At 36.9% G+C, this 72,089-nt stretch overlaps 2 non-coding genes across 2 annotated transcripts; both read right to left on the bottom strand.

Annotated features, from left to right (window-relative positions):
* Nucleotides 1–37,692: 37,692 nt before the first annotated feature.
* On the bottom strand, nucleotides 37,693–37,798 carry LOC121204325 (small nucleolar RNA R71). Its single transcript, XR_005899252.1, has one exon. It is a non-coding gene; the product is annotated as a small nucleolar RNA R71 (small nucleolar RNA).
* A 5,214-nt stretch (nucleotides 37,799–43,012) lies between these two features.
* Nucleotides 43,013–43,119, bottom strand: LOC121203952 (small nucleolar RNA R71). The gene has a single exon (XR_005898884.1). It is a non-coding gene; the product is annotated as a small nucleolar RNA R71 (small nucleolar RNA).
* Nucleotides 43,120–72,089: the final 28,970 nt, after the last annotated feature.

Raw genomic sequence — 72,089 nt, 5'->3', positions numbered from 1 at the left:
CAAGAATACTTTATCTCCAACTTGAAACTCAATCTCTTTTCTTTTCAAATCAACATATGACTTTTGCCTATCCATTGCTACTTTCAAGCAATCTCGTATCACTTTTACCATTTCCTCAATTTCCTTGATCAAATCAAATCCGTGAATCCGGTGTTCTTTGAGTTCTGTCTAATACAACAGAGTTTGACACTTCTGGCATACAACGCCTCATAAGGTGCCATCTTTAAACTCATCTAGAAACAGTTATTATAGGCAAATTCCACCAAAGGCAAGTACTTTTCCCAACTACCCTAAAATTTAAGGACGCAACACCGTAACATGTCCTCGAGAATCTGAATTGTCAGCTCAGACTAACCACCAGTCTGTGGGTGGAATGCCGTACTAAAACTCAACTTCGTACCCAAGGCTTCTTGTAGTTTCTTTTAAAATCTCAAAGTGAATCTCGCGTCTCTATCTGAGATGATCGACAACGGTACCCTGTGTAGTCTCACAAGCTTAGAAATGTACAAGTCAGCAGTCTATCCAGAGAGTAATCTGTCTGTACCGAAATGAAGTGAGCTGACTTTGTTAGTCTATCAACCACAACCAAAAAACATCTTTCTTTTTCGGGGTTAACAGTAATCCAGTCACAAAATCCATGGTAATCCTATCCTACTTCCATTCAGGGACCATCACAGGCTGTAATAAACCCGAAGGTACTTGGTGTTCAGCTTTAACCTGTTGACATATTAAGCATTTCGACACAAATTCAAAGATGTCTCTTTTCATACCATTCCACCAGTATATTGCCTTTAAATCATTACATCTTAGTACTTCCTGGTTGAATAGATAGATGACTATCATGTGCCTCTTGCGAAATTTTTTGAATAAGTTTATCATCTTTGGGTACACAGACCCTATCTCGAAACATCAAGCAACCATTAGGACCAATCTGAAAGTCTGATTCAACGCCCGTCTCATATTGTGCTCTCTTGACTTGCAAGTCGCTATCATTGATCTGAGCTACGCAAAATTCTTGGAGAAAGGTAGGTCTGGCTCTTAACTCTGCCAAAACCGAACCATCATCAGACAATACCAATCGTGTGTTCATAGCCTTCAATGTAAATAAGGACTTCCTACTCAAGGCATCGATGACCACATTCGCCTTTCCCGAGTGATAATCAATTATCAGCTCATAATCTTTAATCAACTCTAACCATCTTCACTGTCTCAGATTCAATTCCTTTTGAATCCTCAAATACTTAAAACTCTTGTGATCTGTGAATATGTAGCAAGTTTCACCATACAAATGGTGTCCCCAAATTTTCAAGGCAAATACAATAGCAGCCAACTCCAAGTCATGTGTTCGATAATTTTTCTCATGTAGCTTTAGTTGCCTTGAATCATAGGCTATTACTTTGCCCTCTTGCATAAGCACACAACCCAGTCCATTTAAGGATGTATCACTACAGACTACGAATTCTATTCTTGGCTCGGGTTGCACTAAAATCAGAGCTTCAGTCAGCGACGTCTTCAATTTCTTGAAACTCTATTGACATTTTTCTGGCCAATCAAACTTAACATCTTTTTCCAGCAACCTCGTCAAAGGAGTTGCAATAACTGAAAATCCTTTCACGAAGCGTCGATGGAAACTGTTAAGCCCAAAAAGCTTCTAACCTTGGTTATGTTCTTCGGCAGCTTCCATTCGACAATAACAGATATCTTATTTGGATCAACTCAGCTACCTTCACCCAAAATAATGTGACCCAAGAATCCTACCTCTCAGAGCTAGAACTCGCTCTTGCTAAATTTAGCATACAACTGTTTGTCCCGTAATCACAACCGGTGGTGTATTCAACTCACTTGAGTTAACTCGGAGAACTTCGCCATCTGAACATTTCAATACAATATACTTGCTACCGCAATTTACTGTCACATCATGAATGACCAACCAATCCATGCCAAGTATTACATCAAACTCATTGAAAGGAAAAACCATAACGTTAGCCGGAAAACAATGACCTTGAATCGTTAAAGGACAGTTCTTACAAACTTTATCGACTAAAATAGACTTGCCCAGAGGGTTCGACACCTTAATCACAAATTTCGTTGGTTCCATAGACATATTCATGCTAGACACCAATTTCATGCAAATGTATGAATGGGTCGATCCCAAGTCAATCAAGGCAATAACATGAGTATTATGGAGAGAAAATGTACTTGAAATGACATCGGGAGCTGAAGCCTCCTCGCTAGCGCATATCGCGTATGTTCTCGCTCGGGCTCGAGCCTCTGATTTTGCAGTAGTATCCTTGGCAACATTTTGACTGCCACTTGCACTTCCGAAATGTCTCGGAGGTCTACCTTGAGAAATAGGAGCATTAGGCTTCGGGGCAAATTCCACTTCTTTATCAACTCGCTCCGGGAAATCTCTCAGGAAATGGTCAAGAGAACCACATCTGTAGCATGTTTCGATCTTCATTCGACACTCTCTAAAATGAAATTTGTTGCAACTTTTACATCTTGATTATTGATCATCTACACTTCCCACTCTAGTTACCATAGGGGAAGGAGACTTCGGGTTGTGACGCTTGGAGCTTCTTGTTCTACATGAATATCCCACCGATGCAGTAGAGCGTTCCTGTTGGCCTCTCGATTTCTTTGTAGGGAAAGAGTGTGTTCTGCCGCTAGATCTCTTACTCAAAACTCAAGCTTCTCTCTTTGCTTTTTTCCTTTCATTATTGAGTTGTTCGACCTTCTTGGCCCGATCGGCTAATGCAGTAAATTATCGTATCTCGAGGATCCAAATTAACAACTTAATTTCCTCATTCAGACCTTCTTCGAAGTGCTTACACGTTTCTGGCTCCGTTTGGACCCATCCACTTGCATACTGACTTAGTCTCACGAACTCTCTTTTGTATTCTGACACGGTTCTATTTTCTTGTTTAAGTTCCAAGAACTCTTTCCATTTCTGATCTAGAAACCTTTGACTAATATACTTCTTTCTAAATCTCGCTTGGAAAAATTCCCATGTGATACTCTCTCTTGGTGCCATCGAGGATATAGTCTTCCACCAGTGGTATGCAGTGTCTTTCAACAGCGACACCATGCATTTCAAGCTTTCCTCAAGAGTACACGACAGTTCGTCGAGAACCCACGTGGTATTCTCAAGCCAAAATACAGCACGTTTCAGACCGTCATCAATCGTGGGCCTAAACTCTTTGACTCCATATTTCCTAAGTTTATACACCGGGGCGTTACTAGGGTGCTATGCCTTGTGGCACTTCTTCTTCAGGTCGAGCAGGGGGCGGAGGAGGTCGTGGTATATTGGGGCGGTTTCTCAGGTAATCCCCAAACCACTCATCCATCATCTCAAAAAAGGCAGCCTTAGCCTCTTTCTGGCCCTCAAACATAGGCCTTCTACTACTACTAGAAGTAGCTCGCTGTATGGAAGTTAGAGCATGGCTCTTGGCTCCCTCGGACGCATCTTGGGCTTGATCGGAAGACATTTACTATATTCAAATACGATTATAAGGGTTAGGAGATGTCACACTATCAAAACTTGTATAATGGCATGTATAGCTAGACTCGTTAAATGCTACGTTAGTCCGAAAATCGACTAAACCATAGCTCTGATACCACTAAATGTAACACCCCTTAGCCGTACCCGAGATCGGGAAAAGATGCAGGGCATTATAAAAAATACGGGCTAAAAAATTTCAGCTCAATTTAAAATTGATCAAACATAATCGTATTGTCCCAATTATGGACCTACAAGGTCCAAAACATGCATTAAAAGTGATCCGAGACTAAATCAAGAAATTTAGAAAACTTTAGGGAATTTCTAGGTTTAAAACTCACACGCCCATGTGGAGGCAATGCACATGCCTGTATGCATTGGGACATGCCCTTGTCCCTCACACGGCCTAGACACACCCGTGTCAACATTCATGTCCAAAAACCTGGACACTCTGTTTATGATGTCATCATCCATCTAGGGGCACACAGCCAAGGCACACGCCCATGTGCTAGGCTGTGTCCTCCACACAGTTGAGACACACGGCCGTGTCTCTACCCGTGTGTTTACTACCATGCATACTGATTTAAAATTCTAGGTGTAGGGGAACACGACAGTACAACACGCCCATAGGGACTGACTGTGTGTCATACATGGCCTAGACACATGCCCGTGTGTCTACCTGTGTAGACCTTTTTGTAGGCTACTTTCCAAGCCAATGGTCACCCTCAACTTTCATACACATTTATAAATTTCAATGGTATTTTAACATAGTCTAATATGTACATAACCCACCTTGGCATAGTCAAATGCATGTTAAACTCATCTTATTGGTTTAGTACATGCTAGGCTATCCTTTTTGTATTAAGGTTTACCACTTCAATAATCACATTTTATACTTGGCTCATGTTATAACTCATTGCCAATTATGACCTAACCATCTCCAAGTGATTTGGCCACATTTCACATGTCCATTCATGATATACCATATTTAACCATCATATGAAACATTTAAGCATAACATGCAAAATTAGTAGGTTTACAACCTACATTAAAATGAACTATATCCCATGCCTATATACAAAATGGATGAGTATATCATTCAAGCCCTTACATTGGCTAGCCAAAGACACATACAACAAAATGACCAAGAATCCTATACATGCCATTATAACAAAATAAAAGTTTCTATATACCAAAGCAAGACAAGTTGATAGTGTTGACAATGGTCTAACCGTCTTCCAATCTTCACAAGTCCGCGAGCTCTGTAAGACAAGAGAAATAAAAAAGGGTAAGCATTTACATGCTTAGTAAGTTTGGATAACATGAAAGTAAACTTACTGGTTATTTAGCATACAATCATAATAGATATTCATGCCAACATGCATAGTATAATTCCCCTATCACATACACTCAACCATCAAGTTATTCTCAGGCAAATACATTATAACATTAGTCTTAGATGAGCTCATCAATTCAAGCATTTCTATTCTCATTTCTCATTTTAACCCATTGAATTTCTCGGAATCTCGATGGATATCTCATTTAATGTTAAATCATGCAAGTGATCATTTTAAATATGCACTCTCACGAACCTCGCTCTTACAGTGGGATTACCATTTCAGGCTAAATCTCCAGTAATATAAACTCATAGAGCAATGTCGGGATTACCAGTCCAGGCTAAATCCCTTACAATGACATATACTCCTATGAGTTCAAATCTAAATTACCAGTCCAGGCTAAATTCAAATCCTAATCGGATTACCCATCCATGCTAAATTCATTTCAGCACACATACTAGATCACTATAAGATCACCCTTTCAGGCTAGATCCTTTCTACCATTAATTCATTTTCGAGAAATCCATTAGGTATCATTTCTATTCAACCGGGACATTTCATTGTAACATCAATTTTTCATGAATTATCATATTTTGCATATCGATATTATAATTTATACATAAACTTACATCTTTAATGTATTCAAAATAGTTTACATTTGAGTTACGGGAACTTACCTGGTAATCGTTTCGAATTCAAATTTTGGTTACTCCGAAACCTTTTGTTTTCCTCAGTCGACTTCCGATGTTCGTCTCTTGAGGTCTATATAAGCAATAATAAATTATCAATACATCACACTATTCGTTTTAGGCCTAAATTTTACCCTCGGGTAAAATGACCATTTTGCCCCTAACCTTTCACACTTTTACAATTTAGTCTCTAGGTTCGTATAATGAAATGCATGAAATTTCTAGGTTATCCAAGCCTAGCTGAATATTTTTCTTGATTATAGCAGCCCACATTTTCTTTCATTTCACATTTTTCTACCCATTTTCACAACTTTTACAAAATGGTCCCTTAAGCCATTTCCATGAAAAACTACTTAGTAAAAGCTGTTTACCATCCTCTAAACTCTCATATTCCTCCACAAATCATCAAAAACAAGCATCTCATGCATGGGTGAATTTCTAAACATAAACCCTAGCTTGAAATATGGGTAGAAATAGAGAGAGCATGTTACGAGGATCTCAAAAATATAAAGAACGTTAAAAGTGGGGCTAGGGAGCACTTACTATAGAGCTTGAAAATGTTAAAAACCCCTAGGTATGGAGAACTTTCAATTTTCGGCAGCATGGAGAAGAAAAATGGCTGATTTTTGCTTCATTTTCCCTTTTTATTTAGTTTATTACCAAATGACCAAAATGCCCTTCCTTAATAACCTTTCAAAATTTTCCATGCATGTCCATTTTTGTCCCAAAACTTAGAAATTTGGAAAATTAATCTTTAAGACCTTATAATTAATAATTCAAAGCAATTTTATACAAATTTCTTGTAGAACCAAAAGTTTACAACTTATTCAATTTGGTCCTTAATTACCAATTGGAGTCACAATAGGTACTGGTGGTGTAGGTTGTGTTGGGCGAACCACTTCCAGTTGTGGTTGCTGAGGCTGTTGAGGCTAGGGCACTTGAGTATTCCCCATAAACTAGTCAAACATTTATGTCATCATCATAAACTAAAAGTATTTCTATCTGCTCCCAGGCTAATTGTAGGTGCTTGTTCTGGAACAGGAGGCACATGACTTTAAATTTCTTCTCTAGTCACTTTTCTAGATCCTTTAGACATCTTTTTTAATATTACAAGTAAATTTGGATTAGCTTAACACACTCAAGGATTAAGCCAAAGGCATATCATGCATGATGGGGCATGACTCAGCAATTAGTTTTTGAGAATCGGCTCAACCTTGACTTTAATACCAAACTTGTAACATGCCAAACCCGACCCTATAATAAGATACAAGTATGGTGTGCCGCTACTTAAAATCAAACTAACTTTACAACATTTTTGCGAAACCTTTATATAATTCTTACAAAGTTATAAATATAAAACATATATTAGTTGTTACTTTACCAAGGTTTGGATGAAAACATCAACAGTTTAAAAATAATGTACAAGTTGTATGGTGTATAAGTTCAAATATAATAACTTCATTAAACATAGTGTATTAATTTAAAATCAAGCATTAATACTTCATAGAAATATCATAAAAATAGAGTCTTATAAAAAAGAAGTTCTATGTACAAATCATTTTCAAATACACTTATGCGCTACCCTCGTGAGTCATGCATGATACAAAACAAAGCAGCCAAGTCACAATAGTAGTAGCACTCTGGCGTAGTTCTTCTAACAAAGCCTTCCTTCAGTCAGCAAGCCTAAGAAGGAAAAAGGTAACAAAGTAAGTTCATACGAATTTAGTGAGCTCCAAAGAGAAATCATACATAACATTACTAATAGTACATATGAACATTTTTGAAGGATTTACACACATTCACATAGTCACCCAATGGCGTAAAAAAACACAGATAGACTCAGTATGCCAACTTACTTATCACTTAGGCATATACTGTATGCCAGCTCAACACTACTCAAACAAGCTCATTCTCATGCCAGGCACGTACTCAAAATTCAGAATCAGAAGAATATCATTCATTCTTATTTACATACATTCTCCCCCTTAACTCCTCATATCATTTTCATTCAGAACAACATGTTTTATTGTGATCTGTCAAGCTGATTTGCAATAATGCCCGGCCAGAGGCTAGACAAATTGTAAGAGCCCGATTTCAGGATTAATCAGAATAGTGGTTTTGAGACCACAAATATTGCATTAAAAAAATTATTTTATTATTATTTTAATATTTAAAGCATGATATTAGGGTTGTGTGAAAATTTCGTGAAGAAATTTTACCGTTTGAGTGGTTAATTCGGTAAAAAGGACTAAATCGCGTAAAGTGCAAAAGTTGAGTTCTATAAGCTAAAGGTGTCAAATAGCTATATAACTTTAAAGTGAAGGTCCTTGTGTAGAAAATAATCCATTTTTGAGTTATTGGATGATAGTGGAGTGGCATTTGGTGTAATTTCAAATGTTTTTAATGGTTTAATAGGTAAATAAGTAATTAAAGTTAAAAATTAATAAAACCAAAAGCAATATTTTTATTTCCATCATCTTTCCCACCAAAATTTCAACATAAAATCATCCATGGGAGAAGCTTTTTTTCAGCCAAGCTTTAAATACTTGATTAGGTACGGTTTTAGCTCCGGTTTTTTATGATTTCTACGTTTTTGAAATCGTTGCTTCGTAATCTAGCTAGCCCGTACCTCCAATTTCAAAAATATTAAAGTATTTGAATGTTGCAATTGTTTAATGCATGAGTATTTTGATACTTGATGATGGAAAATAAATTATTGTTGTTGGATATACATGTTTGGTAAAGGGAATTTTGGTAAAAATGTCAATTTTGGACTAAATTGTGAATTATTGAAATTATGTGGTTGAAAGTGTGATTATTTCGAAAAACATGGGCTGCTACGGCAATAAGAAGAATTCGGATAAGCATGGGTAGGATGAAATTGCATGAAATTTGTGATTTTATGTGATAAGGAATAAATTGCAAAAATATGGAAGTTTAAGGGCAATTATGTAAAATTTCCTTAATGAGTATTTTGGACTAAACTGAATGAATTTTTGATTAAATAAGTAAAATCTGATATTATCTAGATTGAGAAAAACGAGATTTGGATCTAGAACAGGGGAAAAACAAAGTTTCGGACTAGTCAATCCGTTCTGTCGTTTAGCAATCGAGGTAAGTTCGTATGTGATATTTCATTATAAATTTATGCTAAATGCTTAGATATTGTTTAAATGTGATTATGAATTTATTGTAAATGTATGAAATAAGATAAAAACTCTACGAATATATTCAACAGATGAACCGACAAATGCGAAATCCCGGTTGAACCTTAGAAATAGATTTTGATATTAGTAACATTATCATTAGGTGATACGTTGATTTGGTTTCAGGCCATGATATTAGCACTTCGGGTGAGTATTATACCGATTTGGCTTCGGGCCATACATATCAGATGTTTGGCTTCGGGCCATGATATTAGCACTTCAGGTGCGTATTATACTGATTTGACTTCGGGCCATGCATATCAGATGGTTTGGCTTCGGGCCATGATAATAGTCCTTCGAATAAGTTACCTTGATTTGGCTACAAGCCATGGTATAGGTACTTATCATATGAGATTATATACATGTTTGACGACGTTCGGTTACATATTAGCACTTGGTGTGTGAGATTGAAATAGTTTTGGCTATATATATATTGGCACTATGTGTGCGAAGTTGATAGAGCTTCATCTATTTATTTGGTAGTAAGTGTGCTTATTTTTCTAGGTATCCAAAAATATTCCAATTGGATAACGGATATGTCAAGGATGTGGTTAAGCAAGAGTTAAATATGAGAAAGTACAGGTACGTACATGAGTTATATGAACATTGAATCAAAGAAACTTGTGAAATTCATAGTTAAGTTTGTGAATAAAATAAGAAAGGTTTATGAATCTATTATATTTATTAATATTGAATTAAGATAATGTGTTTTCATTGATGTTTAAATGAGTCAATGAGTAAAGATGGTGTTACAAAGAAATATAAGTGATGATGTGAATCAATTTAGGTACTTGTACAGAAATCGACAAGTAAGTGATATCTGTGAAATTCATATGATGAGTAGGTAAGAATTTATGAGATTTCCTATGAATTATTTGGCTATATAAAGGTGATAGCTATTGAATTGAATGTAGTATATCTTTATCTGTTTATGCATATGAAATTGTGGATGAATTGATAAGTTGCACTAAAATCAAACGAGCATGGAATTGAGTAGTCAAGTAAAATTCATGATTGAGTTTGTAAATAAGGACATGAGAGAACGATGAAACCATATGAGCTATATTATATCTTATGTAATTGCTTATGATATGGTTATTTGATATATGAGTTTAATATTCATACGAGCTTACTAAGCTTTATAGCTTACTTTGTGTTATTCTTCCTATGTTTATAATGATTCGTAGGTTTGCTCAAGTTGGAAGTCGTCAGAGATTGCATCACACTATCCAGCTATGGTTTGGTACTTTTAAGCTTTGTGATTTATGTTGTATGGCATGTATAGGCTTTATGGTTATTTGTTGAGTACAACTAATTTGGCAACTGATTCCTATGTGTTTGATGCAATTATCCATGAGATGTGGCTTGAAAATGATGTTATTATGATGTGTACAGGATGCCTTATGTTATGGCATAATTTTGGTATACTAGGTGATGGTTCAAGTTGTTTATTTGATTATTTGGTAAGTGATGAGTACTTGCTTATATAAAGCACGATTTTAAACTTGATCAATGAATGGTTAGTAGATGGTTTATGAGTCAAGGTTGGTGTGTGATTGATGATGATAAAATACATATTTGGAATAGGTTGAATTGATGAATGTGATATGTGTTTTGGTATGGGATGGAATAGGTGTGAAACGAGAAATGAATCATGCTAGTTTTGTTATGTGTTTTGTATAGGAAATGGTTATGATTTGAGTTGATGAAATGGAGGGAATTGGTGTAACATGTTTGGTGCATAAAATAACATGTTTTCGTTGCCTATTAATGTATTGAAATGGTGAAAAATGTTGTGTTTTAGGTATGCATGAGGAGGTTGAGAAATGTGGCTTAAACCAAGCTTATTTTCACTCTACACGGCTGAGCACACGGGCGTGTGGCTCAACCGTGTGTGACACATGGCCTTGGTACACGGCCATGTGTTCTTTGAAGCTTATTTAAAATTAAGTCAGGTTATTACATAGGCCAGGCACAGGGCGTGTAGTAGGCCGTGTGACTCAAGTCAGTATGTCATCAGTTTTGCACGCGGGCTAACACACGGGCATGTGGTCAACCGTGTGGTGCAAGTTAGTATGTATGCCCTATTTTCACACGACCTAGACACACGGACGTGTCTGAGGCCGTGTGCTGTTCACACAAGCGTGTGACCTCTGAATCGTAGAAAAATTTTAAAGTTTCTAAATTTTTTTATAAGAGATTGGTTTAGTTCTGAACCCTCTATATAGCATTTGTAAGTTTCGTAGACTTATATAAGGGATAGTGTGATTAGGAATGAATGAAATATGATGATATATGTGATCAATGTATGTGAAATGTTCAATAATGCCTCTTACCCTAGTCTGGCGACAGTTAGGGGTTAGGGGTGTTACATTTATTGGTATCAGAGCTATGGTTTAGTCAATTCTAAGACTAACGTAGCAAGTGAGAGTCTAGCTATACATGCCAAATTTAACATGTGATAGTGTGATATCTCTCGATTCTGACAAGAATTATTTTAATTAGGCAGATATGCTTTCCAACCTAGCTAAGTCTGATAGCACAGAATGTTATACTCAAACATTTGAGTAAAAATGTGTTGGTGATGAGTTGAAACTCATAAAGGTATGAATTAGAGTGCATGATATTCTGCTATTGATAAATTTTATAATTATATGAGTATATGAGTTGTGATGTTTGGCCTATGATTGCTATGTGAATATTTTGATTGTGAATTAATGATTTGATTTAGCGCATGAGCTATTTGTTAAGTATAAAAGTGGTCATAAGTAAATGATTGTTAGGTGTTTTTAGAATGTGGAATTAGTAATGAACTGGCTATTCATAATAGTATGTGTGATGTGCATGTTTATGTGAGAGTTAAATATGAGGCTTTACAGCCCTGACCCCCTCATCAGTAAAGTATTGTAATGAAATTCATATTATATAGATTAAATAAGCTAACAAGTGTGGAATTATAGAGTTTCATGATTGAAGGATTAGTACTATGATCATATAAGAGAATGAGTCCACAAGTGAAGATAGTAACAGAAAAAAAATATTGGATTATGTTGAAGGCCATTGTAGCACCCCAAACCCGACCCAGACGTTAAGGCCGAATCCGACCTGCCACATTGAAGTCAAAAACCCGTGTTCTCTTTTTAGTGTTTTAAAAAGCCGACTTTTGTCAAACTAACCAAGTGAATGGAAGCTGGGCACCAGGTAGGTATCCATAACAGAGGAGGTGAGCCATGAAGGCTGCTTAAGTACCAAGCTCTCCGATTGGATCCAATCCTAGACATGTCCATATCCATTGCCACACTTGGTTATAACAAGTTGAAATTTCTTTGAGTGGTTATCTTTGGTAAATTGAGTATTCGTGACGTCGTGTTATTTTAAAAAAAAACAAGTATCGTTTTGAAATCACACCCTAAGTCTAGCCCATTTGAATTAGTATCCATCAATTTAAAGTTGTTTAAAATAATATAATCCCAGAAAATCAAAGAAGAAAATAAAGTTAAAATGGCCTGATTACAACCCAAAAATTAAATAGTAATTAAAAATAACTTAAGAAAACCAGTGTCTTTTTCAAACCCAAAAGTATTCACCATGGCCACTTTGAATCCCCTCCGGCTCCAAGTCACCCACATCAAGGCTCACCTGCAAGGTTAAAGAAGGGGTGACTTTGGGGAAACTCAGTGTGTAAGGAAAACCCATTCAAAGCCCAAGTCAGCTCAAGCCCATTGGGCCTAAGCCCATTCAGGTAACAGTGATACTGGGCCAGAGCCTTTTTCAGATTACAATAAACTGGGCCTTAGCCCCTTATTCAGATAACAGTATGGCCCATAGGCCCATTTCAAAATACATGCAACATCAATAACATATACAAGCCCATTTGGGGAGACTACTCAACCCACCAACCACTACACTCTACCCGTACCAGCCCTACACTCCATGTGGGGAATAGCTCAACCCACCCAGCCCAACACTCCACAGTTGCAGCCTTGCTGCTCAATTAAAAGTAAATTGAGGCAAAGCCTCCAGTACGTGGACAAGCCAATTTCAGTACTTCCTCCGTCAATATTCCAGTCCCATGCATCAGATAATAACAACATGGCATGTAGTAAATAACAACAGTCAAACATGCATTTAGGTCAATTTAACCCTAGGGGTATTTCGGTAATTTATCTCCTAGGGGTAAAACTATAAATTTTTCCACTTTTAAAGGTATTTCAGCAATTTATCTATTTTAGGGTTTTTCATGCATATTCCTACCTTTCATGTACTAACAGAATTACGTACCGAGGGTTCTTACCGAATTGGGCCCGTTGGCCCATCATTCTAATGTTGGCCCATTAAGCCCAAAAATATCGAGGGCACAGAAATCATGCACTTTGCAGTCCAAACATTGTAGCTTACCAAAAACATTAATCGATTTACCTCACGAGCATTCACACGCTCGCAAATCTACAAAATACCGGTTTTCAGCATTTCGGCTTTTCGACTTTTGCCGATCTAGACTGAGAAAGAGGGTGTTAGTTACACACCTGTTTGCGACGATATGCTGACGAGATCCAGACACGAACTGCCTACAATTGGATTACTAACACGTTAATCTAACTATTCAAATACGAACTACATATTAACCCCTTACAATATTCGGCCAACCACACCTACAGATCATAGTAAGCTTATAAGAAATCAATAAGCAACTCATTAACAATTTTTTTGTCAATGTTTACCACATAATCAAAATTTCACTGCAAGCTGTCTTCCTGAGCAACAGTCACTAAATCATTTATAACTGGAGCTACGAAACTAAAAATCAAGTGCCGTATTAAATTTTCAGAATTTTTAGTTTACCCAATCAATACCAGATTTTTCTCAAAGTTTCCCATGTTTCACTGTTTGACTAATATGACCACTCTTCATTACAAATCAAATTTCTCATTGTACAGAATTCAAAATATGTTCTTGTTTATTTAATTTGAAACTAGACTCATTAAGCTTTAATTACATAATTTATTCAGCTTCTAATTCATCTACCACAATTTATGGTGATTTTCCAAAGTCACATTACTGCTGCTGTCCCAAGCAGATTTATTACCAAATCACTCTTTCACACACCTATCTTGCATGCATGTTATTTAAACATGTATATCACCAATCAATCATCACATATCTATGATTTTTACTTAAGCATAATCTCCATTTCATCATTTTAAAGCACAACATGTTAGCCGATTTTTCCCTTTAGCATCTAAGGCAATCATTTGTTTGGCTCAACTTCACCTATCTTCGAACATGAAACAACAACCATTTCCTTCATTTTAATTCATGACCAAATGCTCAAAACACACCCAAAAACAAAAATATGCTTCAAGAGTTAAGGTAGAATTAAGAAGAACTCATGAACATCAAGATAGAAGCAAACTACCATGAACTTACCTTCTATTTTCTTCCCCGAGTGACCGAACATTCAAGAGCTTTCTCCTCTCCTTTCTCTTCTCTAACTTTCGGCTATGATGAACAAAGATGGACAAAACTTTGTTCTTTTCACCCCTTTTTCTTTTAATAAAATTTCGTATTTCATCCATTTAATTCTTTAATACAAAAGACATGAAATGCCCATCAGGGAACATTTACCTAACCCATTATCATGGAACATTTACCTAACCCATTATCAATTTGTACCATAAATTATGGATATCAAGTGCCCATATTGTCTTCAACAACATGATGGCCTGCCACTTCATGTAAAATGGGAGGTTTGACATGCAAATCCTCCTATTTTGCACTCCTATTTATTTGGTCACTACAAATTAGCCTATAGCATTTTCAAACATTTTCACATAGGTCCTATTTCATAATTTCACTCACAAATGATAAAAATCAAAGCATGAAATTTTGCCAATATTCATAGAATTCCCAAAAATTGGGGCGTTAGAACTCTACCCCCCTTAAAGAAATTTCGGCCTCGAAATTTACCTAATCCAAATAGTTGAGGTATTGTTGACACATAGTCTCTTCTGATTCCCAAGTAGCTTCTTCCCTTCCATGATTACGCCACAGTACTTTTACCAACGGAACCAACTTCCTTCTCAGAACTTTAACCTATCGATCTAAAATTTGTATGGGTTCTTCCTCAAAGGTCAAATCAGTCCTTACTTCAATCTCCTCCACTGGCACAACATGTGAGGGATCCGATCGATATCGTCTTAACATAGAAACATGAAAAACGTCATGGATTCTGTCTAACTCTGGTGGTAACTCTAACTGATACGCTACTGGCCCTTCTCGCTTAAGAACTCGATAAGGCCCTATAAACTGTGGACTCAATTTGCCTTTCTTACCGAATCTCAAGATCTTCTTCCAAGGTGAAACCTTTAAGAAAACCATATCCCCAACCGCGAACTCTATCTCTTTGCGCTTTAGGTCCGCATACGACTTCTGTCTATCAGATGCCTCCTTTAATCGATCTCTTATCAACTTAACCTTACTTTCAGTATCTACCACCAACTCCGATCCAAGCACTTGTTGTTCACCCAACTCTGTCCAACACGTAGGCGTACGACATCTCCGCCTATAAAGTGCCTCATATGGAGCCATCTGAATACTTGCTTGGTAGCTGTTATTGTATGCAAACTCCGCCAATGGCAAGTAGTCCTCCCAACTCCCACAAAAATCGATGATACAACCCCTTAACATATCCTCCAAAATCTGAATAACCCTCTCCGACTGTCCATCTATCTGTGGGTGAAAGGCAGTACTGAAATCCAAACGTGTACCCAATGCCTCCTGCAACTTCTTCTAGAACCAAGATGTAAACCTAGGGTCTCGTCGGAAATAATCGACACTGGCACTCCATGTAGTCGCACTACCTCTGCCACATACAACCTAGCCAACTTTTGCAGGGAGTAATCAGTACGAATTGGTATGAAATGGGCAGATTTTGTTAACCTATCCACCACTACCCACACAGAATCTTTCTTGGTGGGTGTCAAAGGTAGCCTACTCACAAAGTCCATAGTGACTCTCTCCCACTTCCACAATGGAATTTTCACCGGTTCCAGTAATCCAGAAGGAAATTGATGTTCAGCTTTCACTTGCTGGCATGTCAGACATTTCCCCACGAACTCCGTTACTTCTTGTTTAAGCCCAGGCCACCAGTACAGTTCTCGCAAGTCGTGATACAACTTATCCCCTCCAGGATGCATGGCACAAAGCCCTCCATGAGCTTCCTTCAATATTGACTGTCTCGAGTCAGAATCCTTCGAAACACAAATTCTTCCTCGGAAGCATAAAACTCCTTCAGTATTCAGTCCAAAATCCTCATTCTCACCCTTCTCAACTTGCTGAAACCGAAGAACCAACGAGTTATCCTTCAACTGTTTTTCTTTAATCTGCTCAGTCCAAATAGGCCTCACTTGCAATTCTGCTAACAGACTTCCATCATCAAACAGACTTAAACATGCAAACAAGGCTCTCAAATCAAAAACAACCCTTCGACTCAATGCATCAGCCACCACGTTAGCCTTACCTGGGTGGTACTCAATCGAACAGTCGTAATCCTTAAGCAACTCTACCTATCTTTGTTGCCTAAGGTTTAACTCCTTCTGAGTTAACAGATACTTTAGGCTCTTATGGTCCGTGTATATGATACACTTTTCTCCATATAAGTAATGTCTCTAGATTTTCAACGCGAAGATCACTGCTGCCAACTCTAAATCATGACTCGGAAAGTTCCCCTCATGAGGCTTAAGCTGTCGTGATGCATATGCAACCACCTTACCCTCTTGCATTAACACGCAGCCCAAACCCACGTGTGATTCGTCACTGTACACACAAAATCCTTCCAAAACTCCGGCTGAATTAACACAGGTGCTTCAGTCAGAACTTTCTTCAACTTCTTAAAAGCTTCCTGCTGCTTTTTAGTCCATACAAACGGTACTCCTTTCCTTATGAGTTTTGTCAGGGGTGTTGTCATCACAGAAAAACCTTCCACAAACCTTCTGTAGTATCCTGCCAGTCCTACGAAACTTCGTATTTTCGACACTGACCTAGGCGGCTTCCACTCCAAAATCACTTCAATTTTCCGAGGGTCCACCTTAATCCACTCAGCAGAGACCACATGTCTTAAGAAGGTTACCTCCCTCAACCAAAATTCACACTTGCTGAACTTCGCAAAGAGTTCCTTCTTCCTTAACACTTGCAGCACTATACGGAGATGCTCATCATGTTTCGCTTCATTTTCAGAACATACCAGGATATCGTCAATAAAGACGACTACGAACTGATCTAAAAATGGTTGGAACACACGATTCATCAGATCCATAAACGCTACAGGAGCGTTCGTCAGTCCAAATGGCATAACCAGAAACTCGTAATAACCATACCGAGTCTTGAATGCTGTCTTATGGATATCTACCTCCTTGACCCTTAACAGATGATATCTAGATCGAAGGTTGATCTTGGAAAATATAGAAGCTCCTCTAAGCTGGTCGAACAGATCGTCAATCCTTGGTAGTGGATACTTATTTTTAATCGTCAGTTTGTTCAACTGGCGATAATCAATGCACATCCGCATCGTACCATCCTTCTTTTTCACGAATAGCACTGGTGCTCCCCATAGAGACACGCTTGGCCTAATGAAGCCCCTATCCAACTGTGACAGCCCAAAGTTGACCCTAGTCGGGAAGTGGTTTCGGGACCGCTAAACCGAGTCACTGAAATGTTTGAATGTGATACTTATTGTGTAGAATATGTAATTATGAATGTGTGAAAATTTCAAGCTTCAATTTGGTTGATTTCATGTGAATTTAGTCAATAGGACTTATGTGAGAAAATTCTAAAATGTGATAGGTCAATGTGTGAGGACCTATTAGTGCATGTGGACAAAGGGGGGGCTTGCATGTCAAATTTCCCCCCCTAATGAGTAGTGGCCGGCCATGACAAGGAATGATGGGCAAAACATGTCATGAAACATGTTTTGTTAATGGAAGAATAAAATAAGGAGTATGGGTAATAAAGAAATGGAAAACAAAAGAAAAAAAATGTGTGTGTAGTGTTTGTCCCCCCATTGCCGTGAGCTAAAGAAGAGAAAGGGGGAATTTTGTTCATCCTTTTCTCATCTTCATGCTTGCCAAAACTAGAAAGAAAAACAAAGAAAAATTTTCTCATCCTTTGGTTCATCCTTGGCCAAAAATTTTAAGGAGGAAAGAAGAAGAAAGGTGAAGAGATTCGGCCATGCATGTAGCTAGGCTAAGGTATGTTTGATGATGTTCCATGAGAGGCATGCATGTTTTAGTTGTTAGCTTGAGTTCTACCTAACCCATGGTCTAAATCTTGCTATGTGATGGAAATGGCACTTGACCATGGATGCATCATTCTTGGTTGATGTTTGATGTTGTGGTGATGAGGCATGAGGATGAGTTAAGATTCGGCCTAGGTGGAGGTTGTGTTAATGCCATTGCATGCAAAATATGAAGCTTGTTAATGATGCATGTGATGATGGCTTGATGATTCTTGAACCTCCTTTTTAGCATTTTTGTGTGAGCACATATGTGCATTGGTTGCTAAATGGAGAAGAATCGGCTAGCAAGATGTGTGCTAAGGCCGAATGTAACTTTGCATGTTAATGAGCAATGCATGTGTTAAATTGATGAAAAGGGGGAGGATGCTTTACTAGTGTGTACATGTGTGTATTAAGTGTTGAAATCGACCCCAAAAATGGACATGCATATTCGGTCAAGGGCAAGAAATTAGCTAATATGTGGTGTTGATGCATGATTTTTGCATGTATGAGACTTTAATGTCTAATGTATAAATATGGGCTAAGTGCCTTGTGTTCATCTTTTGATGCCTAAAATGATGAAATCAATTTATTTGTTTGATTAAGCTCAAGAGCAAAGGGGAAATAAAACCGATAAAGGGAAGGAAAAAGTGGTTGAATAGCTAGCGGAATCGTTCGACAACACCCGAGGTAAGTTCTTGAGTAAGAGAGCTTAAATTACGATGTGATTAAATCATGTTTTAAGCAAATTAAAATCATGCTCTATGAGTGGCTATTGAGCCGAATGTGCAAGGATGGTGTGTGCCTTGTGTTGAGTTTTGCTAATGAAAAAGAAATACGAATGTGCCATGAATTATTGTTAGAGGTGCATGATTAATTGAATGCTGTCCGGGCTAAGTCCCGAAGGCTTTGTGCTAAGTGAATATATCCGGATTAAGATCCGAAGGCCTTTGTGCGAGATACTAAATCCGGGTTAAGTCCCGAAGGCATTCGTGCGAGTTATTAAATCCGGGTTAAGTCCCGAAGGCATTCGTGCGAGTTATTAAATCCGGGTTAAGTCCCGAAGGCATTCGTGCGAGTTGTTAAATCCGGGTTATGTCCCGAAGGCATTGTGTGAGTTACTAAAACCGGGCTATGTCCCGAAGGCATTTGAACGAGGAGCTATATCCGGTTAAATCCCGAAGGTACGTGATTTGGTAATGAATGAGCTTGCTGTAAAATTCCAGCGAATACTCGAAAAACATCCCAATATGGGGATATGTTACGTATGTGTTGAATTTAATCGAGCCCTTACAAATAAATGTTCGCTCAGTTGATAAACGAGCTACCGGCCTTCGGCCAAGTTAGTTTATTGTGTATGTACATAATGGTTGTTAATGTTGTGAAGCAAGTTTGATATCGGTAAATTGCGTATTATGAAATATTCCGTTTAGCTAAATGTGTGCTATTCTTTGTGCATGCTGGAATTCCTTGCTCAAACTTACTAAGCATAAATTGCTTACTCGTTACATTGCTCCTCTGTTTTATAGATTTTTGGTTCTCCAGCTATCGGACTCGGGATCTTGAAGTCGAAGTCGCCCACACTATCAAAGGCTCTTTTGGGTACTATTTTGGTTGAATTTTGTTATGGCATGTATAGGACTACCCATTGTTGTCTTTCGAGTACTTTATGAAATGTATAAGTGTACAGCCATGCGAAGATGGCTTGTAGAAGTGGAGTATGGCATTAGACCATTCGTATTTATGAATGTATAGATGGTTTCGTGATGTAACTATGTTGGAATGGAAGTGTTGAGCAAATGATCAGCCAATAGAATGGCTAAGTATGATCATATGTGGGCTTATGTATGACAAGGCCCTAGTTGGTCCATGAAACCCCAAATTAGGTAAGGTTCACTTTGAAAACAGAAGCTGATAGCAGCAGTGGTGTGGATTGGAAAAATCACAAGAATTTGTAGGAGTGGAATTAAATAGTGAATAAATTATGTAATCGAACCTTGATGAATCTACTTTCATATGGAAGTAACGAAACAATCATAGGAACAGTACAGTAAGAGATATTTGGGTTCTTGTGGAACAGGGCCAGAACAGTTTCTGGATTCCCTGTTCCGCCTTTGGAAATTCACTATAAATTGACCAGAGATAATTAGGGGTCATACCATATATGTATGGATTCCTCTCTGAGTCTAGTTTCCATAGGAACAAACGGCATCAGTATTGAAGCTCTGTGCAGAGAGATATCCCAGTCGTAATGGGAAAATGTCAGTGTAGTCGACCCCTGTAACATGGGAGACTTTGACTAATAAACTGTACTAATTGGCCCAACCAAAAATTCTAGAAAAAGATACATAGGTGGGGACATGAGTCTAGTTTCAGGGAAAAATCACAAAACTGATTTTCGAGTTGTGAAACTCAAGATATGATTTTTGAAGCCACTAGTACTCAGACTGGGCAGTGTCTGGAAAAATTTTTCAAAGTCTGTTAACATCTCGTGTCCGACTCCGGTGTCGGTCTCGGGTTCGGGGTGTTACACCAACAACTCTTGAATTTGAGCCTTTAACTCCACTAACTCCTTCGGTGCCATCCTATATGGTGCGATGGACATGGGCGCCATTCCAGGCAACAAGTCTATTCTAAACTCAACTTCTCGGTTCGGAGGCAATCCTAGAAGCTCCTCTGGAAAAACATCTTGGAACTCCTTTACGGTCTTAACCTTATCCACTGTCAGTCCCTCCTCTTCTGACTGACTTACAAATGCCAAATAGGCCTCACAACCTTTCCGAATCCACTTTTCAGCTCTTAATGCCAACACCACATTGGACAAATAATCCCTTCGTTCACCTATCACCATAACCTCCTCATCCTTTGTGGTCCTTAACACCATTCGTTTAACAGCACAATCTAGAGTCGCCTTATGCTTAACAAGCCAGTCCATTCCCAAAACGAGATCAAACTCTCTGAACGGTAACTCCATCAGATCTCTAGGGAAAATCTTACCTTGAGTTTCTAAGGGTACATCCCTATACAATGTGTCTACCCTAACCGAGTGACCCAAAGGACTTAGTACAGATACCCCACTCACAATCTCCTCAGAGTGCACACCCAACGAACCAGATATGGTACATGCAACATAGGAATGAGTAGATCCAACATCCACCAAGGCAGTATACGGCATGCTAGAAACCAAAAACGTACCAGTTATGACGTCAGGTGCGTCACCCTCCTCGCGGCGACGAGCAGCAATACCAAAGCTCGCTGACGAGCCTCAGTGTTAACAGTACCCTTGCCAAGTGCCCCACGTCCATGGCTATTGCCACCGCGACCTCGGCCATGACCTCTCGACGGCGACGGTCCGCCTCGCGCTGTTTGCACAGGTTGTACAGCCCTTTGTTCAACCACTTGAGCCTGAGCTGGCCTCTTAGGACAATCCTTGATCTTATGTTCCTTTGATCCACAATGAAGACAAGCCCCAGAACGTTTCCAACATTCCCCTAGATGCATTCTACCACAATCTCCACAAGCTTGTGGTCTAACAGTGTTCACCGGAACCGCTCGAACTGGTTCCTCCATCCCAGCTCTCTTAACATTCAGGTTTGCAGCACCAGTTGGTCCAACATCTCTCCTGAACCGATTTCGATCCCTGTCGCGGTTCCTTCGTTCAGCTTGCTTTACCTCTTCGGCTATCTTAGCCTTTTCTACCAGTGAAGCAAAATCACCCTCTCTTTGCGGAGCTATGAGCACCCTTAGCTCATCCTTGAGGCTATCCTCAAAGCGAACACTGTGCTCGTATTCGGTAGAGACAATACAATTAGCATACCGGCTCAATCACAGAAACTCTACCTCATATTCAGCAGCGGTCTTACCACCCTGGGTCAGGTTCAGGAATTCCTTCCTTCGCGCATCTACATAGCTAGCTCTGACATACTTCGCCTTGAAGGACTACTTAAACAACTCCCAAGTTACCCTCTCAGTTGGGGTACCCTCTCTCACAATGATCCACCACTAATACGCCTCGTCCCGTAGTAAGGATACTGCTCTTTTTAACTTTTGCTCTACTGAGCAGTCCAAGTCATCCATAATCCGCTCCGTGGCTTCCAGCCAGTACTCAGCCACATTTGGGGCTACTCCAGATGCACCCCTAAAAACTTCCACTCCGTTGGCCCGGAGTCGCTAAAAAATGGACCCCCTATTCATGGGCCCGATATTAGCTCTGGCCACCCTTTCCAAAACTCTTAACATGGCCTGGGACAGAGCGTCATCCCCCGCGGCCCGATCATACGGCCCATTATCATCCACCGGTGGTGGTCGTGCTACTCCAGCGGATATGTGTTCAGAAGATGAAGATCCAACTTGAGTACTACCTCGGCCTCGACCACGGCCTCTTCCCCGAGTAGCTCTCGTACTCATATCGATTTATCTGATTACGAATTTTATGCATTTAGTTTACTATTTCCACTGTTTATTACAGAATATCTTATGAACAGATAAGGTTTCAAAGTTGTTCTCGCGTAACCACAGTTTAGCTATTGTCTCAGTTTCCTAGGGCTTAGTTTACCCTACAGTCTCAGTTTCGTAGCCTTTACACTACATTATCTATAGTACTATCTCTAAGGTTTAGTACTAACTATAGTACAGTTCAGTATATAAAACAAAATAGTACTTACAGCCTTGGTGCCGGGGATTCAGTGTGCCACCTCATCAGTTTTCAGATAAACTCAAAAGATTTAGACTTTTTGAAATCTATTTACCAAACATTTATGTTAAAAAAAACAAGTTCGGAGATTATCTCCTTTAAACATAAAATTTATTTTCAGAAGTCAGGTTTTTCCAAAAATACCTTTTTTTTGGCATAAAGTTAAGGCCGAATCCGACGTGCCACTTTGAAGTCAAAAACCCGTATTTTCTTTTCAGTGTTTTAAAAAGCTGACTTTTGTCAAACTAACCAAGTGAATGGAAGCTGGGCACCACGTAGGTATCCATAACAGAGGAGGTGAGCCATGAAGGCTGCTTAAGTACCAAGCTCTCCGATCGGATCCAATCCTAGACATATCCATATCCATTGCAACACTTGGTTATAACAAGTTGAAATTTCTTTGAGTGGTTATCTTTGGTAAATCGAGTATTCGTGACGTCGTGGTATTTTAAAAAAAACAAGTATCGTTTTGAAATCACGCCCTAAGTCTAGCCCATTTGAATTAGTATCCATCAATTTAAAGTTGTTTAAAATAATATAATCCCAGAAAATCAAAGAAGAAAATAAAGTTAAAATGGCCTTATTACAACCCAAAAATTAAATAGTAATTAAAAATAACTTAAGAAAACCAGTGTCTTTTTCAAACCCAAAAGTATTCACCATGGCCACTCTGATTCCCCTCCAACTCCAGGTCACCCACATCAAGGCTCACCTGCAAGGTTAAAGAAGGGGTGAGTTTGGGGAAACTCAGTGTGTAAGGAAAACCCATTTAAAGCCCAAGTCAGCTCAAGCCCATTGGGCCTAAGCCCATTCAGGTAACAGTGATACTGGGCCAGAGCCTTTTATAGATTACAATAAACTGGGCTTTAGCCCCTTATTCAGATAACAGTATGGCCCATAGGCCCATTTCAAAATACATGCAACATCAATAACTTATACAAGCCCATTTGGGGAGACTACTCAACCCACCAACCACTACACTCCACCCGTACCAGCCCTACACTCCATGTGGGGAATAGCTCAACCCACCCAGCCCAACACTCCACAGTTGCAGCCTTGCTGCTCAGTTAACAGTAAATTGAGGCAAAGCCTCTAGTACGTGGACAAGCCACTTTCAGTACTTCCTCCGTCAATATCCCAGTCCCATGCATCAGATAATAACAACATGGCATGCAGTAAATAACAACAGTCAAACATGCATTTAGGTCAATTTAACCCTAAGGGTATTTTGGTAATTTATCTCCTAGGGGTAAAACTGTAAATTTTTCCACTTTTAAAGGTATTTCAGTAATTTATCTATTTTTGAGTTTTTCATGCATATTCCAACCTTTCACATACTAACAGAATTACATACCGAGAGTTCTTACCGAATTGGGCCCGTTGGCCCATCATTCCAATTTTGGCCCATTAAGCCCAAAAATATCGAGGGCACAGAAATATGCACTTTGCAGTCCAAACATTGTAGCTTACCAAAAACATTAATCGATTTACCTCACGAGCATTCGCACACTCGCAAATCTACAAAATACCGGTTTTCAGCATTTTGGCTTTTCGACTTTTGCCGATCTAGACTAAGAAAGAGGTTGTTAGTTACACACCTGTTTGCGACGATATGCTGACGAGATCCACACACGAACTGCCTACAATTGGATTACTAACACGTTAATCTAACTATTCAAATACTAACTATGTATTAACCCCTTACAATATTCGGCCAACCACACCTACAGATCATAGTAAGCTTATAAGAAATCAATAAGCAACTTATTAACAATTTTTTTTGTCAATGTTTACCACATAATCAAAATTTCACTGCAAGCTGTCTTCCTGGGCAACAGTCACTAAATCATTTATAACTGGAGCTACGAAACTCAAAATCATGTGTCGTTAATCTTCCCTGAAAATAGACTCATATATCTTCTGTCCATAAAATTTTCAGAATTTTTGGTTTAGCCAATCAATACCAGATTTCTCAAAGTTTCCCATGTTTCACTATTTGACTAATCTGACCACTCTTCATTACGAATCAAATTTCTCATTGTACAGAATTCAAAATATGTTATCGTTTATTTCATTTGAAACTAGACTCATTAGGCTTTAATTACATAATTTATTCAGCTTCTAATTCATCTGCCACAATTTATGGTGATTTTCCAAATTCACATTACTGCTGCTGCCCCAAGCAGATTTATTACCAAATCACTCTTTCACACACCTATCTTGCATGCATGTTATTTAAACATGTATATCACCAATCAATCATCACATATCTATGATTTTTACTTAAGCATAATCTCCATTTCATCATTTTACAGCACAACATGTTAGCCGATTTTTCCCTTTAGCATCTAAGGCGATCATTTGTTTGGCTCAACTTCACCTCTCTTCCATTTTTCATCAAAAGAACATGAAACAACAACCATTTCCTTCATTTTAATTCATGACCAAATGCTCACAACACACCCAAAAACCAAAATATGCTTCAAGAGTTAAGGTAGAATTAAGAAGAACTCATGAACATCAAGATAGAAGCAAACTACCATGAACTTACCTTCTATTTTCTTCCCCAAGTGACCGAACATACAAGATCTTTCTCCTCTCCTTTCTCTTCTCTAACTTTCGGCTATGATGAACAAAGATGGACAAAACTTTGTTCTTTTCACCCCTTTCTCTTTTAATAAAATTTCATATTTCATCCATTTAATTCTTTAATACAAAAGACATGGAATGCCCATCATGGAACATTTACCTAACCCATTATCATGGAACATTTACCTAACCTATTATCAATTTTTATCAATTTGTACCATAAATTATGGATATCAAGTGCACATATTGTCTTCAACAACATGATGGCCGGCCACTTCATGTAAAATAGGAGGTTTGACATGCAAATCCTCCTATTTTGCACTCCTATTTATTTGGCCACTACAAATTAGCCTATAGCATTTTCAAACATTTTCACATAGGTCCTATTTCATAATTTCACTCACAAATGACAAAAATCAAAGCATGAAATTTTGCCAATATTCATAGAATTCCCAAAAATTGGGGCGTTGCAGCCATTCATAATATGCAAAGTCACTGTTAAAGAAGAAGTTGAATTCGATGAGACAAAAGTATTTAGGTATGATGTATAAAGAACGTATTAACTGGAAGTTCTTCTGAATTGATTTCTACTAGTGATGAGATAATGTGAGATTAGTGATGTCAGAAATAGACAGTGGAATAGCGTTTGAATTGTAAAGATAGCTGAGTACAACAATTATAATTAAATGGTTTACGATGATCTCTTTTGGGTACTCTATGTGTTTATCTACTCTCAGAGATATACGTAGCTGTATATTTTCAGATGAAACTCTTATCATATGAGAACATTAGCTAAACGTACTGATAGATGAAAGCATTGTTGGTCTGTTTGGGGTATGATCAAAATTTCTCTATTTTTCTCTGGCATTCTTTTCTATTATGTTGAAAGGAAAGTCGACCGTAAAATCAATATGATGCTAATATTCTGTTTCTACTGGTTTTTATTCTACTGATCACACATGAAGATTGTATTGCTTCTATTACTGTGGATTTCAGTGTTTATGCGTGACGTTGTTCCTTATGGAAATTTTCTTGGATATCATCGAGATTTTTATCATTCTATATAGGAGTACAGTGGTACTGTTATCAGATTCATAGAGGTTGTGTTTTTGCATTGGTTGCTATTGAAACCATATTTGATTTTCTTTGGTGTTCAAAATGCATTATTAGTATATGGGACATTATCTGTATATATGGTTGAGATGTCGGCCTTATTATGGCACTATGATTTTAATCTATCTGATGGTTGTAGCTTCAGTATAGTTCAAAGCTTCGTTGAATAATAATTGAAAAGTTATTGTTTGACAGTCGAGATCAATTCAGTGGTTTAGTCTGAATTGAGTTATTTGTTTGAAAGGTTAAAGGAGTTATATGTGTTTGAGTTTATCCTTAGAACAGTAAATAAATTTTTGTACGTTCATGGGTTAATTGATTAATAGTCTGAATGAAAAATTCATATTCTAGAAGACGTGATACTGAATTATATTTATCAGAACGGTTTTATGGAGAAATGTTCTTTTAAACTAAAGTTGTTTTTATTGAGACAATCATCGTGCTTGTGAAGTCTGCATGATATGATAATTATTAATAAAGTGGTAATCAGTTGAAGACATTGTCAACTGAAGCATCAGTTCTGGTTTAGCCTGCACTGGCTAAATAGTTTATGATTTCCAGTCATGCCTCATTAAATGGTTTGAAGTGTGTTATAATACAAGAATGTATAATGATAGCTTATGCTTACACAGAGTTAAAGCTATATGAAAAGAGTTTTACGACTTATGAATTGGAGATGATTGATAAGGTATTCGCGTTGAATAATTAGTGACATTAATTGTTTGGTGAGTAAGGTAACCTATTTGTTAATCGAAAGAGTGTTTAAAATATTTCATGTTATAGAGAGATCTGAATTTGGGACAAAAAAGGTGGCTTGAACCGTCGAAAGGATTTGAGTTTAAAAAAAAAACTGATTTTCATTCAAGGAAGAATGATTACAGTCACAGATATTTTGAGAGGGAAACCTTTGTGTGTTTTTCGAGCGATGAATACACGATCGATCTAATCGGATGATAGACAGATATTAGCTGTGTTAAAAGCATTCAACTAATTTGCAGAGTCTGAAATGTATTAGGGAATTTTAAGGTAAAAAGGGGTTCAACATAAATTGACTCATGATCCAGAATTTTTGTTTGGAACCGATGATTGTTTGATGTTTCAAAATAGAGTTTGTGTACCGAGAAAATCCAGAAAGTATGCAACAATTGTTACAAATGGCTCATAGTGGTAATTATTTGTTCAATCGGGGAATACTATGATGTTCAATAATCTGAGACAGTTGTACTGGAAAATGAGTATGAAACAAAATATTTATGACTTTGTATCCAAATGTCTGATCTATCAACAAGCTAATGTTGATCATCAACTATTTTCAAGACTGTTACAGCACATGTTGCTATCTGAGTAGTAATGAAATAGAATTTGAATTTTGTAAAAGACAAATGTTATCTAAACTATTGTTGACTATTTGAAGAAGTCTGCAAATTTTATCTCCGGATGTAAAAATTTCTCTTTTGATAGATTAGTTGAGTTACACATATCAGAGATTTCCAGATCACACAGTGTGCCAGACTCCATTATTTCGAGTAGAGACCTTAATTCTATATTGTGATTTGGTAGAAAACTACAGTAAGCTTTAGATAAACGGTTTCTATTTAGCATCGTATTACATTCTTCAACAGATCGCTAATCTGAGGAGAAATGGAAGTATTTCGTGACAGTCTAAAAGTAGTTTCATTTGAACAAAAACATATACGGGCTTGATACGTAAAAGCATTGAATTTCAGTTAGAAAACTGAGTATTTGTGAAAGTATTATAGTGTGAATAGAATTTCTCATTTAGCTATAAAGAGAAGTAGAGTTCGTGATTTATCAAGATGTATGAGATTATTGAGAGAATGAGACCGTATGAGATTACTGTCAGAACTTGAAAAGATCCATAATGTGTCTCTTATATATATGATGTGATGATATAGATAAGATCCTTTATCTATAGTATCTCTTTCAAAAGTAAAAGCTCAGCTTGTTATGACGTATAGCAAAGAACATATCAGAATCTTAGCTCGTGAGATTGAAAAGTTGAGAAATCTAAGGTACGTGAGAAATTGATAAGGCTAGTGAAAGCAAATCAGTAATCTATTCTCTGATAAGATTTTCGAGGACGAAAATCCCTTAGGGAGAGAGTTGTAATAGCCCGTTTTTAGGGTTAATCAGAACAGTAGTTTTGGGACCAAAAACTGATGTTCAAAAATTTATTTTATTATTATTTTAATATTTACAGCATGATATTAGGGTTGTGTGAAAATTTCGTGAAGAAATTTTACCGTTTGAGTGGTTAATTCGGTAAAAAGGACTAAATCGCGTAAAGTGCAAAAGTTGTGTTCTATAAGCTAAAGGTGTCAAATAGCTACAGAAATTTAAAGTGAAGGTCCTTATGTGGCAAATAACCCATTTTTGAGTTAGTGGATGATAGTGGAGTGACATTTGGTGTAATTTCAAATGTTTTTAATGGTTTATTAGGTAAATAAGTAATTAAAGTTAAAAATTAATAAAACTAAAAGCTATATTTTTATTTCCATCATCTTCCCCACTGAAATTTCAACCCAAAATCATCCATGGGAGAAGCTTTTGGTTTGGACAAGCTTCAAATACTTGATTAGGTACGGTTTTAGCTCTGTTTTTTATGATTTCTACGTTTTTGAGATCGTTGCTTCATAATCTAGTTAGCCCGTACCTCTGATTTCAAAACTATTAAATTATTTGAATGTTTCCATTGTTGAATTCATGAGTATTTTGATAGTTGATGATGGAAAATAAATTATTGTTGTTGGATATACTTGTTTTGTAAAGTGAATTTTGGTAAAATGCCAATTTTGGGCTAAATTGTGAATTATTAAAATTATGTGGTTGAAAGTGTGATTATTTGGAAAATATTGGCTACTAAGGAAATAAGAAGAATTCAGCTAAGCATCGGTAGGATGAAATTGCATGAAATTTGTGATTTTATATGATAAGGACTAAATTGCAAAAATATGAAAGTTTAGGGGCAATTATATAAAATTACCCTAATGAGTATTTTGGACTAAATTGAATGAATTTTTGATTAAATAAGTAAAATTTGATATTATCTAGATTGCGAAAAATGATATTTGGATCTAGAACAGGGGAAAAACAAAGTTTCGGACTAGTCGATCCATTCCGTCATTTAGCGATCGAGGTAAGTTCGTATGTGATAATTTCATATGTGATAAACAGTTGTGAACTTAACGAATTCATCCAAAGCATCTGAGTTGGGTAGATACTTAACAAAAGAGTCCGCCAAACCACAGAACTCGTCAAAACTAAGTGCTTGCCACATGGCACAATGCATATAATTTTTGTACTTAGCCAAGACAAGTATTTTACTTACTCATATCTATTCTTATTATACCAACTATACGCCAAACAGTAACTTGATATAGAGACTTCCCCATGCGGGCTATTACATTCCTCCTACACCATCGAACATTAAAAAATAAGGGTCTTCATAGGGATGCTTACCTCATGATTACTGGGCCCAGCCCTATCACCCTCTGTACCACCCCACGACCCCTCCTACTACCGCCACTGCGAATGCTTCTACCCTCAAGATGACTATTCTTAATCCTGACCATTTGGGGGGAACGAAAGAAAGAGAGAAGCCTAATAGAATTACCTTGAAGATGCAGAGACGTAGTGAAGGGAAAAAAGGAAGCAAGACACAGATAATGGAATTAAAAAAGGAAGAAACTCAGGGATTTAGATAGAAACTTAATCGACAAGAAATTTGGAAATTGATTTTAGATAGAAAGGCTCCATTTTCCCTGTGTCTCAATTTATATAGCCAAACATCCAAGGGAAGCTTGAGTTTAATTTGAAATAAACTGTTCAAATCATTAAATCCATGTTTGAAACCTGTTGGAGACGAAGAGGGCTCCTCTTAAACCCCTCGATAACCAGAAAAGTGGGAATGTCCACTAGAGTTAGTCGTTTATCAGGTAAACGCCAAATGGCATTCGTCAATTCAAGAGTCGTTTGCTAGCATCATGTTGAACGAATGACTAGTTAAAAGAATAAGCCAAGGAATCTGTCAGGATAGCAATAAGGTTGTCTTTATGTAACTATCCGCCTTATATAAAGAAAGGAAAAACCTGTCGTTTGAGCGGAACGTGTAACACCCCGTACCCGAGACCGTTGCCGGAGTCGGACACAAGGGGTTCACAGACTAAATTCGCTTACTATCGCAGTCCATTTTAAAAATTTCCAGGCAGTTGGCTAACTGCGTCACTGTGACCTTAAAAATCATATCTTGAGTTTCACAACTCGAAAATCAGTTTTGTAATTTTTCCCTGAAACTAGACTCATATACCCATATAAATATTTTTTTCTAGAATTTTTGGTCTGGCCAATTAGTACAGTTTATTAGTTAAAGTCTCCCCTGTTACAGGGTGCGACTACACTGACCTTCATGCATTACAATTTGGATATCTCCCTGTACAGGGCTTCAATACAGATGTCGTTTGTTTCTATAGAAACTAGACTCAGAGAGGAATCTATACATATATGGCATGACTTCTAATTATCTCTGGTTAATTTATAATGAATTTCCAAAGTCGGAACAGGGAATCCAGAAACTGTTCTGGCCCTGTTTCACGAAAACCTAATTATCTCTTAACATACCACTCATATGACCATTTTGTTTCTTCCATATGAAAGTGGATTCATCAAGGTTCATTTAAATAATTTATTCACTATTTAATTCCATTCCTACTATTTTTAGTGATTTTTCAAATCTACATCACTGCTGCTGTCAGCATCTGCCTTTAAGGTAGACTTTACCTATTTCATAGTTTCCATGATTCAACTAGCCCTTTTAGCATAAATAGCACAAATTATGATAATGATTAACCATTCCCATGGCCAATCCTTGTTAAGCATATCCACACCTCTCAATAACCATATCCATACCAAATGATTATAACATTATGCTCAAACATATATAAGCCATTTTCGCATGGCTATCCAAAATTATACAAAACCGAAGGGTACATGACCAACAACAAAAGGGTTGTCCTATACATGCCATTTTCAGAGTTCAACCAAAAGTGTACCAAAAGGGTTTTGATAGTGTGAGCGACTTCGACTTCAATAATCCCGAGTCCGATAGCTGACGAACCAAAATCTATAAAACAGAGATTCAAAGAACGGAGTAAGCATTTAATGCTTAGTAAGTTTTAAGCAAAACAAAGTGTTCTCAATCACTATCATTGGTCATTCATTTCAACTGTTCGACGAAGTTAATCTAGAGCTTCATCTCGATCTATAATATCATTAAACGCAACACTTGGCTGCCACATATATACTTTCGAATAATAATGACCTAGATGGTCAAATATTTCCAAAGCACATTCTTCATTGATTTTCAACTTTCAATAATCCTTTCCACTTGTTCATAATCACATCCATACTTTTAAGTATTTCAACATGACAAGTACTAAATTACCATAGGCACATAAAGAACCAACATATTCCTTATCACATATATGTAAGCTTACAAATCATAATCCTTACCTTGTACTGGCACATCTAACTCAACCCAACCCATACTCAGATCATAAGGCTTTTGGGCAGAATATGCACTAATACATAAGAATATTTCATCGCATACTTTATTATACAAACATACCATTACCAATTAGATCATTCTCACATTTGGAGTTATAATATTAATCACATTTACCTACCTCTTTGATACTGATAATTCACCTCGAAATCACTCCACCGATGAGTAAGTAATACGTACCTGAACATCTTGAATACATAATACTTATTTGATGGTAACTTAATGCAGATACTCAATATCAAAGTCTTGCTTGAATCCTAGCATTTAGCCGTCGGGTCTTTAGAGCTCGGCTATAGTACGAGCACGAAGCCTACGGACATTAATCAGGATAATATTCTCGCATAAAGCCTGCGGGGTTTTAACCCGGATATAGTACTGACACAATTGCCCTTCGGGACTTATCACATTTATACACTTCCACATCCATCTCATTGGTCATTCGGCCTTATCACATATATACACTTTCACATTCATCACATTGGCCATTCGGCCTTATCTCATATATGCATGTTCACATTCATCACATTGGCCATTCGGCCTTATCACACATACACATGTTCACATTCATCACATTGGCCATTCGGCCTTATCTCATATATGCATGTTCACATTCATCACATTGGCCATTCGGCCTTATCACACATACACATGTTCACATTCATCACATTGGCCATTCGGCCTTATCACATATATATACACTTTCACATTCATCACATTGGCCATTAGGCCTTAAATTTCCAAGTCCAAACACATATGAACTTACCATTTGAGTTTAAGACATATCATGGCCACATCATATCTTATTAAATCAACTCATTATGTCCTATTATGATTGAATTTACTCAACCTTTAATCACTTAAAACTTACCTCGGATGTTGTCGAACGATTTCGGCGGCTATTCGACCACTTTTTCCTTCCCTTTATCGGATTTAGTTCCCCTTTGCTCTTGAGCTTAATTCAAACAAATTTAACTCATTAAAGTCTCATTTTGCTAGCTTATGGCCGAATATGACAAGGAGTTTGATAGGTCATATGGCCACCTTTTAGCATGCAAATGATATCAACACCAATCCACCTTGGCCGAATATCATCTCCATGACATAGTAAAGATTTGAACCATGGGCTATTTAGAACTCACGCTAACTACTAAAATATGCATGCATCTCATGGAACATCATCAAACATACCTTAGTCTATCAAACCACCATAGCCGATTTCCTCAAAGCTCTTTTTCCTTCTTTTTCTTTCTCCTATTCGGCCAAGAACAACATGAGAGCTTTTCTCTTCTTTTTTTTTTGGTCATGCATGAGAATGATGAACACATTTTTTTCTCTTTGTTTTCTTCCTTCCATTTCTTATTAGTTTATTGCCCATGCTTCTTATTTTATTTTTCCATTAACACAACATGTTTCATGACATGTTTTGCCCATCATCCCTTGTCATGGCCGGCCACTAGTACTTAAATGGGGGGAAATTGACATGCAAGTCCACCCCTTTGATTACATGCACTATTAGGCCACTTGCATTTGCCTAGCACATTTCTAAATTTTCTCACATAAGTCCTATCAACTAAATTCACATGCAATTAACTAAATCGAAGCTTAAAACTTTCACACATTTATATTCACATATTTTAGGCAATAATTATCACATTCAAATAATTTGGTGGCTCGGTCTAGCGGTCCCGAGACCGCTTTCCGACTAGGGTCACTTTAGGGGTGTCACAGAACGAGTTCGGAATGAACCTATAAATAAGAGGTCAACACTAAAGGAAAAGTAAAGGTGTCTACCTCTATGTTATGAAGAGAGTTATCAAATGAAAGAGAAATTGTTTGGATTCCAACTATAGGTTTAGGCATGAGAGGAAATTTCAAGGATGAAATTTTCTTTAAGGGTGGGGGAGTTGTCACACTTGGATTTTTTCGAGGTCCCGAATTTAAAGGAGCGACTGAGAGTTAATTGAACAAAATAGTGAGTTGGCAGAATCTACTGGAAATAGTGGAAATTTTGTGACTGTTGGTTAATTAGTTAAGTTTTAATTTTGGTTTGGTTAGGATGGAACTGGTTGGTTCCATAATTGGAGACACAATGATTATTGATAGGGCACAAAAAGGGAAATTTATGTATAGCTTACATAGCGATTAGTATTACAGGATGATTGTGACGCATTTGAGAACACGATTAAACGAGATAGAAAGAGAATACACCAAAGTACGAAGATAAGAAAAGCTAGTAAAAGAGTCAGAGAATGAAATTTAAGCTTGTTAATAAGGGGACCCGCCAAATTGTAATGATAAGAGGAACTAGTATAAGATGTCTTAACACGGCGTGATAATGGAAGGGATACCTTCTTTTAGGCATTTAAGTATCTGCCATTATGAGTTCATCAGTGGTTGGTGAGTAAACCAACATTGAGTGTGATAAAGTGAAATGATTAAGCATATTCAAATATTAAGGTTTTGCGAGTAAATAGGCCACCAGTAGCAGGAGAGTTCATCAAGGATTTATTTTAGGAAGGAAAGTATGCTAAGGAAATTCACCCAAAGAAGCAGATGTCCATAGAGACTGCATAGCGTGGAATAGTCTTTGGGAATTATCAAAAGAGAAAGTCTGCCGATGGTAACTTAGAAAGAGATATTTCACTGAGTACTAACCTTTTGTTAAAGTATCCCTGTAGAGTGGGTTGAGTTGGAGAAAGGTCCTAAGGGATTGTACTAAATTCAAGTCATCATGGGGAAAAGGGATATATAAATCATCCACCAAATTTCATATTCAAGATCGTAAAGGAGGATGTTAGATTGGGTCTTCTGTAAGGGTCTATGTTAGGGATTAGTGAAAAATGGGAATCGTTGGGTAATGTGGTAATCAAATGTTTAGTTTAGTGTGGGATGAGTGGATCAGAGTAGGGATTCGCCTTAATGGCAATGATAATCATAGTCCGCAAATAGAAAACGTAGTCACTAAACCATGTATGCACAAGTCTGATTATCTTAAGGAGGCAAGACTATGACAGTTAAATGGGAATCTAAGATGAAGTAGGACAGGACCAAATTTCAAAAGAAATTGTTGATTAGAATAGCATGATACGGCTAATTTGTTGGGTAGTTAAGCCAATGGTAGGAATCAGGAAAAGCAAGGCATTGGCCATACCGGAAGATATGAGAAGTTCCCAATCTTACACATGGAGTTCAAAATTCTATGCCTTTATTATTTTTCCTTAATTAAATAAAAAGAATCTTTGTGATACATTGTTGATCAGGATCTCACTAAGTTCTTCTGAGCTTATAAAATTTACTGCTTGTATGTAGGGTACATGAAGACTCGAGGATCAAGTGGAAAGACCAAGCCAGACACCGCCATATTCAAGTGATTGGCAATGTAGTTATTTCATGTATATAGATGGTAACCCTTAGAAGCCACGCCTTAGGGGCTAATATAGTGTAGCAGTAGTAAAGACTTGAGTTGAAATTTGTAAATCATTATATATGTTAATAATAACGAATGTCTACAAAAGCTTAATATTGAATGGAATTGAATCTAATTGCAAATTTAGTTATGAAATTGATCGTTAACCATGGAATTAAGGGTTGATTGTTAAAAATGATAGATATTTAGATACAAAAGTAAATTAATGAATAACGAGTTAGCAGTTTGCTAGGTTGTCCAAGTCATTTGTGACACCAAGAATTTTAATATGTTTTATTACATTTTCGCATTTCTTAAGTTAGGATTAAAATATTTCAAAATAATTTTTTTACGTATTATTTTGAGTTAATTGACCTAGTCGAGCCAATACCAGCCTTAAGGTGGTTTTAAAGATTTACTTGAGTGTGCATGACACCTAATTTAAGGCCCAAGAGCATAAGTAATGGAAGTCAAATTGTAGCACACACATTTGAAGTCACAATACAATCGAGCTGACCAAGGAATTCACATTCGAAGTTGTGTATCACGACAAGGTGTGATGTGAGGCCAAAAATAAGCAAACGTATTTCTGTCCACACAATACACTGTTTTATATAATTAAGGTTGGTGTTTACCCTAATTAGGGCTGCTAAACTCCCCTATAAATAGTTAAGTTGAGGAAAGCTTTGGGAACTTTTTGACGCATTAGTTTTAAGGTTTGTTTTAGTAGAATAAGGTTAGTTTAGGTTTTATTTTATTTTTCTAAACAGTTTTATTTCTTGTTCTTTAGCTTGGATTCGATTGGAATCCAAGTCTTTGCAATTCAATATTTCATTATTTTTCTTTTATTCTTTATTTGAAATGGAGATATCTCAAGCACTCTCAAAGGATTTCGCTATTCTGAACACTCCAGGATATCATATGGACAACTTCTATCTTTTCTCTTTTATATTATTTTGTGTTCTTTGCATAAGTAATTTAATTGTAGAAAAGATGGTTTTTAAGACGATGAGTGGCTAGATATTTAGAGAGATTTACGAGTGGCTGTGGGAGTGATTTACGGAAGAGTTAGGGTTTTTCTAATAGGATTAGTTGGTGTAAATACATGTATTCTTAAACCCTAGGCTTGATGACCCTATGAAGTAATATAGGTAAATGGATCGAGAGACGAAGTTACCGAGTAAATCATGTATTCATCCCAATCAAAAAAAGCGAGGCTAAGAGTTAAGCGTATACTGGTTGATTAGTTAGGCAGTAGAGGTCAAGAGGTAGTACTGTCTAGGTAATAATTAATTTTCTCATAAAAACCTTAAGTCTGAAGCTGGTTACAACCACGGAAGCAAGTTTAATCTTCTATCTACTATTCAAGAGATTTTCGTTTGTTAACATTATTTGTGTAGTTTTGATTTTTAATATTATTTGTTTATCTTAAATCTTTACTATTGATTTTCATAATATTATTTTTAATAATTATTGTTTATATCTGTTGTTGTAGGTAATAATATTTTTAGATTTAATTCAACCTCCCTTGGGTACGATCCTCGGAATACTTTCTGGTGTTATATTGTAACAATAATTTATATTACAATTTGACCTATTCGCTTACAGATACCACACTAATTTTATATATTTTTATTTGCACGATTTATACTCTAAATGTTTGCACGTTTGGAAGTGATATAGGAACATTAAAAAATTATAGAAATGATTCGTTATTTTGTTTATTAACTTTAAATTTTACTGTAAATGCCAAAAATATTTTTCTCTGATTTTAGTTTATGACCAAAACTTGAAGTACTCCAATCGAGTCATTTCTTGATCCGAAGAGTTGTTCAGATGAAACCGTCAATTCATGCAAAACTGTCCACCTGCAGTAACTAATTTACCTTGAGAAAACCCTTTATTTGACAATCCACTCGAACTACAAGCCCGGATTCATGGAGAGATACTGATGGCTCAAAGAACATTGCATGAGTATGCATTGCCAACACTTGATTTTGTACAAGGCAACATTGAACAACAGATGATCAATGCCAATAATTTTGAGATCAAGACGAAAATGATCGAAATGATCCAAAACACCTTGCAATTCCGAGGGAACATGATGGAGGATCCAAACAAGCACTCGAAGTGATTCCTCTAGTTATGTGACACTTTCAAATACAATGGGGTGTCTTCGATTATTTCCCTTTTCTTTATGTGACAATGTTGGTGATTGGTTATATTCATTAGAACCAGGTTCCGTCATTACATGGGACGAATTAATGGAAAATGTTTTACATAATTTTTTCCCTTAGCATATCCATTTAGCTCCGTCGAGAGATCACCAAATTCAAGCAATTCAAAGTTGAAAATTTATATGAAGCTTGGGATCGATTCAAGTCACTGTTGAGGAAGTGTCCCCATCACGAAATGCAAGAGTGGCTCCAAATGCAAATATTCTATAACAATTTATATAATAATTTGATATCCTCTTCGGATGGTGCATCCAGAGGTGCTTTAATTAACCATACATATGAGTGAGCATGTCAAATTATTGACGATATGTGGCCAAATAAGAGGTTCACTTATAACCCAATACCACAAGCGACAAAAGCCACCCAAAAAGTGGACGCTTATCAAATCAAGTTGGAGAAGTTGAACTAATTGGAAGAGCCGGCCCAACACTGCGAGTAAAATTTGGATCATGAACTGAATGAAGTTAACTACATGGGTAATTTGAAACACGAAAACATACACACTTTTTCATGCCCTTTTTAACTCAAATTCATGCAATTTTGTAGTAATTCTTGTCGAAAAATATATAATAATTATAAATAATTAAATTGTACTTAAATTATAAACATGTTGAATTTTAATTAATTTTATAATTAATTTTGATTACTTTTGATCATTTTTGACTGGTTTGCACAAAAGGCAAAAAATTGGCTCAGCAGACACTTCTAGAAGCACAAAATTGAGAAGTGATTTTTGAAGCATCAAGCCAAATTAATTTTTCAGCTAAAGATGGTCCAAACTATGAATATTAATTCATAATATAATTAATTTTAATTTTAATCCAATTTATTTTGGGTTAAATAATTATTATTAATTAATTTTGAAAAGAGACCCAATTGAGTTGAACCGAGAAAATCGATCCAACCGAGCACCGGGCTGCCTAAAACCGTCCCACATGCTGACCCACTCAGCTTGTTTGGCTGATCATTTGGCTTGCAAAAATGCCCTTGAAGACTTCTTGAATTTGCATTCATACCCCTTCATTACTCATACCTTTCTAGATTTGCCCTTACCTTCAAATAGCAAGTTTGAAACCTTCAATCTTGCCACATGTGTGGTTGGCTATGGGGGGACTCTATAGCTGCTGATTTTTGCTATTTTTTATCAGCCTACTCAATCTATAAAAAACCCCTTTGGCTACTCATTTGAAACACACCTCAAAACCTCTCAGCCTTTCACTTCTCTCTCACATTCTCTCTTTAATCCCCTTCCATTGTTCTTCATTTTCTCCCCCATTCCCTTATCGATTTCACCTCTTGAAAACAAGTCCTTAAACCACCATTTGGAGAAACATTCAAGTGTTTGTGGAAGTCTCGGTTCAACAAGAACAAGCGGAGAAGGAAAAGAGGAGCAAACAAGTCAAGCCGTAGAGAAACACTGGATTTGATTCTTGTTCCTTATCCTTTTAATTTTATTGTTGTTGTTCTAAACATGTCTATGAATATTTTTGATGTTGATATGTTTAATTTAATTAATATGGCTTAAATTTAATTCGTGTTAGGTTGATTGCATTTTGTCCACTTAATTTATTAAAATTGTGTTTGTGTTGTTATAGGCCTTAGTGAGATGTTTGATTAAGTAAAACCATGAGTAAGTTATTCTTGCATTACAACTATAAGGTAACTAATGAATTAATTATTTAAACGGATTGAAATTGTAATTAATTGACACGATACTTAATCAGTGCATGTTTAACCATCTAAGGCAGCTAAGAGTTCAATTAGCAACAGTATGTAACGATACATTAGCCTTGCATGCAAGATTATTCTGATTAAGCTGTTTCAAGGTAGGAATCCATTGTTACCTCACGTAATCTTTTATGTGCTTATGAGATTGAATTAATTTTTTAAATTGACATAGAGATATGTACAATAGATTATTTTTAATTTCACAAGTATGTATGTGCATTAATGCATTTGCTTATTAAAATTTGTTTAATTGGTTGAATTAGCATAGAGATATAGTCAAGAGATAAATGGATTTTGGTAGGTGAGTATGTTCATAAGTTACAACATTACCGAGTTGCCATGAATTTATTCATAACAACATGAACATGATTTTAGTAATTTTAAGTTAAGAAATGTAATTAATCTAACACAATTATGTCATCTTAATTAAAATCATATTTTGAAATCGTGCATTGGAACTTTTATTTTCTCTTTATTTATTTTACTTAGTTAAAAATCTTAGTTTTCAATCACCTCCTCAAATCAAAATATTTTTCTTCACCGAAGTGTTTTTAATTGCATTCATAAATAGTTCTTTTCATAGTCCCTGTGGGTATGATAACTCGACATTTACTTGTCACTTTATTGCTTGTTATGATTGTGTACACTTGCACATTTTCATCATTCCAGTAATATGGGTGGAAATCCCTATTCAAATACATGAAACCCTAGTTAGAAGGATCATCCAAACCTAAAATGGGAAGGAAATCAATGAGGTAAAAACCAAATGCAAAATCGAGCAACTCTTCCTTACCAACCTCTACATATACAAAGATCTCAAGACAGATTCACAGGGAATGACCATAGTGTATGTGGTCAACGACTCAGTTGAGTAGAAGGAGAGATCCAATTAATGAAGATAGACATTCTAAAAGTATAGTCTATGTGTACTTTAACCATAAACACCTTTATGGATTTCAAAGAAAGCATCTAGAACCAAATGAACCAAATGATGGAGATAATGAGCAACATGTAAAGGTAAATTGGTACAGGAACCCGAGCAATATAGAGAATAATCCTCGGAAGGGTAGAAAGGAGCATGAAAATTCTATAGCCTTGTGATCTGGAAAGATTCTTAATGATATGAAAGATCCTTTTCAAACAAATGAGGATTTGCAAGAATCCGTCGTGGAACCCAGGAAACACGAAAATATACACTTTCTCATGCCCTTTTTGACTCAAATTCATGCAGTTTCGGTAAAATTCTTGTCGAAAGATATATAATAATTATAAAATAATTAAATTGCACTCAAATTATGAACATGTTGAATTTTAATTAATTTTATATCAAATTTTGATTAATTTTTATTACTTTCGACAACTTTGCACAAAGAGCGAAAAACGGCTCAGTAGACACTGCTAGAAGCACAAAATCGAGAAGCAATTTTGAAGCATCAAGGAGAATTAATTTTTTAGCCTAATATGGTCCAAATTATGTGTATTAATTCATAATATAAATAATTTTAATTTTAATCCAATTTAACTTGGGTTAAATAAATTATTGTTAATTAATTATGAAAAATGGCCTAGTTGAGCTGAACCGAGAAAACTGATCTAACCGAGCACTGGGCAGCCCAAAACCCCTCCACTATTCATGTCTTTCAAGATTTTCCCCTACCTAAAAATAGCATGTTTGAAATCTTCAAACATGCCACATGTGTGGCCGGCCATGGGGGGAGTATTTGGCTACTGATTTTGGCTATTTTTAGTAGCTTACTCAACCAATAAATACCCCCTTGGCTGCTCACTTCAAACACATCACAAAACTATTCATTCTTCACTTTTCTCTCACTTTTTTCTCTTCATTGTTCTTCATTTCCTTCCCCATTCCCTTGTTGATTTCACCTCTTGAAAAAGAGTCCTTAAACCACCATTTTGAGCAACATTCAAGTGTTCATAGAAGCCTTGGTTCAACAGAACAAGCGGAGACGGAGGAGCAGAGCAAACTAGCCAAGCCTTGGAGAAACACCAGATTTGATTCTTGTTCCTTATCCTTTTAATTTTATTGTTGTTGTTATGAACATGTCTATGAATATTTGTGATGTTGACATGTTTAATTTAATTAATATGTCTTAAATTTAATTCGTGTTAAGTTGATTGCATTTCGTCCACTTCATTTATTGAAATTGTGTTTGTGTCGTTATAGGCCTTAGTAAGATGTTTGATTAAGTAAAACCATGACTAAGTTATTCTTGCATTACAATTGTAAGGTAACTAATGAATTAATTATTTAAACGGGTTGAAATTGTAATTAATTGACATGATACTTAATCAGTGAATGTTTAATCATCTAAGGTAGTTGAGGATTAAATTAGTAACGGTATCTAACGATATATTAACCTTGTATAACTTGTAAGACTGTTGTGATTAAACTGTTTCAAGGTAGAAATACATTGTTACCTCACATAATCTTTTATGTGCTTATGAAGATTGAATAAATTGTTTGAATTGGCATAGAGATGTGTACAAGAGATTATTTTAATTTCATAAGTATGTATGTGCATTAACACATTTGCTTACTAAATTTTGTTTAATTGGATGAATCGACATAAAGATATAGTCAAAACATAAATGGATTTTGGTAGGTGAGTATGTTCATAAGTTAGCAAATTACCGAGTTGTCGTGAATTTAATCGTAACAACATGAACATGAGTATAATAATTCTAAGTTAAGAAACATAATTAATCTAACACAATTGTGTCATCTTGATTAAAATCATTTTTTAAAATAGTGCATTTGAACTTTTATTTTATTTTTATTTATTTTACTTAGTTAAAAATATTAGTTTTAAATCACCTTCTCAGATCAAAATATTTTTCTTCACTAAAGTGTTTTTAATTACATTCATAAATAATTCTTTTCACAGTGTGGGTACAATAACTCGACATTTACTTATCACTTTATTACTTGTTGCGATTGTGTACACTTTCACATTTTCGTCACTACAAGTTTTTGGCGCCGTTACCAATGAATGTTTTAAAAAGTCATTATTTGTGAATTTGTTAATTTTGCATTTTGGTTTATTTTTCTATTAAATTTTAACTTAATTAATTTTTTTTGTTTTGTTTTAGGTGTTTATAAGAATTGACCAAATCATCGATTTACTCCCTGTAGACCCTAAGATTGAAAGAAATTTTCGATAGCAAATGAGACGAGTAAGTCAGAGAAGGACTGAAGAGATGAAATTTGAAAATTTGAATCGAGGAAACAGAGCAAACCCTACTCAAAATCCTATCCTTATTGCTGATGATAGTGATAGAGCTCTAAGACAGTATGTCATGCCAGTGTTTCATGATATTAATTCGGGTATTAAGAGACTAGAAATCGAGGCACAACAATTTAAGCTAAAGCCAGTCATGTTCCAGATGCTTCAGATAGTGGGCCAATTCAGTGGAATGCTTACCGAAGATCCTCATCTTCACTTAAGACTGTTTATGAAGGTGAGCAATTCTTTCAAGCTAACTGGAGTACCCGAACATGTGCTACGATTAAAGTTGTTCCCATATTCGCTAAGGGACAGAGCTCGAGCCTGGTTGAACTCATTGCCACCAAATTTAATTTCCACATGGCAAGAGTTAGCAGAAAGATTCCTTATGAAGTATTTCCCACCTAGCAAGAATGCTAAGTTGAGGAATGAGATTACTGCTTTCCAACAAATGGATGATGAGTCCTTGTATGAGGCATGGGAAAGGTACAAAGAATTATTACAAAAATTTCCCCATCATGGAATGCCTCATTGTATTCAACTTGAGGCGTTCTATAACAGTCTCAATGCTCACACGAGGATGGTAGTAGACACTTCTGCTAACGGTGCTCTCCTTTTTAAGTCTTGTAATGAGGCTTATTAAATCAATGAGAGTATTTCCAGTAACAATTATCAATGGCCAATGAATTGATTAGCGTCAAGAAGACAAGTCATTGGAGTCTAGGAAGTGGACGCTCTCACTTCACTTGCATATCAGGTATCCTTAATATCCTCAATGCTTAAAAATTTTACCACTAATTTTATAGCTCAGCCACCAAACCAATTTGAAAATATAGCCTATGTCTATTTTGGGGAAGGACATTTGTTCGAAGAATGTCCATCAAACCCAGAATCTATGTATTACATGGGTAATCAGAACCAAAACTGAGGAAGTCAAGGACTGCAATCCAATTTCTATAACCCATCGTGGAAAAACCACTCGAATCTTTCTTGGAGTAACCAAGTGGCTGGAACCAGTAACACTTATGCACAACCTAGACCGACCTAGCCACATGTTTTCCCTCAACAAGTTCAGAAACCAACTCAAGTTGAACGCTTCCAATAACTTAGAGAACCTATTGAAAGCATATATAGTAAAAAATGACGTCACTCTAAGGAATTTGGAGAATCAAGTAGGTCAACTTGCTACTGAACTTAGGAACCATCCACAAGGTGTTTTACCTAGTGATACAGAGAATCCGAGGAATCCAAGGAAGGAGCATTGCAAAGCATTAACATTGAGGAGCAGAAAGACAATAGAGCCTAACACCGTCAAAGTTGAAGAGGAGCCAACTGATGATCAAGACTTAGTGGAAGTTCAACCAAGTATTGAAATTCTAATTTCACCAGAACCAGAATCTGCAAAACCCGAAAAGGTGATTTCTAAACTAGACAATTTTGATAAACTAACAACTTCGTTAGATGCAGGGTTGCCACAAAAGATAAATCAACCAGTTCCAGTGAAGAAACCTCCACCACCCTACCCTCAAAGACTTCAGAAGCAGAAGCAGTAAGTCCAATTCAAGAATTTCCTAGATGTACTCGACCAATTTCATATTAACATCCCATTGATTGAAGTACTTGAACAAATGCCAAAATATGTCAAATTCATGAAGGATATCCAGTCTAAAAAATGAAGATAAAAAGAATTTGAGATGGTAGCCCTGACGAAGGAATGCAGTGCATATCTTTAAGACAAACTACCCTCAAAGTTGAAAGATCCTGAATGTTTTACCATACCTTGCAACATTGGAGCAACATACTGCGGTAAGGCACTATGTGATTTGGGTGCGAGTATCAACTTGATGCCTATGTCCATATTTAGGAAGTTGGGAATAGGTGAAGTTAGACCTACTACGGTTACACTTCAATTAGCAGATCGATCCTTAGCACATCTAGAAGGAAAAATCGAGGATGTATTGCTACGTGTAAACAAATTTATTTTTCCTGCTGACTTTGTTATTCTAGACTTTGACATAGATAAAAAAGTGTCAATCATCCTAGGAAGGCCTTTCCTAGCAACTGGAAGGACCCTTATCAATGTGTAAAAGGGTGAGCTTACTATGCGTGTTTAGGATGATCAGGTAACATTTAATGTTTTTAAGTCTATACGATTTCCTAACACAATTGGTGATTATTTTGTAGTGTCCGATTTAAAGGAATTAATCATGGAAAGGGAAATTAACTTTCTTGAGGACCCGTTGGAGAAAATTTTGACATCAGACCCTCCAAGTGATGAAGAGGAAGATGAATACTTAGCTTTGCTAGAAGCTAATCAAAGGGGATTTAATCTGCAATCTCGCTTTGAATCTTTAAAGTTAGAGAAAAGGGATTATGCCCAACCAAAAGCGTCAATCGAGGAGGCACCTAAGTTAGAACTCAAGGTATTTCCTTCACATTTAAAATATGTTTATTTAGGTAACGCTTCTACTTTGCCTATGATTTTTTCAACGAAATTAATTGTAGGGCAAGAAGAGAAACTCATCCAAGTATTAAAACAATTCAAGAAGGCTATCGGATGGACCATAGCCTATATTCACAACATTTGTCCATCTGTATGCATGCACAAGATCATCTTGGAAGATGGCGAGAAAGGGAAGATTGATGGACAATGAAGATTAAAATCTATCATGAAAGAGACGTAGTAAAGAAAGAAATCATCAAGTGGTTAGATACAGGTATAATTTACCCCATCTCAGACAGTTCATGGGTAACTCTAGTCTAGTGCATGCCAAATAAAGGAGTTATTACGATCATAAAGAATAAAAACAACAAGCTAATACCAACCAAAACGATTACGGGATGGAGAATTTGCATCGATTATCGAAAGCTGAATAAGGCGATAAGGAAGGATCATTTTCCTTTACTTTTCTTAGACCAGATGTTGGATAGACTCGCGGGGTGAGACTATTATTGTTTTCTCGATGGACACTCGGGGTATAATTAGATTATAGTAGCGCCAGAAGATCAACACAAAACAACATTCACATGCCCTGTATGGTACATTTGCATTTAGACGCATGCCATTTGGTTTATGTAGTACTCCTGCTCTATTTCAAATATGTATGATGTCCATTTTTACTGACATGGTTGAGAAGTATTTGGAGGTGTTTATGGATGATTTTTTAGTATTTGAAGATACATAAAATGATTTCCTAGACAATCTAGCCAAGGTACTAAAGCAATGCGAAGAAACAAACCTTGTACTCAATTGGGAAAAGTGTCATTTCATGGTACGAGAAGATATTGTTCTAGGGCATCGCGAGTTAGATAAAGAAAAGGTAGATGTTATTGAGAAACTCTCACCTCCAAATTTTGTAAAGGGTGTTAGGCGCGTTTGGGGCCACGTCAGGTTTTATCAAAGTGTAACACCCCAAATTTCTGTAATTTCGGCTTTTATGAAATTGTAGCATAGGAAAATATGTGAATATGTTTTTGCATGAATTTGCATAATATCTGTTTGCTTTTGTGTTTAAGTGCTTTGGGGGTGTGTTAGGGAAGTCCCAAGTTCAAGTCTCAACTTGGGCAAAATTTTGGTTTTTTATTTAAATAAAGTCTGGCTTTTGGTTAGTGGGCTTATAAGAATTTATTGGTAAAAACTTAACAGAATGTGCCTGTTGGTCTAGTGGTTAAGTAGCAAGGGTTTATGCTAGAGGTCCTGGGTTCGAATCCTTGCTTGGGCATTATTTTTTCCACTAAAGCCAGGATAGAATTGGAGGTGAGCTAAAACACTGAAGTGGTAGGGTTTATCAGATTTTTCTGAGTAGTTTCCTCAAAAAGAACTTTCTCTGCTGAAATTCTTTGCTATTTTTCTCCTCTCCACGTTCTTTTTCTTTTCTTTTTGCCAAATTTCCCTTGCCTTCCTCTCATTCTTTTTGATTTCATATTAGCGGACTTCTGCGATTCATTGACGTTCTCCTCATTGGTAAGTTTCTGCTTGTCGTTCGCAAACATCGTTTGATTAAGAGATTAATGGGGAATTTTCTTTGGGTGTTTAGTTACTGATCAAGGCGCTGTTCTTCGTTCCTGAACAGTGAATTAAATGCATTGTATTCGCTAGTTTTCGATCAAGGTAAGAAATTTAACGATTTTGGGGCAGAATACCTCATTTAGTTTCAATCAAAAATTGTTTAAGTGACTGAAATGGGTCATGACATTGTGGAATATAGGTTCTGAAGTGCTCGAGATTGTATTAGGCTTCAATTGAAATCAGCTGTGTACTCTAATCGATCTGAAATCGCGTTTCAGAGAAAGTCAAAAACGCTGCTGTCAATGCCATATAGGCGTGTGGACTGCCCGTGTGGAGGCCTTGTAGTCAACGAAGTAGGCCGTGCGCGTGCCACACGGGCATGATGGGCATGGGCGTGTGAGGCTGGCAAGACCGTGTGTAAGGCACGGGCTTGGCCAATTGGGCCGTGTGGGCTACACGGGTGAACCACATAGGCTTGTGGGATCTTGGGTCAAGCCGTGTGATGCACATGGGCAAGGCCAATCTAGGCTGTGTGAACCACACGAGTAGGGCACACAGACGTATAAGCCTAATTTGTTTGAAATGTTCTGCAAGGTCGCATGGGTCGCCTAAGTCGACTGTGACCTGATTGTAGGGTTGGTAAGCGTTACTTAGACCCCTATACTCTAATTTGATACTAAGATGTATGTAAAAGCATGATAATTAAAGCATGTGTATCTGTTCTGATTTGATGATGATGTTATGATTTGATATCTGCATATGAGCATGCATTATTATTTATGTTACATTGCATTGGGTTGGGCATGTTGTTGAAGAGAAGGAAGATTAAAAGGCTATTAGCCCGTCATCTGGCAGCTATGTTGCATATATCTGATATGTGTCTTATTCGGTACCATTTGGTGTGTAGGGTCGGATGGGTTGATTTTATCCCCATACTTGGTGTGTATGGCTGGGTGGGTTGATTTTATCCCCACATAGTGTGTTGGGTTGGACGGAGATGGTGTGCAAGGTTGGTGGCCATTACTGTTCTGATTGATATACATGTATCTCTGTATGGGCTAAGACCCGAATGTATCTGATACTGTTCTGAGTGGGCTAAGGCCTACACTATTCCTATTAAGAGCTCAGGCTCGATTATGACTGTTTGGCTGCCATCCGTTTACATGCATGCTTTACTGTGGGGATGTACACACTGAGTTTGGGAAAACTCACCCCTTATTTTGTTTGTCTGTTAGGTAATCCCCAGCAGTAGGTGGATCGGTGCAGTGAAAGGGCTCTACGGTGACAACTGCTACATACACTTTGGTTTTAAAGGTTTTTAATGATTTTTTATTATTTTAATTGCTATAGTTGGGAGTAATTATGTAATTTTTGGTTTCAGACTATTTGCTATAAGTTCGAAATTTTGAAATACTGTTTATGGATTTTGGAACTGTAACTTTTTTTTCTTAAGCTTCCACGAACTAAGAAATGTTTTCAAACAAATTAATCAGTATATGTTTTCTAAGTTAAGTAAAAGGTGGTACCTGGAACATTTTTTGGGTAAACACAGTTTTAAATGTATTCTCATGTGACTTCGCAAGGTTCGACCATAACATCTAGGTCGGATTTGGGGCATTACATTTAGTGGTATCAGAGTCAGGTTGGAGAACTCAGCTGTGGATTTAGGTTTCAAAATTTGGTTTTTGTAAAATGATTTGTAAAGTTATTTGAAATAATTTTGATAATGAGTATGTGGTACATCGAGCCTCCAGCGCTGATCTTATAAGTTCTTTGAAACTCTGATATGTACTGTTTGAAAGTATGTTTATACTGAAATTTGGTCTATATCTGTCTGAAATATTGTGTATGTGTTATGAGACTACTATGGGTAGTACGTGACTGAAACACTTTAGGTAGTGTAAACTGAAAGCCGTAGTGAGCTTATTACTCGCGATAACTGACTCTGAAACTCTGATACTATTCTGCATAAAATATCTGCTAATAATTATTGAAACTATAAACTGATGTGCATAAAACTTCTAAATACAGATTAATTTGATAGTTACGATAAGCACACGTGAGACTCGTAGACGGGGTACTAGAGGCCGAGGTAGAGGCTGTAGAGGGATTCGAGCTGAATCCTTCGCATCTGATATGATTCCTAATCTGGACACTTGTGAGACACCATGTCACCTATTACTGGGGCTGGTACTGAGTCTCATGACCATGCAGCTGGGGACGACGCACTATCCCAGGCCATGATGTGAGTTCTGGAGAGGGTCGCTGGTGCCAATACTAGATCTGGAGGCCGTGGGTCAGTTACGAAGCGACTTAGGATGAATGGGGCTGAGATATTCAGGGGCATCGTTGGAGTTGCTCCGAATGTGGTCGAGTACTGGATGGAGGCCACGGAGTACATAATGGATGATTTGGACTTCACTGATGAGTAGAAGCTCAAGGGGGCAGTGTCTCTGCTTCGCAATGAGGCGTACCAGTGGTGGTTGACTGTTCAGGAGGGCACTAAGCCCGATCAGTTGTCATGGGATTTGTTTAAAACCACCTGTGCGGGGGCTAGCTACACTGACGCTAGGTGACATGAGTTCCTGAATCTCACTCAAGGGGACTATTTGGTGGCCGAGTATGAGGCCGAATTTTTTAGATTAAGCTGTTGTGCGAGGGACATGGTAGCGACAGAGTATGAACGCTGTGTTTGATTCGAGGATGGTCTTCGAGACAGTTTGCAAGTTCTGATAGCTCCTCAGAGGGAGCGGGATTTCTCAGTCCTGGTCGAGAAGGCCAAGATAGTCGAGGAGGTGAAGAGGGATTCTGAGTCTTCTGGTGCTGGGATGAAGTCTAAGAAAAAGGCCAGGACTGACAGGCCCGTGAGAGTTGGGCCTACTGCTGCACTTACTGGGGTGGCGATCTGTCAGCTTTGTAATAGACACCATCTGGGCGAGTGTTGAAGAGCTACTGGGCTTGTTTGAGGTGTGGGTCGACTGATCATTAAGTTAAGGATTGTCCACTGAGGGGTAATCAGATGCAATCTACAGTTGCTAAGACTGCACAACCACCGAGAGGGGTACAACAGCCACCTAGGGGCCGAGGACAGGCTAAGGGTGGTAACGGTATGGGTCGAGGTCAGGGAGCACTAGGTAGAGGTACTGGGCCGATTGAGGCGAGGTAGCCTGCACTTGTCTATATTGCACGCCGTCCTGAAGATGGAGATGCTCCGGACGTCATCACGGGTACATTTTTAATCCTTAATGTACCTTATGTTGCACTGATAGACATAGTCTCTACACATTCCTATGTTGCATGTTCCGTGTCTGAGACTTTAGGAATTTCGCATGAGAGCACTTCTAGTGAGATTTCAGTGGTAAGTCTATTGGGGTAGTCCATTAGGGTTAGTAAATTGTTTAAAGACGTTCCGTTAGAAGTCCAAGGGATGATATTTTTGGCTGATCTGCTGAAACTTCCGTTTGGGGAGTTCAACTTAATTTTGGGTATGGACTAGTTGGTGAAGCATCGTGTAAGTCTGGTTTGTGCTGAAAAGAGGGTTGTTCTGAGGACCGAGGAGGATAATGAAATACTCGTGATTGGAGAACGATGAAATTCTTTGTCTAATGTGATATCTACATTAGTGGCGCAAAAGCTGGTGAAGAAAAGATGTGAGGCATTTATGGCCTACATCAGTGTTTTCAATTCTGTAGACTCTTTAGTTAAGGACATCCATACTGGGAGGGACTTTCCAGATGTTTTTCCAGAGGAACTACCAGGATTGACTCCAAGTCGTGAGGTAGAATTTGGTATCGAGTTGATTCCTGGTACAGCTTCGGTGTCTATCACCTCTTATCGAATGGCGCCGAAGGAGCTGGCAGAACTGAAGGCTCAAATATAGGAGCTACTGGATCGTGGGTTTATTCGTCCCAATATGTCTCTATAGGGAGCACCTGTTCTTTTCGTAAAGAAGAAGGACAGTACGATAAGGATGTGTATTGATTATCATCAGTTAAATTAGTTGACGATTAAAAATAAATACCCACTTTCGAAGATAGACGATTTATTCAATCAGTTCAAAGTGACTTTTGTGTTCTCCAAGATCGATCTGCGATCAGGTTATCATCAGTTAAGGGTCAAGGAGGCCGATCTGCATAAGACGGCATTTAGGACTTGTTATGGACATTACGAGTTCCTAGTTATGCCCTTTGGGTTGACTAATGCACCAGCGGCATTTATGAATCTGATGAACCATGTGTTCCAGCCCTACTTGGATCGGTTCGTTGTGGTGTTTATAGTTTAAATTCTGGTGTATTCTAAGACTGAGGACGAACACGATGGGCATCTCAGGGTTGTTATGAAGATCCTTTGTGAGAAATAGCTTTACGCGAAGTTCTCTAAATGTGAATTTTGGTTTAAAGAGGCAACATTTTTGGGGGCATGTGATGTCTACTGAGGGAATTTGTGTTAATCCCCGTAAGATTGAGGCTGTGTTGGATTGGAAATGGCCGAAGAATGTATCAGAGATAACGCAGTTTTCTGGGACTGGCAGCATATTACCGACGCTTCGTAGAAGGGTTCTCGTTGATCACAGCGCCGTTGAGTAAGTTATTGCGTAAAGGAGTTCCTTTTGTTTAGATTGAAGCATAACAGGAGAGCTTTGAGAAGCTCAAGACAGTTTTGATTCAAGCTCCAGATCTGATACAGCCTGAGCTTGGTAGGGAATTCGTGGTTTACAATGATGCATCACATGTGGGTTTGGGTTATGTCTTGATGCAAGATGGTAAGGTAGTTGCCTATACCTCTCGACAGCTTAAGGCTCACGAGGCTAATTATCCAACGCATGATTTGGAGTTGGCTGCAGTTGTCTTTTCATTAAATATTTGGAGGCACTATTTGTACGGTGATAAGTGTACCATCTACACTGATCACAAGAGCCTCAAGTATCTCCTCATTCAAAAGGAGTTGAATCTTGGGCAATGACGATGGGTTGAGCTGCTTAAGGATTACGACTGCAGTATAGAGTATCACCCTGGAAAGGCCAATGTGGTGGCTGACGCATTAAGCCGTGGGGCTATGGCTGATTTGAGAGTGTTGTTCACTTGACTGAGTCTTTATGACAATGGGAGTCTCCTAGAAGAGCTACAAGTGAAGCCGACATGGATTGAGCAGATTAGAGCTAAGCAGTTAAAAGATAAGACTCTCGAGATGCGATTTTGTCAGGTTGAGACTGGGGCTACTACAGATTTTGAGCTGAATAATAATGGGGTATTGTGCTTCTGAGGTAGTATTTGTGTACCTAATGATAGGGATTTCAGGCTGTCGATTTTGAGGGAAGCGTATAGTAGTCCGTACACTATGCATCCTAGTGGAAATAAGATGTATAAATATCTCCGAGAGTTGTACTAGTGGCTAGGGTTGAAACGTGAGGTGACCGACTTTGTTGCTCGTTGTTTGACTTGTCAGCAGGTTAAGGCTGAGCATCAGTTGCCTTCGGGGTTGTTACAGCCGGTTAAGATACCGACGTAGAAATGGGAGCAAGTGACGATGGATTGCATTAGTGGGTTGCCCCTGACACCCACTAAGAAGGATTCTGTTTGGGTTGTCGTGGATCGATTAACCAAGTTTGCACATTTCATTCCTGTTAGGACAGACTTCTCTTTACAGAAGTTGGCTAAACTTTACATCTCAGAGACAGTAATACTACATGGGGTTCCAGTGTCGATTATCTTCGATAGGGATCCTTGGTTTACTTTTCAATTTTGGCAAAAGCTTCATGAGGCTTTGGGTTCACGACTTAACTTCAGTACTGCATTTTATCCTCAGACAGATGGTCAGTCGGAGAGGGTAATTCAGATATTGGAGGATATGTTGAGGGGCTGTGTTATGGATTTCCGAGGTAGTTGGGATGAGTACTTGCCTTTGGTAGAGTTCACTTACAATAACAGCTATCAATCTAGTATTCAGATGGCACCTTATGAGGCACTTTATGGTCGTAAGTGTCGCACCCCTTTGTGCTGGACTGAGTTGGGTGAGTGACGTGTTCTGGGTCCGGAGTTGATTTCAGAGACCAAGGATAAGGTCCGGTTGATTCGAAAGCGTCTGAAAACGGCTTCTGATAGATAGGAGTCTTATGCTGATTTGAAAAGGAAGGACATTGAGTATTCTGTGGGGGACTTGGTCTTCCTTAAAGCTTCACCATGGAAGAAGGTTCTGAGGTTCGGACGCAAGGGTAAGTTGAGTCATCGGTTTATTAGGCTGTACCGGATTCTGAAGCGAGTTGGGCCAGTTGCGTATCATGGAATTACCTCTAGAGTTAGATCGTATTTACGATGTTTTACATGTCTCGATGTTGAGACGTTACCGCTCTAATCCCACGCACATTGTGCCTGTGGAGGAAATTGAGGTTAGACCAGATCTGACGTTCGAGGATGAGCCAGTTCAAATTTTGGATCGCAACATCAAAGTTCTGCGTAGGACATATATTCCCTTAGTGAAGGTGTTATGGCGGAATCATAGCACTGAGGAAGATACTTAGGAGCTAGAGGATTCAAAGCGTCAGCAGTATCCTCACCTTTTCTGACCAGGTAAAATTCGAGGATGAATTTTCTTTAAAGGGGGTAGAGCTGTAACACCCAAAATTTCTGTAATTTTGACTTTTGTGAAATTGTAGCATAAGAAAATATCTGAATATGTTTTTGCATGAATTTGCATAATATCTGTCTGCTTTTGTGTTTAAGTGCTTTGGGGGTGTGTTAGGGAAGTCCCAAGTTCAAGTTTCAACTTGGGAAAAATTTTAGTTTTTTATTTAAATAAAGCCTGGCTTTTGGTTAGTGGGCTTATAAGAATTTATTGGTAAAAACTTAACAGAGTGGGTCTGCTGGTCTAGTGGTTAAGTGGCAAGGGTTTATGCTAGAGGTCCTGTGTTCAAATCCTGGCTTAGGCATTATTTTTTCCACTAAAGCCAGGATAGAATTGGAGGTGAGCTAAAACACTGAAGTGGTAAGGTTTATCAGATTTTTCTGAGTAGTTTCCCCAAAAAGAACTTTCTCTGCCAAATTTCTCTGTTATTTTTCCCCTCTCCACATTCTTTTTCTTTTCTTTTTGCCAAAATTTCCCTTGCCTTCCTCCCATTTGTTTTGATTTCATATTAGCGGGTTTCTGCGATTCATTTACGTTCTCCTTATTGGTAAGTTTCTGCTTGTCGTTCGTAAAAATCGTTTGATTAAGAGATTAATGGAGAATTTTCTTTGGGTGTTTAGGTACTGATCAAGGGGTTGTTCTTTGTTCTTGAACAGTGAATTAAGCGCGTTCTATTCGCTGGTTTTCGCTCGAGGTAAGAAATTTAACGATTTTAGGGCAAAATACCTCGTTTAGTTTCAATCAAAAATTGTTTAAGTGACTGGAATGGGTCATGACATTGTGGAATATAGGTTCTGGACTGTTCAGGATTGCGTTAGGCTTCAATCGAAACCTAGTGTGTACTCCAATCGATCTGAAACCGCTCTACTTTTGACGCCACACGGGCGTGTGGACTACCCGTGTGGAGGCCATGTGGTAAGACACGGTCGTGTGGTCGACGAAGTAGGCCGTGCGTGAGCCACACGGGCAGGGCATGTGAGGTTATCATGGCCGTGTGCTAGGCACGGGCTTGACCAATTGGGCCATGTGGGCTATACAGGTGAACTACATAGGCATGTGGGATCTTGGGCCAGGCCGTGTGATCCACACTAGCAAGGCCAATCTAGGCTGTGTGAGCCACACGAGCAGCGCACACGGGCGTGTGAGCCTGATTTGTTTGAAATGTTCTGTAAGGTTGAATGGGTCGCCCAAGTCGGCTATGACCTGATTGTAGGGTTGGTAAGCGTTACTTAGACCCCTATACTCTGATTTGATACTAAGATGTATGTAAAAGCATGATAATTAAAGCATGATGATGTTATGATTTGATATCTGCACATGAGCATGCCTTATTATTTATGTTGCATTGCATTGGGTTGGGCATGTTGTTTAAGAGAAGGAAGACTGAAAGGCTATTAGCCCGTCATCTGGCAGCTATGCTGCATATATCTGATACGTGTTGTATAGGGTACCATTTGGCGTGTAGGGTTGGATGAGTTGATTTTATCCCCATACTTGTTGTGCAGGGCTGGGTGGGTCAATTTTATCCCCACATGGTGTGTTGGGTTTGACGGAGATGGTGTGCAGAGTTGGTGGGCATTACTGTTCTGATTGATATACATGTATGTCTATATAGGCTAAGGCCCAAATGTATCTGATACTGTTCTGAGTAGGCTAAGGCCTATATTGTTCCTGTTAAGAGCTCAGGCTTGATTATGACTATTTGACTGCTATCCATTTACATGCATGCTTTACTGTGGGGATGAACACACTGAGTTTGGGAAAACTCACCCCTTATTTTGTTTGTCTGTCAGGTAATCCCCAACAATAGGTGGATCGGTGCAGCGGAAGGGCTCGACGGTGACCACTGCTACATACACTTTGGTTTAAAAGGTTTTTAATGTATTTATTATTTTAATTGCTATAGTTAGGAGTAATTATGTAATTTCTGGTTTCAAACTATTTGGTTTAAGTTTGGAATTTTGAAATATTGTTTATGGATTCTAGAACTGTAACTTTATTTGTTCTTAAGCTTCCACGAACTAAGAAATGTTTTAAGGCAAATTAATCACTATATGTTTTCTGAGTTAAGTAAAAGGTGGTAATTGGAACGGTTTTTGGTTAAACACGATTTTAAATGCATTTTCATGTGACTTCGCTAGATTCGGCCATAACGTCTAGGCTGGGTTTGGGGCGTTACACAGAGATTTATCAAGGGCTTATCCAAAATTGCTAAACCTTTATGCAAATTATTGGAGAAGGACATGACGTTCAATTTTGATGAGGAGTGCTTAAGAGCTTTCAAAGATTTGAAGAGTCGATTAGTTTCAGCACCCATCATCATCACACTGGACTAGGATTTGTCATTTGAACTGATGTGTGACACAAGTGACTTCGCGATAGGAGCTGTTATGGGATAGCGAAGGAACAAAGGTTTTCATCCAATCTACTATGCAAGTCGGACTTTGATAGGAGCTCAATTGAATTATACGGTAACAGAGAAAGAGCTACTTGCTATTGTGTTTACTTTTGCCAAGTTTCGATCTTATCTTGTAGGTACCAAAGTGACAGTCAGTACGAATCATTCGACGATTAAGTATTAACTTGCCAAGAAAGACACTAATCCGAGACTGATCCGATGGGTACTTCTACTTTAAGAGTTCAATCTAGAAATTCAAGATCAAAAAGGGGTAGAAAACCAAGTAGTAGACCACTTGTCCAGATTGGAGCCACAAGAAGGGAGTTCTTCACTTACACCTATTTAGCAGACATTCTCATATGAACACATACTAAAGGTAAATCATGTCCATAATACCCCTTGGTTTGCTAATATTGTTAACTATTTAGCTTGTGTTTTGATGTCGATTGATAAGACGTATCATTAAAATAAAATTTTCTTCACAATGTGAAGTACTATTTCTGGGAGAACCATACTTGTTTAAAAAGTGTGTAGATCCAATAATCAGGAGATGCGTGGCAAAAAATGAAGTACATAAGATTTTATATCATTGCCACTCAGCTTCTAGTGGGGGACACTTCGGAGGTACACATACTGAAGCCAAGGTATTGCAAGCCGGATTATTTTGGCCAACGCTATTCAAAGACACATATGCTTATGTAAAAAGAGTTGTGATTGATGTCAAAGGGTTGGAAACGTCACCAATAGAAATGAGATGCCCCGAACAAACATCATTGAGGTAGAATTATTCGATGTTTGGGGTATTGACTTTCTCAGTCCTTTCCCTTCATCTTTTGGTCACAAGCACATATTAGTAGGAGTAGGCTATGTGTTTAAGTGGGTTGAGGCTGAGGCATATCCAATGAACAATGCTAAGGTGGTAATGAAGTTTTTGCAGAAGCATGTGTTCACAAGGTTTGCAATCCCGAGAGCTATCATCAATGATGAAGGGTCCTAGTTTGTGAACAAATGGTTGAGATGGTTACTCGACAAACATGGAGTAAAGCACAAGGTTGCCATAACTTACCATCCGCAAATGAATGGGCAAGCTGAACTAGCAAACAAAGAGATTAAAGGCATACTCGAGAAGGTAGTTTGTCTAAACTGACAAGATTGGTCCAAAAGATTGGATAATGCTTTATGGGCCTACAGGACAGCAAACAATACACCTTTGGGGTTGTCACCCTATCGGTTGGTCTTTGGGAAAGCCTGTCATCTGCCCTTAGAGTTAAAACATAAAGCTTTCTGGGCTCTCCAACAACTCAACTTGGATCTTAAGCTTGCTAAAGAGAAATGTATGATTCAACTCAACGAGTTAGAAGAATTATGAATGTTCCCCTACGAGAATGCCAAATTACTCAAGGAAAGACTTAAAAGATGGCATGACAAGTACATTCGAGTTCAAGAATTTAAAGCAGGTCAACAAGTCTTGTTATTCAATTCCAGATTAAGGTTTTTTCCAGGTAAGTTGAAATCACGTTGGTCCGGTCCATTTATGATTCCCTAAGTTTTTTCATACGGAGTTGTCGAACTTCAAAGTAAGGGAGGTAATTTTCAAGTCAATGCTTAGCACTTAAAACATTACTGGAGGGATAAAACTGAACGGGATCAAATCTCATTTATTTTATTAGATATTTATTTTTTCTCATTTCTCTTTTTAAATAAATGATATAGGGTATATTTTCGGGATTAGTATGTTTAAATAAATTCTATCTAGGAGAGTGGAACTTAAGCGGGACCACTTGTGACCCCTCCAATCTTTCCTAGGAATTGATTTTAACATAATCTTCTAAGAAATTATTCCCCAAATGGCAAAATAAATTTTTAGTTGCAACTCAATTTCAAATTTTCTTTAAGTCTAGGTACTTAATTGAATTATTTTCAAAATTTGGTTGCTCTTTTTGTAAATATTAAAAATTAGATGCGCATTTTTTATAAATATTTTCAAAAGGCATCTAAAATAAATGTTTTTTATTTAATTTAATAAATAAGATGATGATAATTAATATATAATTATATATATTATAATATATATTAATTATTATCAACTTTGCATAGAATTAGAATTAGTTTAAATTTGATCATATTTTATTTAATAAGTTTTTATTTTAATAAATTAATAGCAAATAATAATTTAATATGCATTATATTAATTATTAGTTGTTGTTAACTTTGTGTAGAATTATAACTTAGAATATTTTAACTGTTAAATTGTTCTAAGAATTCTAATTAAACTCCTACCATTTTTCCTATAAATTCCACCAACCTTCTTCATCATTCATCACTCACCAAACCAACCTTCATTCACCCATTCCACCATCAATCCTAGCATCCAAAAACCACTAGCAATAGCACCACCCAGCAGCCCTATTCGGCCAGCAGTTCACCACGCACACACTTGGCGCACCTGGCCAATAACTCACTTCGTAGGCACTTGCCTCCAACGCGTGATGTTGCTACCTTGCATATCCTGCTCTGCACGCATTGTGCCACACCTAGCTCCAGCTTGCGTGCACCAAAGCTGTTGCTTGCTCAACATTGCTTCTTGCTGCCCGAGCAGCTGCTTACACCAGGCCCTATTACTCCCTCACACATCTGCACGCATGCCCAACAGCTTCCCAGCATCCGTACAGCACACCAGCGTTGCTACTTGCACCAACACCCCACACGTAGCCGAAACCCTCCAACCATCCCTAAATTGACCTCTTTTGATTTATATTTTGTTTTTGAGTTCTTAATTTTTATACAAAGGTGGTAAGAAAATTTTCTCTTTTAAATTTTAATTATTTAATTTTTAAACTGATTGAATTATTAATATTTTATACTAATTAAATTTTTGGGAAAATATTTGTTTCTATCTTATGTTCAGGTTAATCATGCCTCGCAAGAGAACTCGTGCCTCTGTCCAAATTAACGAATCAAAAAACAAATTTCACTGTGAAGAAGCCAAAGCGAGATACGAAAGCGTTTTCAAGAATCAATAGATGCACCTAGAAAAAGGCTTCACGCTAAAAGAAAGCAACTTTATTGATTTCATGGCGCGCATTTGACAAATTACTGAAGCTCTTAATTGGGAGTTATTTTGTGAGAAAAGACCTAGTGCAGATGAGGAGTTAGTTCGTGAATTTTATGCAAATTTGACCTCAAATGAATTAACAGAAGTTTCCATTCAAGGGATTAAGGTACTAATAACCTCAAACGCTATTAATGAATTCTTTGAATTACCTGATTTTGAATATGATGAATATTCTTCCTTGATAAGAAATATTGAGACTGAAAATCTATAAGAAATTCTCAAGGAAATAAAGTTCTATGCTCTAAGTGAATTGTGTCAAAGCAAGGAATTCACACTTTTTGTAGAGAATCTTTAACACCACTAGTAAAGGTATGGTTCTATTTCATTCGATTCAGCCTTATGCCTATTTCACTTGGGACTACAATTTCATCAGAGTGAATAGTCCTATTATACTCGATTTTAACTGGAAAGACCATTGATATGGGAAAAATCATCCCAAGAGAAATGCAAAATTATGCCGCTAGACGTTCTAGCCCAGCTTACTTTCCCTTTACGATAACAATTTTGTGCTTGAAAGCTAAATTTCTTGCAAATGTAAAGAATACAGGTTATAACCAGGGCACAATCATAGATTGGGACCTCTACCGAATAGCCGGAGATTTAGTTCTCTAACAATGGGTTGAAGAGAGCAAGGATCCCGAAGAAGAAGAAGAAAAAGATCCCATAGAGATCAAACCAATACAATCAGCTGAAATCCTTGATAAGGTAGAACCAATAGAACCAGTAAATGAACCTGACATCACAACCTCAATGTTCAAAACTCATTCTCCTCACCCAGATCTTCGAGATGAGCTGTCAAAGTTGATGGACATAATGCAACATATGCAGTGGCAGCAACAAGCTTACTGGAGATATTCAAAAATATGGGATGACTCAATAAGAAGCGCTCTTACGAAAATATACAATAACCCATTTATTTTTGTCTCTGAGTTTCTAGATTTCATATTTGAACCATGAGATCACTATCGAAGAGGGAGCGAAGTGATTCATGCAAAAATAAAGATGATGGAGCAAAAGATAAGTCAGATTCTAATAGATCGACAAATAAATAAAAAAAAGGGGATATTTACATTATGTTATTTGCTTTCTTAGGTTATTTTAGGATTAGGATCTGTTAGAATTTTCATTTTCGCATAATAAAACAAGAGGTGGAAATCATGAATAAAAATGAACAAGTTTAATATAAGAAGTGTGGCAATAGATATATACATGTCTAGGATTGGATCTAGAGAGAGCTTGGTAGTTAAGTAGGCAAATTGACTCACCTCCTCTTTTCTAGAATCCTACTCGGTTTATAGTATCTATTCACTTTTAACAATAAGAAAATCGTTCATCTTAAGTGGGGGGACCGAAAAATTGAAATTATTTCCTCTCAGAATAAATTTTTCTTTTAATTATGATTAGGATATATTTTGTTCAAAAATTTGAAATTTTTCTAAGTATGCCAAACTTCAGTATAAATAAAGTTCTATTATTTCAATAATTGTTATGTTAGCTGAATTATGACATAAATGTATTTTTAATAAAACATGCAAATCATACCATAAAAGTTTTAGTTCCTTAGGAAAGTTAGGCATGTATGAAAGTTTAAGTCTCTAGAATTGACTTAGTAATTTCCTGAGGCGATATCCTAGGAAGTATGGAATGTTAAAAATGATTTAGGCAACTTTTGTTTGGATTGTTTGAGCCTTTTAAGCCAACCTTGATGAAATTTTATCCTTTGAAACCCAACTTTGAGACTATATGGCCTAAGTTTATTTAAACCCTAGAAATATTTAGGCATCACTTTTCTCTTAATTATCTTTTGTGTCAAACACTAGACTCAGTACTATTTAGACTGTTCTTTGAAAATAAGTTTGGGGGAGTTGAAAAGAAGTATCAAATGCTCAAAAAATTGTAGTACATACGGCAAAATGCTCGTGAAAAAAGAAAAGCAAAGAAAAGAAAATGAACAAAAAAAAAGCATATGTACTTGAAAGAAAATAGATGTACAAAAGAGCATGTGAAAGCAAAGTAAATTTATTCTAAAGGTCCAATTCAAGCTGAGTCTAGGGTTTTTAGCCTACATTTATCTAGCTTTTACCTGCCCCTAGCCTAGCCACGTTACAACCTTTTTAAAGACCTATTGATTCAAGTTTCTATGCTATCTACATTAGTAGAGAGAAATTGCTATGTTCAATATATAAAGGCATAAGTTAAACTTAATGATTGCAGCTTCATCTTGAATAAGGGAATAAAATTAAATTGGTAGGGATTTAACATGTCTTTATTAGGAAGCATTTAGTTTATTTTTTTGTCATAATAATAATTGAGATTAATTTCTTGTTCTTGAGCATAAGTAGCATAAATACCAAATTTCTTGTTCTTGAGCATAAGTATACTAACATCATAATTTAGGGAAGAATGTTGTTCTGAAGGAATTTTTTTTCAAAGGTGTTTCTGAGAAATTCTTTTCAATTACGTGCATTACTTGGGATGAGTAATGAATTAAGTTTGGGGGTGTAGAAACACAAAAATATATACACTTTTTCATGGCCTTTTTAACTCGAATTCATGCAGTTTCAGTAAAATTCTTGTCAAAAAATATATAATAATTATAAAATAATTAAATTTCACTCAAATTATGAATATGTTTAATTTTAATTAATTTCATATAAATTTTTTAAATTTTGATTATTTTCAACAAATTTGCACAAAGGGCGAAAAACGGCTCGACAGACACAGTTAGAAGCACAAAACCGAGAAGCAATTTTGAAGCATCAAGGTGAATTAGTTTTTCAGCCTACGACGGTACAAATTATGTGTAATAATTCATAATATAATTAATTTTAATTTTATTTCAATTTAATTTGGGTTAAATGAATTATTTTTAATTAATTATGAAAAGTGGCTCAGTTGAGCTGAACTGAGAAAATCGATCTAATCGAGCATAGGGCAGCCCAAAACTGTCCCACATGCTGACCCAATCAGCTTGTTTGGCTGATTATTTGGCTTGCAAAATGGCCCTTGAATACTCCTTCAATTTGCATTCAAACCCCTCTACTATTCATGCCTTTCAAGATTTGCCCCTACCTAAAAATAGCATGTTTGAAATCTTCAAACATGCCACATGTGTGGCCGGCCATGGGGGGAGTATTTGGCTTTTGATTTTGGCTATTTCTAGTAGTCTTCTCAACCTATAAATACCCCCCTTGGCTGCTCACTTCAAACACATCTCAAAACCATTCATTCTTCACTTCTCTCTCACTTTTCTCTCTTCATTATTCTTCATATCCTTCCCCATTCCCTTGCCAATTTCACCTCTTCAAAAAGAGTCCTTCAACCAAAATTTGGAGAAGAATTCAAGTGTTTGTGGAAACCTCAGTTCAACAAGAACAAGCAAAGAAGGAGAAGCAGAGCAAACTAGTCAAGCCTTGGAGAAACACTGGATTTGATTCTTGTTCCTTATCATTTTAATTTTATTGTTGTTGTTATGAATATGTTTATGAATATTTGTAATGTTGATATGTTTAATTTATTTAATATGGCTTAAATTTAATTTGTTTTAGGTTGATTGCATTTCTTCTACTTGAGTTATTAAAATCGTGTTTGTGTTGTTATAGGCCTCGGTAAGATATTTGATTAAGTAAAACCATGACTAAGTTATTCTTGCATTACAATTGTTTGAGATTGTAATTAATTAACACGATACTTAGTCAGTGCATGTTTAATCATCTAAGATAGCTGAGGGTTAAATTAGCAACGGTATCATTAGATACATTAGCCTTGCATAACTTGCAAGATTATTGTGATTAAACTGTTTCAAGGTAGAAATACATTATTACCTCACATAATCTTTTATGTGCTTATGAAAATTGAATTAATTGTTTGAATTGACATAGATATATGTACAAGAGATTATTTTAATTTCATAAGTATGTATGTGGATTAACATATTTGCTTATTAAAATTTGTGTAACACCCCCTAACCCCAAACCGTCGCCGGAACAGGATTACGGAGCATTACTGAACCTATCAAAAAATTTACAATTAATTTAAAATAAATGATATACATATCTTGATTTAGTTATAAAGTCCCTATAATGGACCCTCAAGATCTAAATCACGTTAGAATTGAATCGGGACTTGTTCGGGTTCTTCGAATTTTTTTTATTTTTATTTTGTGCGAACTCAATATAACCCTTTTATAAATATCTAACCTTCCCTACAAATTCAAATCGAGACCAATCCAAACAAATCAATTCATGAATTTATACATCTCTAATTATAACTAACTAATAATAATATAAAGTTCTAACATTTTTATGTTTATAACAATCTAACATAAGATGTCTAATTGATTCATTTAAATTATCATTCAACAAAATTGTCAACTATGATATAGACTATGCTTGAGACATATTTAATTGTATGGAACAACCATTACCATCATTTATCATTAATGTTTATGCATCAAAATAACAACAAAATTACAACCTAGGTACATGCCATTTTCAAAAAAGAAAAATACATCACCAAGTATTTGAGTTCGGGATTAGCTTGGATGCTGAGTCGTTAGTCACTTTTGTACCTAACCTGCGCACGGAAATAAATCGTACGCTACCAGCACTTAAATAGTTATAAAATACATATATAACAGTACTCAAATTCAATGACTGTTCAAACATTCACCTTTTAATCCAGTGCTCAATTTTATTTCAAACTCAGTATCAATCATTATTTTTCAATAACAATTATTTGTTTATTGTTATTCAATAACAATCAGTTATTCAACATCAAACAATCAATAATAATTAGTTACTCAGTCCAGTAATATAGTCATTCAGTCATTCAGTCATTCAGTGCAATAGTTTACCCCTATTAACATAACTCGGACTTAGATGGATACACGGATCCAACCAACACACTAGTATGGCATAGTGCGCCTCATCGGCTTTGCCGAAGTAAACAATAGTAGTGCGATACTTAGTATCTCATCAGATTAAACCGAAGTAACAGTAACAGTATGACACACAAAGTGCCTCATCGACTCAAGGTTGAAGTAACAGTACGACACTTATAGTGTCTCATCAACTCAAGGTCGAAGTATCCCTGAACACTTCCAATCCTATGGCATGCCAACTATATCCGACTCAGCCCGATACAGTTAATAAGGTATTTCAATTCATTTCTCAATTCACAGTAATTAATCATTTCAATATCCATTTCCCAATAATTACATACTTATATAGATTCAATTCAATATCAAAACATTAATACTTACCTTAATATCTTTCCATACACATATAATAATAATAACACATATAATAATAAAAAAATAATTTAAATGTTAAGTTCGGTTTATAGAAATACAAACCGTAATTCTCGAATTACTCTTCGTTAACCTTCTCCTTTCCTTTCTTTGTCGAGGTCTCCGGTATTACGTTAGCTATGGAAATTAAAATAATTATACCATTAATTACAGCATTAATTTATAATAATAATTGAATTTCTATCCAATTTATATTTTAGTTCCAATTTAGTCCTAACTAGATTTATCTACTTTTCTAATTTAATTCACACTCTATTTCTATTCAAATTTCATCCAAACTCAAATTTAACTACTAAATTTTCAGTATATTTCACTAATTTCAAATTTTCCTCAATTTAGTCCCTACAACATAAAACTTATAGCTTACTTTATAATATAATCCCTTTATCAATTCTAATCAATAATTCTATCAAATAAATCCGTAATTCATCTTTTTGTTCAACATGAACTATATTCAAAAACCTTAAAACTTCCAAAACCTTAATTTAATTTCATCAAAAATTTATTCTAAAGCTTTTAAAAGATCAAAATTAAGAGAAAATGACTTGATTGACTTACCTTTTAAAGTTTAAATCTTCAAATCCCTAATTTTTCCTTTTCTTTTCTTTTTCTCCTTTCTTTCTTCCTTTCCCGTTTTGCTCTCTGTAACTTTCATTCTTTTTCTTTTATGTTTCATCCTTGTTTCTTTTTATTATTTACTTTATATTATATTTAATTATTAAATATCTATTTAATAACAATTATAATTAATACATTTGTCTACATATATTTTTGTACATTTGTACAATATCATAACCATACATTTGTCTTAACTTTATTTAATTATCATATAAAAATCTTATACTATTATTTAATTACTAAATATCTTTTTAATTTAAACATAATAAATAATAAATATCTTATACTTAAATAATACATATATTACAATTGTATTTATGTATTTTACAATATTTGTACACTATCATCACCCTACAATTGTCAACATTTGATTCATTTATCAAATAAAAATCTCATTATATAATTATTTAATTACTAATTATCTTTTACTTAATTTTCAAATAAATATTTATTTACTTAAATACAAAGTAATTATTTATTTATTTTACAATTATATATTATTATTTCATTTGTATATTATTATCACCTTACACTTGTCATATTCTAATTTATTTTCCTAATATAATAATATAATTTTAATAACCTTAATAATTATAAAATACATAAAAAATCTAAAAGAAAATATCATATTTTCTTAAGTTTGCCGCCTCATCTTATGCAAAATGGCTTAATTGCCATTTTGGTCCTTTTTACTTTCTTTTCATCCATAATTAAACTTTTACCACTTATTCAATTTAGTCTTTTTTCCTAATTTCTCTAAATTAAGCTAAATTCACTTAATTAAAACCTAATTAAACACACCACTAGATTCATAAATATTTCTAATAATTATTTACGAACCCATTTTTTAATACGAAAGCCGGATAATGTACTTTTCTGATGCCCTTGAATTTTGGGTCATTACATTTCTTCCCCCTTAATAAATTTCATCCTCGAAATTTACCTGAGAAAAGATGATGATACTGTACTCTCATTGTTTCTTTCGGTTCCCAAGTCGCTTCTTCTACTGATACATGATATTCACGACAGGTTTTAAAAATTTATAATTAATCGTTCTTGAAACTAACTATTATCACGATGAAGACAAGTGCACCTATCGAACAGTAGTATAGCTTTAGCAAGACCAGATTATCGAACCCAATGGAACCAAGAGTACTAGTAATTACTTTCTTTTTATTATCTAGCCTAAGAATTAAGGGATTTGTTTATCTAAACTAATTAACTAAACTAAAGGTGCACAGAGAGAAAATTGGGGAAAAGCTTTTGGAAAAACTCGATTGATTAAGACAATACCCAAGGAAAAATCCACCTAGACTTCACTTGTTATTTGACTCTGAATCAGACGATTTATTCATTTGACTTGATCCGTAGAAATCCCAAAGTTATGTTATTATCTCTCTTGAGACTAATAACGTCTAACCCTAAGTTGATTAATTTAAATCTCTTTCTAATTAACACCCTAGTGTTGCATTAACTCGATCTATAGACTCCCTTATTAGGTTTCACCCTAATCCGGCAAAATCTTGTCACCCTATCTTTAGGCATGCAATCAAATCTGCTTAATTACGACAAATTTACTCTTAGGCAGGGACTTTTGCTGCTCTGAATAAGCGTATTAACTTGAATCAGTATCCTGAAATATTAAAACAAGAATTAAGAACACATAATTAAGAACAAGTCAAATATTTATCATACAATTTAGATAATAATAGCAAGATCCGTCTTAGGTTTCATTGCCCTTAGGTATTTAAGGGGTTTAGTTCATGATTATGAAAGAAAATATCTCAAAATAATAAAGATAACAAAACATAAAGAAAACCCAAAACTCCTGAGGGAAATTGAAGGGAGATCTTCAGTCTTGACGATGAATCCGGCTTCTGAGATGGATCAATCATCTTTCCTTGAGTAATTCCTTGCCTCCTACTCTGTGTGTCTTTTCTAAGTGTCTCATCAGGTGTTTAAATAGGCTTTAGAATGCCTAAGATCCCTCAAAAGTGGCCTTTTCCGAATAGGACTATACTTGGGCTCGATAGGGACACGCCCGTGTGCGATTGCTTCAGACCATGGTCAAAGTTGTTAAATAGGCACAGGCGTGTGGTCTACCCGTGTAAGTCGTGCTTCGATTCTGCCAAATGGACACGGCCGTGTGGATTACCCGTGTGAGGAAGTCCAGGCCGTGTTGATTTCCCATGTTGGTCTATTTTCTCCGTTTTTGGCCCGTTTCTTGCTCTTTTTACTCTCCTATGCTCACCTAAGCATAAAACATGAAATTAAAGGATTAGGAGCATCGAATCCACCAAACCTAAGGAGAAATCATTCATAAATGTGCTAAGCATGGGATAAAAATATGTATAAATTACGGTTTATCAAATACCCCCACACTTAAGCGTTTGCTTGTCCTCAAGCAAAATCCTCAACTCACAATAAAAATAAACTCTTCTCAACTTATAATCCTTATCAATAATATCTCAAAATAATCTATAAGTAATCATACATTGAGAATTCAACTAAAAGAACAGCAAAGTTTCAAACATTCCAAGTTGAGCATTTTATCCTGAAAACATAGGTGTCCCCCCTCATCTAAGTAATCACATTTGATCAAAATATCACAGAGTTTAACATCCTCACTAAAGATTCACTCAAATCACTCGAGGTGTTTAAGGAAAACAAATAAAGCTTTCAACAGTCAATATGAAAAGCTATTACCATAGGCTTGCATAAAAATCAAATCTCCGCCACTACAAATTGAGATGAAACATCAATCAAAAGGTCTTTAGAGTGTTGTAACGTGGCTTTGGTTAGGGGGTGTGGTCACAAGATGAAACAAAAGGTTAGAATCGAGATTGAATTGAAAAATTACCTAACTAGAAAAATAACTTATCATCAATTGAATACAAATGAGCTTCTTCTCAGAATATAGAATTAATCGCTTAAGCTCAAAAAAACGACGAATTACTACTAATAAATATGTATTGTTTTTTTTAAGAACATGTCAAATAACATAGGCTATCTATCAAAAATAAAACATAGCTCAGCAATTTATTCAAATCAAATCTCGACAAAAATAGGGATCAAATTAATTTAGGGGATTTCAACAATAATGGGTTAAGGGTTAATGTTGAGGGTAAATCAATGAATGGGTTGTTAGGCTCAAGGGGGTTCACTAAGGGTTAATTGTAAAGGTAGGCTTTTGTGGAGTGAGTAGGTTAAACCTAAGTGTCTTTATCATCTTGACATATCAAATCAAATGGTGTGGTCTTGACATGCATAATCAAGCAAATTTAATATTGATGCACTCAAAGCAACAATAAAAGTGAGCATGAAAGAAATAATAGATGCTCTTAAAGGTTCAAGATCTCACAAAAATTATGGCTTTTTGATGTTAAACCTGTGAATTTCAACTCAAGATAATACCTAAACTTGGGGGAAACAACCTAAAAATTTTTAATTCTCAGAAATCAACTTATCATGCTTGATTCTTTATTGCCTTAAAGTTTAAACAATTAATGCATGAATGCCTATGTTTTAATTCAAGATATATCAATAAAAATCATAAATTACTCAAAATTCATTCTAGTATTGATATGAGAATATCACATGAGAATAAGATAAAATTCAGGGATTTTTCTGAACATGATATAAATAACACCCCCACATTTAAGATGTACATTGCCCTCAATGTACAAAGTTAGATTTACGACGATATGGATATAAGATCATAAGATAGGGAGAGAAGTGAAACTTCCTGAATAATGAATGGACTCCTTGAATTGGATTTATAGAGAATAATCGACCAAGGGCAATGATAAGATTGGAGGAGGATACTCCGGTGGTGGTAGAGGTCAGGTTCCACAACCACAGTGTCTAGCGAAGAGGTTATCGTGGTGGTCGGCCAGGACATGGCAGTCGTGGAGAGCCTTTTCCAGTAGAGTTTCAAGTTCCAAAGTGATAGTGAGCTTTGGAGCTCTTAATAACTGTGATAAAATCAAGAACTCTTTAGGAAATATAAAGAGGCATAATTACTTGTAATGAAATAGCCGAAACTATAAATTATTTAATAAAAATTATAAAACCTAAAAATGAAATAATATTAAAGGAAAATAAAATAAAAAGTACTTTAAGAAGATAAATAAAGATAAAAGTAAAAATAAAAATAATAAATAAAAAGTCTTTAAACATCGTCATCGCCGGATGGTTCGCGAGGTGGTGGTGGCGATGAGATGTGAAGGTGCTGACAAATCTGATGAAGAGTAGCATCAATGTGATCAAAGCGCTAAAAACACTGCTGCTCAAATCGAGTAAGGCGCTCAGAGATGTCAGAGTATGAAGCCGCCGCATGAATTGGACGATGGATGGCTGGTGGCTGAGACGGTGGGTCCTCATGACGTGGAGGGACATCATCAGTAATGCCCTCTGGGTCCTCCTCCTCGGCGGTACTGGGGTGGGTCAGTTCCACGTCGTTTCTCGATCATCCTTATATGAAGCATGCTCGAGATGCCTTGTGGGGACGTCTAGCCGATGAGGGTGAGGGAGGATGATTGAGCTACTGTATTGAGGAGCCCAAAGTATCGTGCTATTTAGTCACATAGGGGCCAATGGAGATGACTCCTCTCCTATACCGCTCCGTCTGATGGCGGATGGCGAGGGCAATGAAATAGGCAAGGTCGAAGACGTACCCGTTCGCCGTACTCCATAAATAGTAGGTGTCGTGAGTGCTAAAAATGTCGTTGCTCTCTCGCCGTCCTATCAAAGTGTGGGCCAAGATGGCGTATAAATACCTCAGGGATGGGTCGAAGGCCAATGCCTTGGAACGACTAGGGTCGTAGGTGGCCAAGGCAGGGACTAAGGCTTGCCAGCATTTCGAAGGAGAGTAGTGGATGTGGCAATAGAGGGTATCGAGTTCATTGTCGTCCATGAATTCCTCCGTATATAGCCCCAATGCAATTCTAAACTCAAGTACTCTCAACTAGCGAACCAAGCCACCGAGGCAGAACTGGACTGTTCCTAGATCATCGAACTCTGTCATAACAGTTTGGAAGTGGAATGTCGAATAGAGTTCCAGTGTAAGCCCAAGGTACGTCGGCTCGATGATCCCAATAAAGAGCTACCATGGATCAGTCGACAGAAGGGCTCTGACCGCGTCAGCCAGTTGGATTTGTTCAAGTGTGGCCTAGTCAATGCAATGGCCCTCACCTAGGGTCGGGCCCAGAGTATCTGAAACAGTTCTTCTTGGGGTCCTATGGGAAACTAAAGGAAAGGGTGGCAAATTTTAGCGGTAGGACCCGAGGATGACGTTGCTCCTTTCCTCTTCTTCGAAGTGGGGATGGTGGCTTTCTTGCCACGTGAGGTTGACATGGTATACCTGCAATGAAAAGTCAAAGTTAAAATAATACTCCCCAAGAATAGCATGAAGAGGTATGCAAGTATGCTAAAATTAAAGAAGAATACTTCATGGCATCACAGGTAAAAGGTAAGATGTACCAAAAAGTAACTAAATCCTAATGGAAGTCATTATTAACAATAGGAACATGAGAATAGTGCTAAATGGAATATCTAGTAAATGAATGCATGTGGGTTTGATAATATGGAATATGGTATGGGTAAGCATGAAATCCATGGAAATAAGAAAAATGGATGAGTGTAGCATAATGTATTGACTAAAATGAAAAATTTCTAACAAAGAGCATAAGTATTACTATCATTATAACCATTAATATTTACCCAAAATACTCAAATAAAATAATAAAAAATCATGAAATACGTAAAAGATTTGAAGAGAATAGAGAGAAAAGAGTTAACAAATGTAAGAGGGAAGAGCTTGGGTCGTCGAGGGTGGTCCTGTGGTATGCGCACGGGCGTGGTGAGGAGGGCGTAGGTAAGAGTTATGGTGGCTAGGGTTAGGGATTTTGGGGAAGGGGGTGATGAATAGTGAGGGGTTTATATAGATTTTGGGGCATACGAGCAGTGGGGCACGCCCGTGTATCCTTATTTCAGCCTGTGTTTATCGTGATTTTTAAATTTGAGTGCGCCTGAAATTCGTCCCACGCCCGTCTTTTTTGGGCATGTCGATGCACACAGCTGCGTCGCACGACCGTGTTCTACTTCTTTCACTTCTCCCACGCCCTATGTATAGGTGCACGCCTGTGTTGTTTTATCAGTCTTGAGCACGGGTGGTGGGCACATACGTGTCGCACGCCCGTGTTAAATTATCAGTTTCAACCATAGTTTCTAAACACGGGTGTGTCGCACGCCCGAGTTGTTTTGACAGGCTCGCCTACGGCCACGTCGCATGGTCGTGGCAACTTATCGCATCTCGTGTTGGGGAAAAATTTTGCCCTGTTTTCACATGGCCGTATCCCACGGCCGTGTCTCCTCCCGTGGTGTGAGCACGGCCTAAGGCACGCCTGTGTGCCTGGCCGTATGGATTATAACACCTGTGTTTCAAAGACTCAGTTAGTGATTAGATGTTAAAAACTAAAACTTTAAAGAAATCAATACTATTAGTGCTCGGGTTGCCTCCCGAGAAGCACTTATTTATAGTCTAAGCTCGACTTACCTCGATTTCACATAGTCATAGTGGTTCGAGGAGTTTACACTCCTCATCCCGGCTATCAATTTCATCAAAATAAGGTTTTAGACGAGTATTATTTACCTTGAACATACCAAATTTGGGATGAATTACCTGGACTGTGCTGTATGGGAAAATGCTAAGTACCGTAAGAGGGATTTCTCCATTAGGTTCAGAGGTGGCAATCCGAGGGTCTGCTGCATCTAGTAGTACTTTGTCTCAAACTTTGAGTTGATTTGGTGAGATATTGAGCTCGTCATAGCGTGGTTTTGGTTTATCGTGTGTCCTCGATTTATGTGTCTGTCATTCATCTAGTTCCTCAACTCATAGCCTTCGTTTTTCATAGATAGATCCCTTGTCGTGACTTGAAGAAGGCTCATGTGTGTTCTTCGAACGTGTTTCCTATAAAGAAGGTTGCACCACATGGTTAGTATTAGTAGTATGATTTCTACAATCACCCTCGATATTTGATGTGTTACTTGAATTACGAGCTTGAAGGGTGATTGTTTCCTCACCTACACGAAGTGTGAGTTCACCTGTACCAACATCAATTATAGTTCTAGTAGTTGCTAAAAAGGGTCTACCTAAAATTACAGGCACGTTACTATCCTCCTCTATGTCTAGAACAACAAAATCAACTGGGAATATAAATTTGTCAATTTTAACGAGTACATCCTCAATAATCCCCCTAGGAAATCTAATTGTTTTATTTGCTAATTGAATGTTCATCCTAGTTTGTTTCGGTTTCCCAAGACCTAGTTGCTTAAACATTTTGTAAGGCATGACATTGATACTATCCCCTAAATCAGCCAAGGCATTATTAACATCTAAGCTACCAATTAAACAAGGAATCGT

Source organism: Gossypium hirsutum, chromosome A07, assembly GCF_007990345.1.
Source record: "Gossypium hirsutum isolate 1008001.06 chromosome A07, Gossypium_hirsutum_v2.1, whole genome shotgun sequence".
In the NCBI taxonomy this organism is placed as follows: domain Eukaryota; kingdom Viridiplantae; phylum Streptophyta; class Magnoliopsida; order Malvales; family Malvaceae; genus Gossypium; species Gossypium hirsutum.
The sequence above is the reverse complement of the archived record's forward strand: the minus strand, read 5'-3'. Positions and strand labels throughout refer to the sequence as shown.